The following is a 70,953-nucleotide window of genomic DNA, read 5'->3' as shown; positions in this document are numbered from 1 at the left end:
CGTTTCTCTATGTCTGTTTCGTGTCGTTTCCATTTTTGTTTTCATGCTACCTAGGCTACCAGTCAACAGCTAACAGCTAACAGCCACCAGCTACAAGAAACAGCCGAACCAAACAAGCGCTTAGTTAGTCAATAATAATTTATATACCTCGACCGTATATAGATTTTACTATATGGAAATAATGAAAATGAAAATGAAATTTAAATTGAAAAAGAAACAAGAGATTTTTAGACAAATACCCTTGAAACACCTAAATATTCTCAAGACCACCTATTGACTAAAATCTATTGAAATTTACGGTTTGACTGTTTTTAATTGCAGATATATACTTTCAGTTTTTAAATATCAGTTTTTATATCTTCTTCATCGTCATTATCTGATTCTTCTCCGAACTGCTATGGCGGTCGTTTCTCTCTCTCGTCTATCATTGTAATTTGAGTAATTGACTGATTCTGAAGCTAGTGGATAATCAAATTTTGGTTCAATTTTAAAAGGGTCATCACCATCATTGAAATTTTAAAATTAAAATCGTCAAAATAAACTTAAAATTAAAACTGGCGGTTGGTGCAGGTGAACGGCAGAGGCGTAGAAGATGAGCTGGTGTGGACAATGGAGCTGCAAAGGAGGCAGATGCGTTGATAGGCGGCAAATGCGTTGATAGACGGCAGAGGTGTAGGGGTATAAATGAACCGAGCCGTTCGCGAGCAGCTCGGTGTTCAGCTCGATAAGAGCTCGGTTCATGTTCGTTCGTATTCTAAACGAACCGAGCTCGAACTTGATTTTATGTTCGTTAATATAAACGAGCTGAACATGAACATAGTGGTGTTCGGCTCGTTTATGTTCGCGAACAGCTCGAATAAGAGTTCATGAACAAACTCGTGAACAAGCTCGATTAAGAGTTCGTAAACAAGTTCGAGAACGAGCTCGTATATAGTTCACGAACAAGCTCGTTTAGAAACTTGATTAGGTGTTCGCAATCTAATTCATATTTAGATTAATTTATATAATTATGTTTCTAATTTATTCAGCTCATATTCGTGAACGAATTCGATTAGATTATTTTTAATTTATTCAGCTCATCTTCGTGTTTGTTCGTTTAAAAGTTCGTGTTCGTTCGTTTATCCGCTAAACGAGCGGGCTCACGAATGAGCTCGTTTAGTACTTATCGAGTTCGTTCGCGATCTTGTTCGTGAACGAGCTTGTTTAGTAATTATCGAGCTCGTTCGTGAGCTCGTTCGTGAACTTGTTCGTTTAGCGGATAAACGAACGAACACGAGCTGAACACGAACCGAACATGAACACTATAAAATTTAAACGAACCGAACATGAACACTCTGTTCAAAGCTCGACTGAACATGAACACCTTTTTCGCTAAACGAGCCGAACATGAACACTCCAAAGCTCGGCTCGGCTCGGTTCATTTACACCCCTAGGTGTGGATAACAAGCTGGTTGGAAAATAGAGATGGAGAGGCAGAGGCATTGACAAACGGCGGAGATGCTGATGACGGGTTTCCTGTTGTGGTGAGTTCTTTATTATTCTTATTTTGTTGCTTGATTTTGGTGGCAGTAAGAAGAAGCTTATTGAGATCTGATGGCTGAGTTTGGAAGAGTAGGAACATGGAGAGGTTTGAGATCATATCAGGTTAATAGTTTGGGGAATTTGGTTTTTGTTAGTGCAGTCTTCATATTCAAGAGGACAAGCTGACTGCATTTGCAAATTATGCAACAGCAGGAGACTTTTCAGCTGGCCATTTGCAAAGAAAGTGAAGAAATTGGGGAAGAAAGGAGGCAACTTTAAATGAAAGTGAAGGTGCAGATGTAAAAGGAGGACATGAAATAAATATAATAATAATAATGGCAAACCAAGAAATAAAAGCGGAGAGCTTTGAAAAAGCTTTGGTATAAATTTTGGAAAGAGAAGGCTATAGGCTATAATAATAGAGTATGTATATGTTAGTGAAAAGGAAATTGAGAAAAATAAAATAAAGAGTGGTGGTTGGGTTTGGAGTGTAGAGTTGAGAGGGAAAAGTAAAGTAAAATTGAGAGGGAAAAGTACTATTAGTTTACTAAATAATAACTTAGTGTACTTAACATTTTATTAATAATTTATTAAAATATAAATTACTTAATTAAAAGAAAGTTTACTATCGTTTAACTTAAAATATAAATTTACTAAAAGTTTACTATCGGTTTTCTAACAAACAAGTTAGTTTACTATAAATTTACTAAGAGTTTACTAACAGTCAACTATCAGAGTCTAGTTTATAAAAAATAAATTTATTTAAAATATATGTTTAAAAAACTAAAATATTTTTTTCTCTATAAATAAATACAATACGTAAACTTTTACTTAAAAATGGCCATTACAACTAATTGCTGCCTCCACAATCCTCCTCCTCCAAGCTTCCCTTCCTTCGCTATAAAAAACACTACTCAACAATTTGCTTTATAAATTTTAATTGATTTCATAATTTAATTAGTTCACTAATGGTTTACTAAATATCTGTTCACTATAAGTTCACTAACAGTCTATTATTGGTTTACTTAAAAATCAAATTACTATTTTTTATTTTATTAAAATTAAAATGAATTATTACTTAATTTACTAAAAATTATTGGTGTTACATTAGTAAACAATTGGATAACCAACAACAAAACCATTATAAATATACAAGTGAAAAAAAGTACATAAAAATTAAGAGCATCATCAAATAATTTTAAATTTACCGACGGTTAACTCAAGATTTACTAACAGTATTATTAAAATTAATTTTATTGGTATACTATAAGTAAACCATTGATAAACCAACAACAAAATCATTACAATCATAAATTTCAAAATAAAATCACAAAACATAACGGGTTAGATATTTTTTCTTTCAGGTGGAGACTCCATTTTTCTTCCGATTCAAATCTCTATGTTGTAGCATCATTGGGACCAAGAGCTTCATTGAACTGTGACTCCATGCTCTTAATTTTTGCCTACATTAAAGAGTGAGTTCAAAACATCATGATATTGATGTACCATTAGTAAATCATTGGTTAACTATCAACAAAACTATTATTAATTTATCAATGGTTAACTCAAGGTTTACTAACGTTATTACCAAAATTAAATTAGTTAACTAACGGTTTACTATCGATTATCTCCAACATAAAGTTAGAAATTTTACTAGTTACCTATTAAGAAAATAAATAAAAAAAAAATTCATATGAACAGAAAATATGAATTGTATTAAAACATATATTAAAATATAGTTTACTATTAGTTAACTAACAATATACTATATAGATACTAAATTTATAAAATAAAATAAAAATGACAACCAATAATCATAAGTTTAAAAAACAATTCTATGCAATAAAATAAGCCAAACAAACAACTAAAACAAAAAATCCATATATTAGACAATCACAAGTATTAAAACTTTTTCTTCATTTTTGCCTTTCTCGCTTCCATATTCGTCTTCTTAACTTAAACCTCTTCGTCACTCTCAATATTTTCAGCCATCTTCATGTTCCCATATTGATATAAAAGAAATGTATAGCAAACCATTAAATCTAGTAAATAAAAAAATCATTAGAAAACGTATAGCAAACAATTAATTTAATACAAAAAAATATAAAGTACAAACAAAATAATAGACAATCATTAGCAAACATTAGGTAAAAAATGATACAGAAACTAAGATCTTCTCGCACTACACAGTTTATCAAAAGTTGGCAGAACACAAACATGCACATTATATCATATATTCAAAATAAAAATTAAATTGAAATATATAAAGTTTACACCCATCTATAAAAGGAGGGATAGTTTACCACATATTCAAAATAAAAATTATTACACAATTACTAACGGTTAACCCAACGTCAACTAACAGTGTACTAAAAATAGAGTTATTGGTGTACCATTAGCACACCATTGGTTAACTAGCAATAAAAATAAAATTCAGCAACAGTTTACTAACAATTTTATTAATGATATATTAAAAATATAATTTATTACAAGTTAACCAACGGTTTATCCAATGTTAACCATTGGTTACCCAACACCCAAAACATTACAATTCTCATACTTGCTGTAGCCGCCTCCACCATCGCTGATAACGGTAAGAAAAAAATATTCAAATTTCAAAAAGTTTAACAGACATAGAAAGCACAAAAAACAAGAAATATGAATAATACTAATATTAGTCATAATAGGCGTGATATAACAACCTATTTAACTAATTTGTGTTCAAAATTAGCAATTGGATCCATTTTGCAATGAAAATGAGTGGAAGAGCTATTCTCAAGAGCCATCATTTTTTTAAAACATTACATCAAATAGCATACATGTAAAGCCATGAACAGAACAAGAATTCAATGACAAAATAATTCCACACATAATAAAGCAATGAACAGAGTAAGAATTTCGTTGACACATAAAACCAAACACCATATCATCAGCAAAGCCACGAACTATAATGCAAGTTTCCGAGCAGTTAGAAACAAACAACCCAGCTTTATGAGGTTGTCAAAACACTCTAATTGGGTCAAAGAAAATTGTTAAACATAAAATTATCGCTTCTATTGCACCACAACCAGATTGCTAATTAGTCAAAGTTTGAGCTCAATAGACAACTCGGTCATGAACAAAACTCCTAGTGTTATATATAGAAAAGCATTCTTTCATGATGCAGATTTTTGATTTTTAACCACCAACAATGACATAATCAGCATATATATCCGGATATATATTTTTCCATAGGATTTGATCAGTGAGTTTAGCATCGAATTAAACGAATCCAAAATTGTGACCAAACAAATATTTACCAGTGTTTTGAGCAAACGGAAAATCATGAAACGGGAAATCATGAAAGGAGAAGGAATAAGGACGACAACATGGGAGACGAAGACGGAGCGCTCATCAAGACACGGCGGATTAAAGACGGCACCGTTCTCATCAGAGTCTTACCAATCAACAGTATCCGCCAACTCCGGTGGCTCCGTCAGCCGCATCAGAGCTACCAACAACCTAAGAAGAGAAATTATCATTAAAATATGGAATGTGTCCCAAACCTCCATTTGTAGCAGACAGGGTTTCGAATATTAAATTTAAAGACTAGCAATGCCATTGAAACAATTCAGAGAAGGGTCATTGGGAAAGTTAAATCGTAAAAAAAATAAAAATGAAAGTGAGAGATGTATTTTTGCAAGAAAAGAAGCGCGTCCGTGTGCCTGAGAATAAATAGGCTTTTAGTAGTGCTAGACCTAATTTCCTCAAGAAAGAATAAGGCTAGGCCCAAAAAGAGCCCACAACAGCCCAAGCTTAATTTAGTCCCCTCAAAACTCAAAACCCTAAACAAAACCCGAGTCTTCTTCCTTTGCTCAACCCCTTTCTCCTTTGGCTTTCTCGGCAGCCAAACAAAGCGACTACCATGAAAGCAAAGGCAAAGAAAGCTTTAGGGAAGAACTTGAAGAAGAAGCTAGCTCTAGCTTCTTCTTCTCCAGCTCAATTATCCAATGAAAAATCCACAACTACTGCTACAGCTGCTGATTTCCTGGTAATTTCATTTTCTTGAATCTGTTTTAACTATCCAATTTTGTTGATTTTATGTTCAAAATACTAATTTCTTTTTTGGAAATTATTTGTAGCCGTTGGAAGGTGGGCGTAAATTAAGTGCAAAACAAAAAGGGGAGAATAGTAATAATAAAAATAAAGCAACAGTGCTGTATATGGGTAGGATTCCTCATGGTTTCTATGAGAAAGAAATGCAAGGTATTATATTCATTATTGTTATTATCGTTACGATTATATTATTTATTGATTAAAGTACGCTAATTGTTGTTTTTCATCTGGGCACAGATTACTTTTCCCAGTTTGGTAATATCAAGAGATTGAGAATTGCTAGGAATAAAAAGGTCGGTTTTATATATATCGTTTATTATTAATTTAGTTATTGTCTTGTGCAGAAACATATTCAATTGGATTCATATGTTTTGCAATACATGTCTGTTTTTTGTTTTCGTTCTTCTGTTTATTATGATCTTATGAGTAGATGAACTTTTTGGGTTATACTATGTCGTTGTTGTCAATTGCTGTTTGGTAACTAGAACAATAAGTTGTATCTCTGAAATATTGTTTCCCGTCCTGTTAATCTAGTGACTTTATTGTGTTGATTAAAGAGTGTTTTCGGAGAGTAGATTTTTTCCGGCTTGTTTAATTTCTGGCTTTCTATGCTGTCTGAAAACTTAATTTTCACGTCCGTCAATCAATCAGAGAATCAATTCTATTACTAACCAAACTACCCAAGTTGTATGAAATTTCTAAATCCAATATTTTTTGCTAATAAATTCTTAGTTATGAGATCTCAGTTTTTGCATGGTATTAAGTATTAAACAAAAATCTAGTATTGTTATTTTGAGTGTATCTTTGTGGCCAACTTGTCTACAATTTGATGATGATGCTGATTATTGTATCGAAATTGATCTGCTGATTCAGACTGGAAAGTCAAAGCATTATGGATTCATCGAATTTGAAGATCCTGAGGTATGTCACTAATTTTTTTGTAAAATGATGTCAAGCATTCCTAGTATTTGACTTGCTTTTTTCTCCCGCCTTCTAATCTGGCCATGTCTTGCTGCCAATTGCAGGTGGCAGAAGTTGTTGCAGATTGTATGCATAACTACCTGTTGTTTGAGCATCTCTTGCAAGTCCATCTTATCCCTCCAGAACATGTTCATCCAAAATTGTAATGAGTCTAATATATCTGTTACGTTTTTTAAGCATTAGTTTTTTAATTATGAAGAGTAAAGATAGCATCATTTTATGTTTTTGGCCTTGTCAATCCTATCATTCTCAGTCGCTGAACAGTTGTATACTTCTTATTTGTCATTTCTATTTTTCGTTGAGGAAATGCTGAATTTAATGGCTACACTGCTCTAGGGTGGTTAGAGTTATTTTTTCATTTTGTTATATGAATTCAACGGAAGTTGACATACATTGTAGATGCTATTTTATTTTATAAACTTAATAAACTGATGCTAATCTCTTTTGTTACTTGAGTTCTGTAATAAGTTTTGTGGTGTTGTGTTGTATAACATTGCTCACTTCTGTCCTTCTCTTTCTCATAGATGGAGAGGTTTCGATTATCGGTACACTCCATTTGACTGGGTCCAAGTTGAACAAAAACGGCTGAACAAGGTATGTAGCATGGAAAAGTAATAGTTAAGGCAGATCACAACTTTGTTGCTTAAGAAAAAAATAATTTTCTGTCTTTTTATGCTATGGTTCAACAAGAATTTCCTCTAAAATGACTGTACAGGATAGAACACTTGAGGAGCACAAGAAATTGGTGGAAAAGATAATGAAGCGAGATAAAAAGCGGCAAAAAAAGATAGATGCAGCGGGTTTGGATTATGAGTGCCCTGAAATGGTAAGAAGCTGGTTTGTCTTTTTCTGATGTTATATCTTGAGATTTTTTTTAATACATGCTATGAACCAGTTTTTTTTTTTTTTTTTTTTTTTTAAATGTTTTATTAATTTAACACTACTTTTAAGCCTTTACTTGAATGCTATTTAAATAGCTTACAGATACGCAGTTTACTTGCCACGAGTTTACTGCAACTGAGTTTACACTTTATTTATCTAAAAGAATGTTCTCTTGCAATACCGTTTTGCAGGTGGGTGACGTCATGCCTGCTCCAAAGAGGATCAAGTTTGATGAAGATTAGTTTTGCAAATGCTTATCCTGACAATGTTGCTATGGTAATTTTGTTAACAAATGCTATTGTCCTTGTAATGTGAATCAAGAGATGTTTACTTTCTCTTTACTCCTTTCTCGGGTCGTCGATAGGAACGGAATGAAGTATCATGAATCTGTAGCAGGAATTCAATTAACCAATGTATTGCTATAGATCTTTTGTATTTAAAAATCATCAGTATGAACTCAAATTGATGAAAATTTTGTTTGGCCTCAACAGGATTGGAACCACTAGAGAGTCTCAGCACATAGAGCTTCTTAAACCAATCTTAAATATTAATGTGCTTCAGTTTTCATTTGTGAATTTGTAGCATTGGCAATATAGTTTCAATTTTTCATTTGGTTTAATTAGAGAAAGCTCTCTACTTTGAGCACTTTCATTTTGAGGGATTTAAAGGGATTAAAGTATTTCTTCGTCTTGATAATTAAAGCTATAACTATAATTTTACGGCTATTTCCGATAATTTCGGTTCTCTGCTTTAAATCTTGTTGCTATGTGTTGATTTGGTCTTTAATTTTTATCTAACGGACTAACCTCTCGTTTCTAATGTGTCATTACGTTTTACTGAAAAATAATAATTTAAAATATATTAAATACATAAATACTCACTGTCACACTGCTAAACTGATTCCAAATTCCAATTTATTATATCTCCATTGTTCTCTGTTGCTAATTTTTTATGGCAATTCAGTGGAAGGTAGTAAATACTGATCCATATAGCAAATAATTCCATATCTGCAGCCTTAGGTTGTACATATTATATCAATGTTCTTAATTACAGTACATTTTAAAATTTCTACATGCGAAATTAATTGCCATCTTTGCCCTTCGTCTCATTTTATTTATATTTTTTAATGTCTAAAAAAAAGGCATTTTTAGATTGTTAATACATATATTCCTTTTTTTACCTTTAACATTAATGAGTTTAGTATAGATTAATGTGCAAATTTAATGATCTATTTGACTATATCATATTTTTCAAGATGAAAGTTAGGGGTATAAACAAAGATATATTTATAAATATTTAATAAATTTTTAATATATAAAAATAAAAACAACAAATAAAATGAGACCGAGAAAGTAGCGTGCAAACTAAATGTGCACGGAAAAGAAATATATACATCTTTATATCCCTTTTTAAATATCATAAATTTACGACTATGAAATTAGATGTAGAAATTAGAGTTTTACAAGCTGACTAATTGTTGGAGAGCATGCAGAATTGTCATTGATACAACGGGATGCGATGAGAGAATAAACAGATTCAGTCGGATGGAAAGCATCAAAAAAGTATAATTTGTTCGGAGCTGGACATGGCGTTACCAACGGAATGCATGAAGACGTCCCATTGCTCCACGTTGTGCAACATGGATTACTTGAATCGATCAAACCTATATCAAAATGAAAAAAAAATTATAAAAATATACAAATCGAAAATATAACGAATCTATATCATGTGGATACCGACATTGATTTATTAGTTTAGTTTGGTTTGGTTATTCGATTCGGTTTGATCTTTGCTCAATCCTAGTCATCAACCGTTGACGCTGTTAGATGAAATCTAATAGCCGATAATAAAATTTCTGATAGTTCTATTTATTTATTATGTTCGATCTTAATTTCATGCATAAGTGGAATGAACGCTTTATTTCATGAACGTTATGTTTCGGAGAAGTTTGACATTTCAGATACCAAACATTCTTTTTAACATAGAAAATCTGTAAATAACACAGTTTTTCCGTATCCGTATCCAAATACTTCATTTTTGTAGGTTGGTGTCCGGTCATGCTCCTCAATATAAAATAAATAAACAGAATTAAAAGTTTGAATAGTTACCATATTTTTGAGGGTTGATATTGGCGTCATAGCATAGGGAATAAGATTGACCATGAACAAACTTTACTCCCGGAAGAATTGCTTCTAATTTTTTGAGCATATTTCCAAGATTGTTGTTGAAGAAACCGACTATTTTGTTTGTTTCTTCCATGCATTTTCCGGCAGCCGCTTTCTTTGCGAAGTACGGGATGCACCCGATCGGTCCCAATTCGAATACTATCATCTTTCTTGCTCCCAAATTATACATTTTCTGTTGATCATAATTTGAAATAAATCAATTCAAAGAATACATTACATACTATGTAATCGCAATACGAATGTTTAAATTTTACAATTGGAGAAGCAAACTTTCTTTGTTATAATTCGAATCATTGATCGATAATCCAATCAATCTCGGTATCCATATGGTAAACATAAAAGAGACGGCACAATGGATTCTGATGTCCACATAAGTACCGATTGATCGGATTTGTAATCAATAATCCGAATTGTCAAAAAAAAAAAGTTGGTATTTCGAACTATAAAAATGGAAATTTATATTGAACTCGAGATTTAACACAAAATTACCAATGAGTAACTAATAAATAACTGTTTTTACCTGGAGATTCTCAGAGAGTTTATTCAAGAGAAGTTGAGCAAATTGTTGAGGATTGTAATTTTGACTTGATTGAGAATAGGGGACAAGGTAGTTAATAATATAATCATTACTACCAACAGAAAATAGAAATATAGAATCTGCCAAGTATTTTGATAGCTCATTTTTGCTTCTGAAGAGGTATTGTAGCTTTAGTGAAATTGCTGCTTCAAACAATTCAATTTGGGCATCCAAACTCAAGCAATTTCCCTGTAATTTTCCCACAAAAACATTGATAAGTAACCTAATTTTCCTAATTTAAAGGGCTGAGTTGAACTAAGTAGGAGTTAAGGGTTTAAAATATTCTTCAGAAAAAAGTTCAAGGGTTCATTAAAACTTTAAGCCAGTTTTTAACTAAAGTTAATTATTTTCATTGGAAAAATTACATCTATGGTGTCTAAACTTTTTCAAATCTTTCTATTTTAATGTTTGCATTTTTTTTAAACTAGTGTTTAAACTTTTAAAAGCGCACCACATGAGTGTCTTTACTCATTTTTCGAACACCAAACAATTAACAAGGACAGAAATAATTTTTCAGTTTGTTGATATAAACTGCATTTTAATTTTTCATTAGTACAAGTGTATATTTGCACACATAATTACATTTTTATTATTAAAATGAACATATATATATGTAAAATCAAGATTTATTTTTAATTTTTAGCATATCAGTGACCAAAAAATAGCCAAAATCACTTTTAATATATTTTAATAAAGTTGAAACAATAAAATAAAAATAAAAGTCGAAGCACCATAATAAGACATGTTTAAAAATGTTTCCATTTGTATATATATATGTTTTTAAATATATTAAAGAAGATATCGCACTTAATTTAGTGATAATGACATATTTAAATTTGTAAATTTAAATATCATATAAATAAAAATAAATATTCAAAATTTAAGATGCATTGTCTTTTTTTTATTACTTTAAAGTATAGAATATGAAGATTTACTATGAATAAAAAAAGAACTTACAACAAGTTTTCCAGTTTCAAAAAGGATGCCACATGAGCCAGATGCATAATTAATACCAGTTGTTGGTGTGAGGATTGAAGTCTTTAAATTAACGCATGGTGGCGGGTATGGCAGCCCCAGGTATTCAGCTTCACACAAAATACATAAAAATAATCATCAAAATTTACAATTGAAAAAAGAACAAAATTCTCAAAAATATATTTTAAATTTAATAACTTTTGGAGGTGAATATATCTATATTACAATTTATAAGCTATAAATATATTTATCCACTCAATCCGTGATTAAACCGATGAATCAATTGAATTGTGATCCTGTGGCCATATTGATTGGTCATCGGCTTGATTTTTAAAGCTGTTAAATATAGTAAATATTAAATTAATTCGATCTCTAAATTTATAATTTGGAAGCAAATAATTCAGTTTTAGTCATTTAACTAATTAGATTCTAAACTCTCGAAAATCAGGGCAAATAATTGTTTCTTTTATATAAAACGGGCGAGTGGTGCCAAAAACTGGTTAGAAGTAGTCATTTAACCTCATCTTAAAGAGATTTTATTGATCAAATTGACCGAAAGTAAATTATTTGAACCAAAGCTATAAATTAAGAACCAGATTGATCCTAATTGAAAATATAATACACCCACTTAAGCAAACATTTTGTCAAGATTTATACCAAAAAAATCAGCAATAGTTCTGCCATTGGTGAATCTTCCTGCAGGTCCTTGGGCAAAATTGACACCATAAGGAAAATAATTTGCCCTAGCAATGGTTGTCAAATAATTATTGTTCCCACTATCAACCAAAGAATCCCCAAAAACATATAATGCAGGGGCCAATGCCCCACCATATGAAAACTTTGGCATATTATACAAAACTAACAATACTGTTAAAAGTGACATTTTTGTCATTTTATATAATAAAACAGAGAAATTTAAAAGATTTGAAGTGCTTCTTTCTTTGCTAATTTTCATTATATATAGAGAAATTCATAATGGTGCATATAAAAGATAACATCAAGTTATTTGTTTTAAGAATATAACAAATTAATATTTAATTAGTAAAAAAATGAGCTAATCTTGTTATGTTTCATTGCATATTATGAGCTTGTCTAACTATATATAACTTAAATCTTTCTAATAATTAATCTTTTTTCTCCTCCCCCTTATCTAAATGCTCCATATTTAACTATAGTTTTTCCTTTTTGCTACAACAACTACTATGGAGTCATTAATTTGGTTTGTTTTATGAATATGTTGCATGGTTTAGATTGTTTTTCCAATTGATTTAACAACTAATTACAGTTTTTAATTGACATTTCTAATCTCTCCTTTCTTAATGGCTAAACAACAACAACCATAATTGTACTTTGATAGAATTATTTTTCATAATAATATTGCTTTGATAATAATCATAGCAACAGTAAATAATCTTTAAACAACATATGAAAATTTTCTTTTTTTTTTCCTCGAAGAACATATGGAAATTTTCACCCACGATAAAGTGTGTTAATTTTAGTAATGGAAATAAGTTTTAATAAATTTTGAAAGTTTAATTTTAAATATTTAAATAATATATTTCTAAAATATTTATGTATCAATTAATTAAATTTCTACGTCATTTTTTGGTTAAATATCTTCTATTTAATAACATTAATTAAAATACACTATTTATATTTAAAAAAATAAAATTAACATAAGTAAATTCAAAACTAACCCTAAACTCTAAACCCTAAAACATAAAACCTAACTACTAAAAAATAGAGAATTGCCGACGGAAATTTTTTGATTTAACGACGGATTTTAGCCTTTTACCAATGAAAAACTTAATTTACCGACGGATTTCACCCTTTAACGACGGAAAAATCCGTTGCTAAAATGCAGTTTTCTAGTAGTATAATATTAAACACTAAATTCTAAATTATAAACCCTAAACTGTAAATTATATATCCTAAACTCTAAATTACAAATCCTAAATTCTAAGTTATAAACCCGAAACCCTACAATTATTCTCTAAAAATTAAACCATAAACTCTTTATTATAATACAAAATAAATTACTTATATTATACTAAACTAATTTATTAAACAAATTAATTATGTAATTTTAATTAATATTTTTTTAAAAAAAAATTATAGGTGGCGGTGGCGACGTCTCCAGTCGTCGCCGAGACTTTTAGAGAAACGCTCTCAGATGGTGTTTCCTGCCACAGTTTTTTTTTTAAAATACGAAAAACGTAAAATCGAACACTTACCTTAGATTTCCGTCCGATATCTTGCTCTCTTTCCGACAATTTTACTGAATAATCGCTATTTCCGTTCGTCGGGGTTTGAATGCGTTGGGAGGATTTGGTTTTTTGTTTTTGAAATAGAAATAGGGTAAAGGGTATTTAGGTAATAATAAAGGCGGTGGATAGTAAAAAAGGGCGATATTTAAATAGTCCACAAATAAAAAGATAAAACAAATTTTTTTGTGAGATCTTCTTTTTAAAATTCAAATACTCTTTACACAAAAAGGAATCGAAATAATAAGAATTTGGAGTCATTGTTTCAATTGTTTTTCCTATAAAAGATGAAGGGAGACAAAAAGCAAACTTGAGATTGTCTAATGATGGCATACAAAGAGAGGCCCCTTCACTTTTGGACCTTCTCTATCAGAAAATAGAAGCTCATCACATCAGAGCCGTCCATTTCTTTTTCTTAATGTCTCAATCCTCTTAGGGCCCAACACAACTTGGCCCGTACAATAAGTTTGACATCATAATCATATGCAGTGATTTACAGCTGTTAAATATATGTAACAACCGGGTCTCACTCATATTTCCTTTATTTCCTCCGTCTTAAAATAATTATCAACTTTCTATTTTTCATATAATTTAAAAAACACAATTAAATAAATTTGAAAAAAATAAAGAGAATTTAAAATCTGAGAGGAGCCATTTTTTTTCTAATTAAATTTTTATTAAATATTATGACTAATTTACTTTTTATACTAATATCATTAAATAGTAAAACTTTAAAGGCCAAACCCATCCTCAGGTCCCTCTACTCTTCACTTTTTTTTCATTGAGTCCCTTTACTTCATTTTCTCCTTATCAAATCCCTTTACTTTCGTTTTCGTTGTTATTACACCCTTTTATGGATGGAATTCAGAGAGTGCAACACACTCTCCGTTACTGAGAGTGGCGAAAAATAAAAATGACATTTTAACCTTAAAAATAAATTAAAAATACATTAAACCTATTGTATTTAGCCTATAATACAATAAAACTCTTGTACTTATCATACAAAACAAATTAAATCCAAACTTTAAACTAAATTAATTAATAAAATAATTAACTCGAAATTTGATTTTTTTTTCTGAAATAAAATTTAGTTTCGTTACCCTCATATAAATTTTATTTAATTAAATTAAATTTCAATTTTTTTTTTTAAAAAAAAAGATCAATACCAAAAAAAAAAATTATGACGACCACCACTGAAAAGTGGTGGCTCTTTTTTTCCTCCATTAATGGAGAAAATGAAGGTTTCCTCCATTAATGGAGGAAACCTGCTCGTTTCCTCCATGGAGGAAACGAGCAGGTGAATCTCGTTTTCTCCATGGGAGGAAACGAGTGTTTCCTCCATTAATGGAGGAAAGCACACTCTCCACATCTCATACGTCTAGGGATATATAAACAACGAAAACGAAAGTAAAGGGACTCGAGAAGGAAAAAATGAAGTAAAGGGATCCAATGAAAAAAAAGTGAAGAGTAGAGGGACCTCAGGATGGGTTTAGCCAACTTTAAATAAAGATAATATAAAAAATCAACACTTTAAATTGTATTTTATTAGAAATATGAACAACTATTTAGAATAAGGGAAAAACTATTATTTTAGAACGGATAAAATATTTATTAACTTTAATAATTCCTTCTTAATTCGGATCTCAAAACATTTAAAATAGCGATATTTTTCATTTTGTTTCTAATATTAATTTTATGTTTTATTTTATAAATAATAATAATAAAAATAAAAATATTAATATGAATAATGTTAATTTAATAAATTCTTTACTGTTAATTGTTTATTTTATCTGTTTAAATAATGATAATAATAATAATAATAATAATAATAATAATAATAATAATAATAACATTTTAAATATTAATAATATAAATTTTATTTTATTTTTAAGTAATTTATTTATCAGGTCTCTATATTAAAAATAAAAATATTACAGTTTAAAATAAAAATAACTATTTTATTTTTTATTTTTTAAAATAAAAAAAATTCATTTTTATTTTATTGTTTAAATTTTTAAACTAAAAAGTTTAATAATTTTATAGAGAATGTAGAAAATGCTTTTATATGTAAAGTCAAATTATTCTTACGCTTTAAGTCAGTTATTAAAATTTAAACGTATAAGTAATAATCTAGGGGTATTGACAAAACAAATTTCAATGTTTCACTTTTATTGCGATTTAATCTCAACGTTTAAAACATCAATAAACAAATTCCAATCTTTTTTGTTTTTACAATTTGTAGCCGCAATTAATTTTCCGGCAATTTTGTCCTTTTCTTAGGCTATAAAGTGCAAAAACGATTGCGTGTCGTTTTAGCCTTCTAAGAATTATTTTTTGTTTGTTTTTACTAATGTAGTCGACAAATTGATGATTTTTGTTTTACATTTATTGGTTTTTATGATTTAATAACAATCTTGACCATTTTTTTTTTATTTTTTTCACTTGCTAATCTGTAATGTTTTTAGTGTTGGTTAACCAATGGTTTACTAATGGTGTATCAATATTTTTATTTTTACTGTACTGTTAGTAAACTTTGGGTAAACCGTTGGTCAATTTATAATAAATTTTAATTTAAATATTATCATTATCAAATTATTAGTAAAACATTGGTAAAATTGAATTGTGCATTTTAAACAAAATGTATTTAAAAAAAAAATTATTTTTAGTATTTCTTTAGTAAGCCGTGAGTATACCGTTGATAAACTTGTAATAAATTTTATTTGAATGTATCTTTAATAAATTGTTAGTATACTATTGTACTTTTATAAAAATTTAATAAATTTATTTTTAATCTACCGTTAGTAAACATGGGTAAACCGTTGATTAACTTACAGCTAATTATTTTTTAGTAATATCATTAATAAAGTTTTAGTAAAACTAACCTGTGCATTTAAAACATAAATTATTTTTTAATTTTTAGTATACCATTGATAGCCTGCGAGTATACTGTTGGTTAATCAAACTGTATTTTTAAAATTAAAAAAATATTTTTGAAAAAGAAGAAGATATTTTTATAAAAAAAAAGAGTACGAAGAATATTTTTAAAAAAAACTTTGACGTAGTATTTTTGAGAATATTTTTTCTTTTAATAGGTTTTTATCTAAAAAAACCTTATAAAATGTTTGGATCCGTCACTGCTTGATCCCTGACACTTCCGCATTTTTATTAATAAAAATTTGTTGAAATAGACTTTATAAATTTTTTTTTGATAGCAGAATCAAATAAAAAAAATTAAAATTGAATTAAAGAAAAAAAATATCAAATACAAATATTTTGGATAGATTTTGCATATTAAAAAAGAACAAATATAAATATTTTTAGATAGAATTTGTATATTTGTTTTACAAAAAACAAACTCCTAAACATATGACTGCCGGCTTTAAATTGGTAGCTAATAAAACATTTTCAAATTGTTATGCTTTTTTATCTCAAAAAAAAAAGAAATGCTTCTAATTAACAACATAGCATTTTATATTTATTTAACAAAATCACTAGAAGCAAGACCTAAAATTTGAGATTATTTTTTAAGTACCTGTTTCTGGCAAAGTATTTACCGTATTATAACCCATCTTTTTCTTATTTCCTACGCTACCTATTTTTCTAACTTATTTATAAAAGTACCCACTACATATAGAAGGCTTATCTCATTTTAAGTTAAATTTTTATATAGTCACTTTTTTTTCTTTCTTCTCTCTCAAAGTTCTCTCTTCTTTTCTTCTTCTTTTTTATTTGATTTTGTTCGTCTTTTCATTCGCTTTTAGTTCGCGCTTCCGTTCGTCTACTTCCGATGAATTTCTCATTGTTTCTGGTCGTTTTTCCGTTCGTCTTTTTCGTTCGCGTTAATCCGTTCGTCTTTTCCGTTCGCGATAGTCCGTTCGTTTCGTCCGTTCACGCTGTGGATTTTCCGACTCGTTTTTAGATTTTTGTAATTTTTTAGCTTTTTTGTAATGATTTAAATATTTAAATAAATTATTGTAGATCTATAATTATTTGTTTATAAAATGTTCTATTATTCATATAATTATTTATTGTGTCTTTGTCTTATTCATAGATTTGTTTATTGCTGCTTATTTTGTAAAGACCAAATTGATTTATGGTGTATTTGTAGTAATTTTATAATATATTTACATTTTAGTGTATTTTTGGAGTATTTATAGTATATTGTTGGTGTTTTTCAGAAAATCTATATTTTTTGGTGTATTTCTGCCATTTTTAGTATATCGATGGTGCATTTATAGTGTTTATAATGTATTTGCAGTGTTTATGATGTATTTACAGTGTTTTCATGGTGTAGACCATAAGAACAATACAAAATGCCATAAATACACTATAAATATAATATATATACACTAATTTTACGTTATAAAAATATCATAAAAACACTATTGTTACACTATAAAAAAAATAAAAAAAAAGTTGAAGAAAAAAATCTATAAAAAAAAAATTAAATTATTAAAAACTGAAAAAAGCTTTGCAATCGGTCGGTTCGGCGACCGAATTGAAAAAACCGAAAACCGAAAAAGGTATTTGTGAAATAAAAAAAGGTATTTTTCTTAAATAAAAAATCAGAAAAAGTCAAAATTTGACAGATAAAAATATAAATAAATTATCGAAATATATATTTTAAAAAATTACCACCCAAAATTTGACTTGAAAAAGAGACTCCAAAAATTAACCACATAATCTGCCATTCAGTTAAATTAAAAATAATAATAAAAATTAATCGTAAACCGAAATTAAAAACAACAACAATAATAAAACTGTACACGTGTCATCTGATTGGTGCAAAGGCCGAGGATGATGATCTTCGTGTAATGGTTTGACATTTGTCAGTGTTTAATTGGTGTGTACATTACGTAGTGTTCATATTTCACTTTCTATATAACTTTCTACCTTTACAGAGGGAAAGAATTGAAGTGATGAAAGAGTGATGAAAGTTGCGGTAGACTCGGATCCTGTCTCCTCTCTAAGTTTTCTAATTAAAACCCACCTTTTTTCACTATATTTTTTTTTCTTCTTTTTTAAAAAGAAAAATAATTTTTAAAATCTTTTATTGGTGTCTTAAAAAATTCAAATAGGTGATCACTAGCTACCAATAAACCACTTGAATAATAAAAAAAATTAATATATTTGTAATTTTAAAGTGACGTATTTGTATTCAGAGTAAAAATTAAAAATGACAATAAAAAAATTCATTTTGACAAAATTACCATCATATAACTCTATCATATGCGTAAAATACAGCGATTTGATTTGTTTTAAAAAACTTTAATTTGTAATTTGGTTTAGTTTTCTTAAAAACATTTTAATAGTATGTTAATTATATTTAACAAATTTTTTAATTCATAGTTTTTTTTTATCTTTATGGACATATGGATATCTATATGTTGAATGTATATTATATATAAGACTATTTTATAGCAATTTATAAATATAAGTCGACTTCATTTGTGGATTTTTGTAATGTTTAGAATAATTAATTATAATTAAATTTGTACAACAGTTCAATAGTTTCTTAGTTCGTAAAGAATCTTTCCAATTAAAAATGCTTGAATCAAAATTCTAACTTTTAAGAAGAAACAAACTTAACTAACGACAGTTTTACGAATCAATTAAATTAATTGATTCGATTGAACCGGCTGACCAGGTCTGATTTTTAAAACAGTGCTTTCATTAGGTGGGTCAGTATAGTAAAATATTAACTCTTTTATTATAATATTAAAAGAAATTCGAATTGAAAGCCTCTTATTTTAATATAATATATTTCTTATTGAAGGTTGGGGACACAAAATATACCTAATAAAAAAATCACTCTTTATCATCTTCTTTCTCATTCCCTTTGTTTCCAAAACCTAAAATAGTGATATTTTGTGCAAGCTAGAAGCATGAGTGAACACCATCACAACCACCACCACCACCACCGCCATCAATACGGCTTACCGGACTTCCGGCAACTAATGAGCGGAAGAACCCAATTCGAAGCTCACCCAGAAGCCACAACCGACTCATCCTTTCTCCAAACTAGAAACAATCTCCCCCCACAAATATTAACACACCATTTCAGTCACCATGACTCCATTATACCAGTCGCTAGCCATGAACTAATGTTGCCCGCCAGTGGCTTGATTAAGCTGGGCCATGACCACTACTGTACTAACACTAATTATACCACTACTAGTGCTGCAACAGCTACAAATTTTGGCTCATTTTTTGGTGCTGAAATGGACAACGGGTGGGTTGGTAATGATGCTGCGAGTAGTAGTAGATGGCCGAGACAAGAAACTCTTACTCTTCTTGAGATCAGATCTAGGCTTGATTCAAGGTTTAAAGAAGCTAATCAGAAGGGTCCTATTTGGGATGAAGTTTCCAGGTACATTTTCTTGTTTTTTTTGGTGATTATTTAGAAACCCTAGCTTGTTTTGTTTCATTAAAACATATTAATTTTCTTGAAATTCTATAATCTGTGAGTTAGATTTGCTTTTGAATGGTCTACAGTGGCCTATATAATGAGAAAAGCAAATTAAACTGAGTTAACTGAGAGACTCAGGTGTAATTTTTTGCTGCTTGTGTTCAGTAATTGCTTCTGCTGTTTAAAGCGGTAGTATTTATAAGCACAAACACTTTTACAGGTTTTGAGAGATGTGATTGTTACTAATTCAACACATGTTTTTTCATATTTTCAGCTAATTATATAAAGAAATTAAAGGGTTTATTTTCATTTTTTCTATTATAATATTATCATAGTTGATGGGATCTTCAATAACAAGAGTTTCTGTTTGTTTTTTGCTAATATTATAATCAAATCTCTTTTAATAATTAGATTTTGCAATACCAAGAAGCAAAGACATCATAATAATAAACAATAGTACTCCTACTCATAGATTAGAACATATTTGTTTAATTTTGCTACATATTTATGCATGTTGTGAGAATCAATTATCTTATTTTATTAATCATTTCTGTGCATGTTTTTGTATGATGATAATGTATAGAATAATGGGTGAGGAACATGGTTACCAAAGAAGTGGGAAGAAATGTAGAGAAAAATTTGAGAATTTATACAAATACTACAAGAAAACAAGGGAAGGTAAAGCTGGAAGACAAGATGGTAAACATTACAGATTCTTTCGCCAACTCGAAGCTCTTTACGGAGAAACAAGCAGCAATCAATTAGCTTCAGCTTCGGCAGAAACAACTACTCATTTGCCTAATACTACTACTGCATTTCTTTATCAAAGCAACACTAGTATTAACCAAGAAAATCAAGAAATGACCAACTATAAGCATAGTGATCAAAGCCTAAGTTTCTCCAACACATCGGAGTTCGAAACTTCTTCTTCGGAGAACAACGATGATGATCTTTCGGCTATGGCGTTTAATATGATGAACCGAACGTCGGAGAAGCATAAAAAGAAGAAGAATTGGAAAGGAAAGGTTAAGGAATTTGTTGATATTGAAATGAAAAAGTTGGTGGAAAAACAAGAAGCTTGGATGGAGAAAATGCTGAAGAGTATTGAAGATAGAGAACAAGAAAGAATGTTTAAAGAAGAAGAATGGACAAAGCAAGAGTCAGCTAAGTTAGATAGAATGCATGAATTTTGGGCTAAAGAGAGAGCTTGGATTGAAGCTAGAGATGTTGCTTTAATGGAAGTTTTAAAGCAATGTTCAAAGAATTATAAAGGAATAGAATTGTCATCTTCTATTGAGGAAATTGCAATAGCAACTCAAAGCCATTACAATGAAGTGAAAGCTAGTAGTAAATGGAGTGAACAAGAGATTTACAGCTTAATACAAATCAGAACAGCATCAGAAACAAGATTTCAAGAAAGTTCCAAATATTCAAATGATGGTTTATGGGAAGAAATAGCTGAAAAAATGGCTAGTTTAGGGTATGATAGAAGTGTTGATGAATGCAAAAATAAATGGGAGATTATGAGGAAAGAAAATTTGAGAAGTAACAATTATTTTCAACAACTTGATCCTTACAATGGACAAGAATTAGATAAATCTGAGGGCATGAAGATTGGTCAAATGCATGGCAGCTTTTTTCATCAAGAACTCTAGAGGAACAAAGAAGTCAGCAACTTTAGCACAAGTAAACCAAGAAATTACTCATGAATTTCACCTTTTTTTCTTCTTATTAATTTTATTATTACTAGTTGTCTATTTTATATAAGTACATGTAGATTAACCTTGTTAAGATTAAGGTAACAAATGGGATTTGTTTATTTGTGTAAATAATTAATTAATCGAAAACTACTGACATTGGAAGGGTTAAATATTTATACGGTTATTGAATTATAGGCTTCTTATTGAAGGACTATATCTACGTTCTATTTGTTACATCTTGATAATCTGACTATTATTAATAATGGGAGGTTGCTATATTTTTTTATTTTTTATTTTTTTTAAATTTTTTTGACTTGTATGGATGACGAGAAACTTAGTGTAATTACTCAATTTATAATAATATAAAAAATATTTAATTATAAAATATGGTTAATCAAACTATCTTATATCTTTTACATAGGTAAATATTAGTGTAAAATAATTGGATAATTTTTTTTGGTTGTATAAATGACAGTCGAATTATCAAAATATAGCAAATAAAATGTTAATAATTTTTTTATAGTTTAATAACCGTAAAAATATTTAAGGCGAGGGAATTAATGATGATGACCATAAAATACTACACTTCATGGTAATCATAATCAAGATTTGGGATGTATATTCCTTTGCTTAAAACAATGAATTTGGTCATATACTGCAGTGCTGTTGGTTTTTCTTTTTCATGATTAATTATGTCTCTTCCAGTTTCTTATCAGGTTAGGTACAACTGGTTAATAATTTATTTCTCATTTTCAGCCTTATTAGGTGAAAATGAATGGATACAGTTTCACTAACACTTTATACTGATACTCATGATATTCTATTATATTTTGTTTGTTTTTACATGTTTCTCCTGCTTTTGTTTTCTTTTTTTTGATAGTGATTGTCTATACGTATACAGGTGTAATTGAGTCAACCCAACTCGCAATCTATTCGGAATTGATTCGGAAAAACATTCAAAACCGACTTAATTCATATCGAGTCGAGTACGAGTTCAAAATACTCATATTGATTATCGAGTCGAGTTCGTGCTTCAAAATATTTGACTGGATAAGCTCGCAATCCTAATTGAGTTTCACTTAATTTTTTTTATCCTATATACTAATTTATTTAAAAAAAAAATTTTATCTTTATTTTTATATTAAAATTTAATTTTTAAATATTTATATAAATAACCGAGTCCATATTCTAATGAGTTCTAGCTCGAGCTCTTCAATTGTAACTCGATCAAGTTCGAGTCGAGTTCCGAACTTTAAATATGAGAGTCGAGTTGACCTTATTTTGGCAGTATTCCAACTCAATTCGACTTGATTATAACATATATATTAATGTTTCATGTTCTTGCTTAATTTTTTTTTTTCCAGTTATCTGCTGATCGAGTCATATAGACACAATCTTTGCATAGACCACCGTTAGTTTTGTTGATAATTTTAATTCAATAGCTATAGTTTTGTTTAAATTTGATTAGTATAAATATGTTGGCAGTAAATTTGCATTTAGAATCTATATATCTATATCTATATATCTATATATATTAGGAAAAAGGGTCATTTATGCCCTTAAGGTTTGGCTTTAAGATCAAGTAAGCCCTCAACGTACAAAAAGGTTCAAATATGCTCCTAACGTCTTAGAAAATGAACAACCAGGCCCCCGATTTGGACAACCAGGCCCCTAACGTTTCATTTATACGTCAAAATTAGGGGTCTGGTTGTCAACATTTTAAGACGTTAGGGGCATATTTGAACCTTTCCGGACGTTGAGGGCTTAATTGATCCTGTAGATAAACCATAGGGGCATAAATGACCATTTTCCCTATATATTATAATCTTGAACTCCAAAAGAGCTTTCACACAGTTTTGCCAAGTGTCTTACTATATTTCATCCACGTGTACAACTATATTAAATTTATTTTAATTCTTCTTTATATAATTTAATTAACTATTTCTTAAACACACAATAAATTTATAATTATAAAATTTGAAGAGTTTTAATTAAATATTTACTTTTTTAAATTATGACATAAAATATATTTTAAAAAGGAAATTTGATTAAAAACGTAATTTTAAATTTAAAAAATGAAGGTTTAAATCCATTGCATTTAAAAAAAATTAAAAATATGAAATTAAAATTTTAAAAAAGAAATTTTATTAAAAAGATAATTTTGAATTTAAAAAATGAAGGTTTAAATCCATTGTGATATAAAAAAAATTAAATTTAAAGAGTTTTTTTTTATACATCATTAATGTTACAAACTATGAAATCAATTATTATTTTTAATTAGTTATAAATTTAATTAATTGTAAGTTTTTAAAGTCATTTATTATGAAATTTTAAAAGTCTTTTATATTATTAATATTTGTAAGTTATAAATATGAAAAGACTATTTTTCTATATATAAATGAGAAACATCAACTAAATCTCATATACATAATTTCTTATTTTATATATATGTATGTACTTGGATACTAAAAAAAAGCTATGTAATTTCATCTTTTCAAATGACAAAATATATTTATATTTCACAACAAATAAAATTACTTATAGTTAATTTTTTATTGTTTATGATCAATTGATGTGTTTTTATTGTAAGAGAAAAAAAAAGTACGCATATTGTTAATTTATAATTAGAAAGCATATCCGAATGATATTATTTTTCTTTATTTGCTTGGTGGTGATAGGCATGAACCATATTCTACGTGTGTTCTTAGCTTTACAACTATATATGATCATGTAATGAAAGATATTTCAAAAAAATTATTTGTTGTAGACTTTATTATCTAACCCGCGCAACGCGCAGGCATCGACATAGTTTTAATAAAATTTTGAAACTTATACTAATAAATAGTAAAGCCCCATCATGAGATTCGCCATGGCATGCAAATAATAATAAGTTAAAGAGTTTAGCTACCTAAAGTTTACTCGAATGTTCATGATCTTTTTCAGCTGACAGCATATATTTTACACAAATGTTATCTATATGTGTATATATAACTATAACTAAATTAATAAAATCAAAATGAAAATTTGATTAATTCGTCAATTTCCGAATCCTGACAATTATATATATATAAAAAAAGCGTCTAAGTGATGAATAAAATATAAAATTTAATATTTTATGTTATTTGTATGTTAAGCTGTAGAAATCTTATTACAATAATTTTGATAATAAAAAAGTTATTTAATTTGGACACAATTTTGTTATACAAGATATATAGATAATATTTTAGATTTAATTATGAATCAATTATCATAATTATAAAATTAAAGGTTAATTGCACATTAATACACAAACTTTATCATGATTTGCAATTATAACACAAACTTTAAAACTTGACAATTGTAAGATCAACTCTTATTTTTTGACAAATTGGTACACCGAACTAGAAAAATACTAACATGTACACTGCAATATATATCCACGTATTGTTACATGATTGGTCGGTGTACTAATTTGCCAAAAAAAAGATGAAAATTGGTGTAGTAATTACCAAGTTTCAAAGTTCGTATTGTAATTGCAAATTAGAATAAAGTTCATTTATTAATTTACAATTAATCCTAAAATAAACAATCAAAATATATTTTATTTTATTTACGGCATGAAAATAATTAGAATCCTTTGCAAAATTAAAGAACATGATTGTTGAAATTATTTTTAAAAATATTCTTGTCAGTTAAGTAACAATAATGAATAAATTATTCATAAAAAATAGTTATGATTTATGAGTGAATTTATTTCGTCCTATTTTATTATAATTTTATAATATCGAACACAATAAATTATTTCAAATGGATTATAATATATTACCGATGGAAGTTCAATTCTACATAGTAATATTATAAACCGAGTTTTGTGGGATTCGCCCACGGAGGCAGACCTCGAAACTCGCCAAAGAATTAATTTTAAATTAAGAAAGACCGAGTCCTACGAGACTCATCCACTAGAAGAAAAATCCATATTGATTCACTTGAAACAAAAAAGAGGCCGAATCTCATAAGATTCAGTAATCAGGTTTAAATGTGGATATTCAAATATCTAGAATCTGAATATAATTAAACTATAATAAATAAGATGCTATAAGACCTAAATATTTTAGAAGAATAAGATATTTTCCTAGTCGGAATCACATTCCTATTCAAAAAGTAGAATATTGTTTATGAGTCTCATTTCTAAATAGACTCACATACAAAAAAAGAATCCTTTTTCTATTTGAATTCATATGTTAAATAGGAATTTATTTCCTATTTGGACTCTACAAGGTATTTCTCCATGCTCACTATAAAAGAACTTGAGGTATCGCCTATACAACATTATTACAATTAATCTACAAGCTCTTAAACTATTTGTAAAACCTAGATTGACTTTACCATCAGAGTGCTCATCGGACAACTAAAGTCCGATCAGCAGTCTAACCTCAGTTTTGCAGGTTAACCTGTCGAGAAACCATGATCTATTAATCACTAAACGTTGTTCTCAAATCAAAATATAATAGAAAAGAATAATTTGAGGCGTGAATATTCCGTAAAGGATAATTGGCCTTGTTAAAGCGTATATTCCAAAATACAATAAACTCTTTTGATATAAGAATGTCTTTATACATTTAATGTTTGATAAGAGTTATATAAACTCATACAACAGATAGAGTTTACACAAACTTTCATTTTTTTCTCAAATTCATATACAATGTTGACGTGTCACTCATTCATTGGTTAAAAGTGACTTACACTTCAGTAAATTGCACTAATAAATGAGTGCCACGTCATCACCGTGTATGAATTTGGAAAAAAAGTTGGTGTATTTTTATGAGAAGTTTTAAAGAACGTGATTAAATTGAGAAAACATATAAAATTGATGATTTTTTATGACATTACCCTGAAATATTAAAAGGTTAATTTAATTGGACTACGTGTCCAGTCCTGTTTCGTCAGGGTGGCGATATTGGAAATAATTTTCGAGAAACTTAATATTATATTTCAATTCTAAAGTTAGAACTGGAATTAAAAGGAAAAATGCCAAGAAAGTCTCAGAACAAAGTGCAGGGACTAAAGTGGTAATTTAGCCACTACGACTTAAAATGGAAATTATTTCGCCAAGGTCCGTGAAATGTTTTATAGTATATGTGGTAAAAGTTTCGGGTCAATCGGAGACCTTTTAAAATTTGGACGCGGATACGTTTTGGGCTAAATTGCAACTTTTGAGAAGTTTAAGGGCTAAAATGTAAATTAGCCAATTAAGCCTTGAGAATAGAAATTAAAGGATTATTGACGGAAAATAATAATATTGGGTTAGTATTATTTATTGGGATATAAATAATACGTATAAGATGGATAATTAATCATTTGGTTAAAAGAGTAAGTTTAAAAGAGAAATGGTTTAAGTTAAAGAGTTAAAGGACTAAAATGGATAATTAGCCAAATATATGTATATGATTTGAAGGAGCTGGAACCATCCAGAGAAGAGAATGAAAGAAATGTCACAGAGCGAGAGAAATTCGACGATCGATTACGATCCGTCGCCGTTTCGCCGTTTCTCGTCCAAATCGCGAGTTCTTTATATCGATTCGTTCGGAATTTGATTCTCTATCAACTACGGGCATCAAACTAAGGTAAAATTGAAGTTTGATTTCGGAATTTGATAGATTTAGGGCTGTTTTGGTTTGAAACGAATCAAACGAACCGTAATCACGTCGGTTTTGACGTTTTTGATGATTATTGAGTTGAATATTGTGTTATATTGATGTAGAACCATGTCAGAATGAGTTAGGGCTGTCTGGAGCATGTCGAGATGATGTTTGGACCTGTTTAGGGGTGTCGCACGACGTGCGACTATGTCTCACGACGTGCGGCATAGTTTCGCGGCGCGATCAAACTTAAAATCGACATAACTCCTTCGTTCGGACTCGGAACGAGGAAAGGATCCTATATCATTTTACAGCCTCAAATAAAGGTAAGAGTTTTGTTTTGATGGTGAAATTTGCTGAGTTAGTGGCTGTTTCATTTGAAAAGTTACGTTTGAATCGTTCGGATATAAATCGAGTTACTCTTGATACGTTTGAGGTGTAAAATGATAAGTTAAGTGTTTATATGAGTTAGATGCGACTTGGTATGAGTTTTGGATGATTTGGGGCCTCAAAAATGGTCTAGAGCACGTCGGAAATATCGTACCCGAAGTGGGCACGACGTGCACTACCAGAAGTGCACGACGTGCACCACAAGGGTGCACGACGTGCACCACCAGGGGTGCACGACGTGCACCAGTGAAGGGCACGTCGTGCCCTTCATGAAAAATGAAGGGCACGATGTGCCAAGCTGGCACGACGTGCCCTACTTCGATTGTGACCTCCCTGGGACTTCCGGGAGCGAAAACTGGCTTCCGATGGCATGATACGGGTGTAGAACTCTGACAAATGTCTTAAAATGAATATTAATAAGACATTATAGCAATGAACATTAGCATGATAAGTAATCAAGATATGAATAGATATCTACAGAGAAAGATACGTTTAGAGCATGATGATTATGTTTCGTGCTTTTGTTGTGTTAGGTATCTAATGCAGGTTTTAAGAATAGGATTCTTTAAGTATAAGTTTTAACGATAGAATCCTATGATAGATGTGACAGACTATCGAGCTACGAGTATGATGAACCAAGAAGCTCGACGAGGATTGACGGACCCGTCTCCTGGAGTTTACGTTCGGATATAAGGAATAGCGGTCACAGTGAGTGGTAATTTACTTTCGCGTATTATTATTATTATTAAAGTTATTTTCATATATTATGAATATGATTATCAATACGTCGCATTTATATGATTTGCTTATATAAGATGGTATGTTTGATGAATGTGATTATATGAATGCCATTATATTCATTGTTTGAATATGAGTATCTAGCATGCGATCCGAAGAAACCAACTACCTATTGGGTGTCAATAGGCTGTGTGATCACCAGTATTTGAGTCAGTCTAGCGTGTCTAGATTGTCTATGAGATCATGAAATGCGCATACGATATGAATGCGATACGAGTGAGAACTCGGTTACGGTGTAACCTGAGCCCCGTATCTAGTGGGTTGGACCCACCAGTGAGTTGGACTCACACTTTGAGATTAAGAGATTGGTCGCGGCTGACGTGGTTGAGTGTGAACACTCCCGGGTCGGACCACTTGGATCAGTTTAATTTGAGTATTCGGAATGAGATAAGTTCAGAGTTTAAGATTAGGGTTTCGGTCGGATCTGCTATTTATGAATATTATGTTATTTTCATATTATATCGAGATAGATATATATATATATGTTTGAGTATGCGATGTGTATTTTGATAATACCGATAATAAGTTGCATACTCACTCAGTATTTTCCCAAATACTGACCCCTCACTCTGATGTTTGCAGGTATTAGAAGTCGGATCAGACAAGCCATCTCCATTGTGCCAAAAGTCATTGGACTTGCACAAGTATGAGTTCCTAGAGCTGCAGTAGTCAGTAGGTGTCAGTATAAGGATAACGATTTAATTTCAAATAGTTTATTTTGAATGTAAACTCTAATATAATACTTTGATATCTATAAGTATGTTATCTAAAAGAGTTTTCTGAAAATATTCTATATATATATATAATAATATATTTTTAAATGCGAAAAATTACTAGTGGTTTTAGGCTTGCTACGGGTTTTGAAGCTACCACTCCCATTCCCTAGCGCCGGTCTCGGCTCAATAATTTGGGTCGTGACACAAAGCTTGGGATGGGCATGTACATATATCCCGCGGGCATGGGGGAGTCCGCTTATTTACACTAGATTCGGCATTTTGAGCCAAATCCTCACGTGTGCCTGAGTGCACTTCCTTCCGTCAACGTTTTAGTAGCCCATAATGTATTTTGGTAAATAAACACAAGAAAACAAAAAGGTGATTCATAAGCAATGTGAGATTGTGGCATTTGAAAGACAAAAGATATATATAACAATCCCCTAGATATTTCAAAAGACACTAGTTGGATAATTTTACATCTGCATTTGTTTTAGTGTCTTATAGAGAATGAACTTAAACATGAAAAGAAGAGATATAAATTATCTTTAACCTAGTGAAGCCTTAAACATCTATAAACCAAGAGTTTATTTTGTAACAATCACATTATACCTTCACATTGTTGCTGCTCAATGCAGTTATGCGCGAATAGGCTATGCGCATGTCTGGTTATTCATGATTTCTTTAATGATTTAGCCACATGTTATATAGGATTGCCCCACTCCACAATCATATAAGTGATTTCATCAAGTTTATATTATATTTTTTAGCACTTGTAAGCTTCATTTTCTGGATATTTTATTTTATTCAAGGAGTCAACTATATTGGGTATTTATCCGTTATCTATTTGATAATCGTTTTATGGTTTTATTTATTATTGTTGCTTGCTTTTATTTTGGTCATGGTTGGCTAGACCCTTGATTTGGAATGACATGAAATATGTTAATGATTGATTCTTGATGTTTGGGTTAATGGGTATTGGGTATTTGGTTGTTTATTCATGCTTAATGCTTGAGCTAAATTCACGATTTATCTCTTAATTTTTATTCTTAGGTATTACTCTAGTGAGCTTATTCTTGAATGAATTTAGTAAACAATTTGTTAGGACCTAATAACATGAGAATGAGTTAGGAGCTAATAGCTTCTTGGATTTCCTTAATAAGTTTGATTTGGTTAGTTAATTAACATGGTGATTATGCTAGGGTGAGTTGCTTTTGTTGTTAATTATATGATTCATGCTTTTGTTGAATTATTTGACTTTATGGAGTTTGATTCAATGTGTTAAAATAGTCTGAGCCCTTTATCATACCTATTATCCTGTCCATTATTAAATAACCGTTGCCTATGGATTGTTTACCTTTAATCACTCGCTTTATATTTGTTACAACTTCATTTCGTTAATTGCTTGTTTGAATTTCCTACTTTGATTGATAGTTGATAGTTGTTAGTTAGTTATAAAATCAAATCTTGTATTTTCTAAACAAAGTCAAAGTACGTTAAAACGGTGTATAAAATTGTTACCTTCCTTGTGGACTAACATCCCAAACTTAACCGTCCTTTTATTGCTTACGACCCGTATACTTGTGGAATAGACCAAACAAGTTTTTGGTGTCGTTGCCAGCGAAGGCAATTGAATTTCGACGTTGATGTAGAGATACTTTGGATTGATTTAGTTTTAATTTTTGTTTTTCTTTTATTTCTTTTATGCTGGGGTTTTTTTCTTAGGGAAACTTGTTCTAGTGTATGCACAATACGCGAAGCACTTCCTACCTTTAGAACTGTTTCAACAAGAGCTCACAAGTTTCAAAAGAGGAGTATGGAGAGCCGTTCAACAAGAACAAAATATGGGTGAACAAGGTTCGGCTCAACCATCTTTGGTTGAGTATTTTCAACCGGATGTGGAAAAAATTACTTATGGTACTTAGTAACTCTAGTGCAAGCTAATAACTTTGAGATCAAGACAAACAACATCCACCTCTTGGAAGCCTGATGCCAATTCTATGATCTATGGGGTGAAGACCCGCATATGCATCTCTCAAATTTTATGGAGGTTTGCAACACATTCAAGCTAAGAAATATGACGGAAGATCAAATCAAGCTTCAGTTATTTCCTTTATCTCTAAAGGATGAAGCTAAAGATTGAATTCAATCTTTTCCAAGTGCAAGCATTGCTACATGGAAGGAGTAGGCACAAACTTCTTGAGAAAAAGTTTTCCAATAAGATTGCAAGGTTAATAACATATATTAATTCTTTCCAACAAGACCAAGAGAAGTCATTGTATGATGCATGGGAGAGATTCAAAGAGTTGCAACAATGTTTTCCACACTATAATTTGACGAGAGAGGTTTCAGTACAAACGTTCAATAATGGTTGTGATATACCTACAAGGGGTACAATTGATGCCGCTGTTGAGAACAAACCCAAATCGTAGTAAATCCGGAAGTCGGATGTCGATCCCACGAGGACTAACGGTTTAAAGTGAATGAATTACGATCTTGAATTCCAATTTGGAAAGCAACAATTAAAGATTGGTTTTAGGTGACAAATTCTAACAACTAACAATTAACTAACAAAGAACTTGAAATTAACAACTAATTACCAACTACAAAAGACTTAAGCGATTAACAATTAACGGGAATTCAAATGATAAACGAGGTTTGGAGGTTAACAATCCACCTAGGTCATGCATTCACGGGTTTCGGGTTTAAGGTCATAAAACGAGGGCCGAGTGTTTCTAAGTCGTAACTCCCGCTCTCTCGAGCCTCAAAGAGCTACAAAAGCACAACTAATCACGCTTAACCTACTCTCGTAGCACTAAACACAATTAGGGCAATTACAATAAATCACAACCCAAAGGCCACTTAATTACTAACCCACTCTCATGGTGTCACTAATTAAGCATCTAATCAATTCTTTCCAATTAACAAACCCTCTCTCAAGGTGAGTCTTAATCTAACAACAATACTTAGGTAGCTAATCTAAGCAAGCCTTAAGAGCATCAATTAGAACATCCACAAAAACCCTAACCCTAACCCAAATCATGGATTAACTAGGATTCATATTAACCCCCCAAACAAGGGGGTTTAGCCACTCATGCTTAAGGCAACACAAGCAAATAATGAATAAGAGTAAAAGAGCATTAGGAAGTAAAGATGTGTTACCTTTAAGTAAATGAGTAGAGCAATCAATCACAAGAGATAATGAAGATTCAATAATAGATAAGCTTGCAATAATAATGAAGACCTTGTTCATACAAAGTAAATAAAAGCTTCAAGAGATTCAACAATGGAGGAAGCTATGAAGCACTTAATTCTAAAGAGATTCTATACTATGAAAAGTAATAGCAAAAGGGAATAATTCTCTAGAGTAAAGTTATGACCTAAAAATAGAGCTAATGTTGTTTTTATAGTACCCACAAAAGAGGAAAGGAAAACATTCATTACACATGTGTTGGGCCCAAAATGGCAATTGAATCAAGCCTTGTTGTTGTTTGAATTCAATCTCCCCCCTTCTTTTCCTCTTGGCTCGAATCGAGCTCACTCTAGCCAAGTGAGGAGCTCTATTCGAGCTCAGTAATTCTGGGTTCAGATTGAGGTGGCTCGAATCGAGCCACATTAGTAGCAAGTGAGCTCGATTCGAGCTCACTCTTCTCGCTCTGAACCGTTGTCTTCAAACCTTTGTAACTTGTTGTAGACATGTCCGTTTGAGTCGATTCTCAAACCTTTGGAAAGCTTGGGACGTCTACTTTAACTTTCATGAAGAACACAAATTCATTTGAAGCTTCTAGCTGGTCCAATTTGGTCAAATAGTGCACGGGGGTCAGCTTTTCAGATTTGCAAATGAGCTTCCGCATCGTTTTTGTCGATTTTTCCAACTTTTGCACCAAAATACTTCCGCAATGCTCTCAAGTACCTGAAATAATAAAACACGTAATAATGTATTCGGAATACCATAAAACCGTGATAAAATCTTATGAAAACATGCGGAAAAGACGCTCTAAATAGGAGTAAAATACTCCTATCAAACCTCCTCACACTAAATCTTTGCTTGTCCCCAAGCAAGAAATGAACTTAAACAAATCAAACGGTAACTAACCATGGCGATCTCGAACAAGTATCAACAAATGAACTACTATTCAACAATGGCTCAAATGATATTGTCTAAAGTCAACAACCGCTAATGATGCTCACAAGGGATGAATGCACTTTCAATGACAACTTTTGATGACAACTAGACTACACTTGCATTGGTTTAAGGTTCTTGTTCAACAAATCAAGTCACTAAGATTATCTAAGCGACATGCACTACTTGGTCAAGTGATAAGAGGGCAATCAAGGCATAGCAAACATATGCATCAATTAAAAGCATATTAATTCTCACAAGATTCACTCTAGCACACAAGTGTTTGGGTTGTACACAATTAGGCTCAAAAAAATATGCTAATTCACCATAGGCTTGCTCTTAGTCCGATTCTCCACTACTTAGTTCGGTAATCAATTGCTATCATATGGTCTTTTGTATGGATTGTAACTTGACTAGGGGTTAGGGGGTAGGTAAAAAGAGATAGTTTGGCTACGAAAATTGACTTGACGACTAGATATTTGATCACATTATTTGTCTAACTTGGAATTTTCTTGCACAATTGAATTTCATCTTCATTTTCATGCCTTTTATTCATTTTTTTTTCTTTTTGCATCTTTCTCTTTGTTTTTTTTTTCTATTATGCTTGATCTTTCTTTATTCTTTCTTTCTTTTTCTTTTCTTTCTTTTCTTTAGGCACATAATTACTTCTTTGCTCATGCTTTTCCTATTCTTCAAGCTAGATAAACTTCTTAATAGTTAAGAGTCATTCAAGTCACATTTTCGGGGTATTTTCAAAGGGTAAATTGTTGAAGGGATGGTGTGTTAACATATGTTGAAATTTTGAAAGAAATGGTTTAAGGCTCAAAGGGGGTGATCTAGTGGTAAGGGTAGGCTTTTTAAGTGGTCTTAGACAAAATGGTGATCCTAATGCCATACTCATTTAGCGATCGACACTCAACTATATAGTCTTAAATGGACACCAAGCAAGTTCTAGGAATATAACTACACAACACACAAGAATTATAATCAAGGCTCAACATTTTAGAAAAGAATGTGGTGTTATGCACTTATTTAATTCCTATGTTCTCATGCCGATCATGCCCAATTTTATTCACAAATGACAAAAAATTTTCAAAAATTGCACATCATGCATCCATATCTCAAAGCAACTATATATCATGCTCACAATTATTTTCACCAAAGAACATTTTCACCCAATTTCCATCAAATATGCCACACAAAAGCATTTTCATCAACCAATCATCTTTAGAAGTTGTTTGAATTAGAAAAACACATTCATGTCATTAAAGATCGGGAGGTGTCACAAGTTGATAAATTTCCAAATTCCGCCACAATCACAAACATTCAAAACATTCACTATCATGCTTAGAACAAAGATTTAGCGGAGGTGACTCGACAACTAGACCACTAACACAAACTAAACAACAAAACAAAATAAAACACACTAAAGCATAAAACAAGATAAATTTCAACTAACGACATACAATTGACTAACCCTCCTCACACTATTTCGAACTTAGTCCCTAAGCAAGAAATATAAAGCAAAATTGTATGAGTTGAGTTAGAGAAATGCAAATCTTGTTTAGTCGAATTCCGGTGGTTCGGGCGATGGAGTTGGAGATGGATAGGCCGGCCCCCCTTGGGCATTGAAATAGTCACGTAATTTCTCCTCGTGACGCCTTTGTCGATCATGAAGCCTCTTTTGGCGATATTCCATACGCGCCCACATCTTGCGTTGATCCTCCATGAATCGGAGTTGGGCGGCTTCAAAATCATTCCTTGTACCCACACTAGGAGCGGGAGGCTCCCATTGCATGTGAGCGCTTCAAGGGTAGTGAAGAATTCGTATGTGAGCGCTTCGCATTGCTCGTGCGGTATCCTTATCAACTTATCAAGAAAAAGGAATTGAATAAGATCATCCAACTTCTCATCAATGCCCAATTTCTCCATAGTCATCCAACAAATTTCATAAGCATCGGTGACACCGAGTTTCGTAAGCTTTTCATAGCGTTCACCCTCACTAACCGAGCGGATTTCAAAGGGTGCCTTGTATTTCCGTGAGAGAGCCCCGGAGATGGTTGTTTTCTTTGAAGCACGGATATCTCGGAGCGGAGGTTCTTCTTGAAATTCTTGCTCAATAGGAGGGATGGATTTTTGCTTGGAGGCTCGACTTGCTCTTGTATTCCGAGACATTGTAGAATGAGGAAAAGGGTGTTTGAAAGTGTATTTAGTTTTGAATTTGGCTTAAGTATGGTGGAGCTAGAGCTTGGGGGATATTTGGTTAGAAGAAAGAGAATGGAGTTCTTGGCTATGGAGTTTTTGCTAAAGAAGGAAAAGAAGTTGGAGAAGAAGAAGTGTTGGAGTTCTTTTAGTGGTAAAATTTGAAATGAATGAGAGGAGGGGTGGAGATTTTGCCATGTCATTAATTTTTGTGAAGTGTGTTTCTCTTTGGAAGGCCAAGATGCCTCCACCTCATCAATCCAAGACTTTTAAAAATCCCACCAATAGCAACATTTCAAATAGAAGAAGAAAAAAAACCACCCCCCCTTTTATAAAGGTGGGCTCGAATCGAGCCCACCTTTTGAATGTCTAGCTCGATTCGAGCTAGACAAATCTGGAGATTTGTCTAGCTCGAATCGAGCTTCCCCTTGAACAAGGGTAGCTCGATTCGAGCTGGGCAAATCTGGTTTCCAGATTTGCCCACCTCGAATCGAGCTCTCCATTATTCTAGGGGAGCTCGATTCGAGCTCCCTTATAAGGATGGGAGTCGATTCCTTTCCCGCTTTTCGCCATACCTACGCACCAAAACCGAAAAAATTACCGGCGTTATCTTGAACAAAAGAGATAAAAATTGTAACGATAAACATTTCAAACAACTAAAGAAAAACAACAAAAAGAAAAACATTAAATCGAACCTCTTGGGAATGCCTCCCAAGTGCGCTTGTTTCAAGTCGAAAGCTCGACCGTCGCACGGTGGACTCAAGTGGGAGTTGTGAAAGATAGCTCATCTTCCACCCGGTTCGTCAAGGGTCCAAGATATGGTTTGCACCGGTGGCCATTAACCTTGAAAGTCTCACCCTTAGAGTTCTCCAATTCCACCGCACCGTGATTTGCCACATTCCGGATTTTGAATGGGCCACTCCATCGAGATTTCAATTTACCGGGAAACAATCTTAAACGTGGATTGTAAAGAAGTACAAATGAACCAACCTCTAACACCTTTGGGGAGATGTGAGCATCATGCCATCGCTTCGTTTTCTCTTTATATAGCTTTGTGTTCTCATATGCCATGAAGCGAAATTCATCTAACTCATTCAATTGAAGCAACCGCTTCTCTCCCGCCGCTTTAAAATCAAAGTTCAACTTCTTTATTGCCCAATACGCTCGATGCTCAAGTTCTAATGGGAGATGACATGCCTTCCCATAGACAATACGAAACGGAGACATCCCAAGTGGAGTTTTGTAGGCCGTTCTATAAGCCCACAATGCATCATCCAATTTCAATGACCAATCTTTCCGAGATCCATTCACCGTCTTCTCGAGAATTCTTTTCAATTCACGGTTCGAAACCTCAACTTGGCCACTCGTTTGGGGGTGATAAGGAGTAGCGACTCGATGGTGCACATTATACTTTCTCATAAGAGCTTCAAATTGCCGGTTGCAAAAATGCGAGCCACCGTCACTAATAATCACTCTAGGAGTCCCGAAACGGTTCACTAACCTCTTTAAGAAGTTTAATACCACCTTGGCGTCGTTAGTGGGCAAAGCCTCCGCTTCCACCCATTTCAAAACATAGTCGACACATACCAAAATGTATTGGTTTTTGAATGAAACCGGGAAGGGCCCCATGAAATCAATTCCCCACACATCAAATATCTCCACTTCTTGAATCGAGGTTAAAGGCATCTCATCACGTTTGGATATGTTACCCACCCGTTGACACCGGTCACAATAGTCAACAAAATCCTTCGCATCCCGAAACAACGTAGGCCAAAAGAACCCGCTTTCAAGCACTCTAGGGCGGTTCTTGCCGATTCATAATGGCCGGCTTCATGACAAGATGATAAAATAGGCATCACTTCTCCCAAGGCCACACACCGCCGTAGCATCCCGTCCCCATAAACTTTAAACAAGAAAGGTTCATCCCATAAGTACCTTTTAACGTCGGACAAGAACTTCTTTCTTTGATGAGATGTCATCCCCGGAGGCATGACTTCCGACGAAAGGTAATTAGCAAAATCGGCATACCACGGTGTTTCCACTTCCCGAATCATCATGACCATTTCGTCCGGAAACCGCTCATTAATCTTCACACCAATAGGAATTGGTTCCGGATTCTCGAATCTCGATAGGTGGTCCGCCACCACATTCTCCGTTCCTTTCTTGTCTCGAATCTCTATATCAAACTCTTGCATTAGGAGGATCCATCGAATAAGCCTAGGCTTTGCGTCTTGTTTAGTGAAGAAATATCTCAAGGCGGCATGATCGGCATAGATTATGGACTTCGATCCAAGCAAATATTGCCAGAACTTGTCCAAGGCAAAGACTACCGCCAACATCTCTTTCTCGGTAGTGGTGTAATTGAGTTGAGCTCCCGCCATGGTCCGGCTAGCATAGTATATCACATGCACCTTCTTATCCTTCCTTTGACCCAATACGCATCCCAAAGCTTGGTCGCTTGCGTCACACATAAGCTCAAAGGGTAAACTCCAATACGGAGATGAAATAATAGGCGCGGTCACAAGAGCCTCTTTCAATTTCTCAAAGGCTTCATGAAACTCCTTGGTAAAATCAAAAGGAGCATCTTTCACTAACAAACTTGTGAGGGGCCTTGCAATAGATGAAAAATCCTTAATGAACCATCGATAAAAACCCGTGTGGCCTAAGAATGCCCGGACCCCTTTAACCGTGACCGGAGCAACTAGCTTCTCAATAACCTCTGTCTTTGCTCTATCAACCTCGATACCCGCTTCCGAGATCCTATGACCAAGCACAATACCCTCTTCTACCATAAAATGGCATTTCTCCCAATTAAGCACCAAGTTGGTCTCCTCACATCGTGCCAACACTCGCTTAAGATTAGCCAAGCAACCATCAAATGAATCACCAAAAACGGAGAAATCATCCATAAATACCTCCATTATGTCCTCCACCATATCATTGAAGATTGAGGTCATGCAACGTTGAAAGGTTGCGGGGGCATTGCACAATCCAAATGGCATCCGTCTATACGTAAACGTACCGTAGGGGCAAGTGAACGTTGTCTTCTCTTGGTCATCCGGAAAGATCAAAATTTGGTTGTAGCCGGAGTATCCGTCGAGAAAGCAATAGTACTTGTGACCTGCCACCCTTTCAAGTATTTGATCAATGAATGGTAGCGGGTAGTGGTCCTTTCTAGTCTCCGCGTTCAACCTTCAATAGTCGATACAAACTCTCCACCCGGTAACCGTTTTTGTGGAGATTTGTTCCCCTTTCTCGTTCTCTACTACCATCATTCCTCCCTTCTTAGGTACGCATTGAACCGGACTAACCCAACCACTATCGGAAATCGGATAAATAATCCCGGCGTCTAGAAGCTTCACTATTTCCTTGTGCACAACCTCCTTCATGTTAGGGTTCAATCTCCTTTTCCTTTGAGTACACTTCTTGGCTTCATCCTCAAGGTGGATCTTGTGCATCACCACTTGAGGACTTATGCCTCAGATGTCGGAGATTTGCCACCCCATGGCTAACACATGCTATTTCACTACTTGCACAACCCTCCTCTCTTGATCCTTGGAAAGCTTGTTCGAGATAATTATCGGCAAGGTCTCATTCTCTCCAACAAAGGTATACCGGAGATGAGACGGAAGAGGCTTCATCTCAACAATTGGCGGTAACTCGGAAGATGGTGGAGTCACACCATTGCTCTTGTTCAAATTTTCCGGCTTAGGTTCATCCTCTTCGGTGTATTCATCATCCGCAACCCCGGAATGAAACGAAACTTGAGAGATTTGTTGAGGACAAATTTCTACCCTCTTTGCTTCGTTCAAAAATTACACATTTTCCCGGAGTTGCTCTTCCACAATCTCATCAATCACATAAATCCTCATGCAATCCTCCTCCTCGATGGTACCCCTCGTTACCCTTCTTCATATCAAACACAACCGTTTCTTCATCAATCTGCAAGGTCAATTTCCCACCATGCACATCAATTAAAGCCCTTCCGGTGTTCATGAAAGGTCGCCCCAAGATCATTGGGCACTCCTTATCAACCGCATAGTCCAAGATAACAAAATCAACCGGAAAGATGAGTTTATCTACCTTGACAAGCACATCCTCAACAATCCCAAACGGCCTTTTCAACGAATGATCCGCTAGTTGGAGTACCATCGAGGTGCTTTTCACGGTTTGGTCTCCACAAAGTGTCCTGAAAAGAGTTAAAGGCATAAGATTAATGCTAGCACCAATATCACATAGGCAATTTATAGAACTCATATTTCCTATAGTGCAAGGTATAGAAAAACTCCCTGGGTCCTTCAACTTAGCCGGCAAATCATTCAAAATAATGGAGCTACACACTTCCGGAATGGGAACCGTTGCGCCACTATCCCAACTTCTTTTGTTGGTGATGATATCCTTCAAGAACTTGGCATACTGTGGAATCTCACGTAGTGCATCCGCCAAGCTAAGATTAATTTGCAACTTCTTGAAAATCTCAAGAAACTTATGAAATTTTTCGTTCCCTTGAGCTTTCCTTAACCGGCTTGGAAATGGGACCGGTGGTACAAACAGTGGTGGCGGTGGCGGCCTCACATAAGGCTCTTCAACCTCGATAGCCACTTCCTCACGCTCCTTTGGTAGCTCTTGGCTTGAGCTTGCTATATCAATCACAATTTGAGGCTCTTCCTCCTCTACAACATGTTTCTTGCCATTGGCCTTTTCCAAGTTCCGCCCACTCCGAAGCTCTATCGCTTTTAGGTGCTCCCTTGGGTTGTTCTCCGTAGTAGAGGGCAATCCCCCTTGTGGTCTACCTTGAAGTGAGATAGCCATTTGAGAAATTTGGGTTTCCAAATGATGAATAGTGGAAGCTTGGTTCTTCTCCCTTTGCTCTATTTTTTCCAATTTCTCAAGGACCTTGGCAAGCACATTTCCCTCATCCGTGTTCCGTGGTTGTTGGAAACTGGGAGGATGTTGTGGTCTACCACCGTAATTGTTCCCATGGTTTGGGTTTCCTTGATAGTGACCTTGTTGTTGTGGAGGCCTATTGTTGCTTTGGAAGCTTGGACCCGCTTTGAAAGCTTGGACCCGCTTGATTAGACCCTTGAGCATTGCCTTGCCCCTATTGATTCCGCCATCCGAAATTTGGATGATTCCTCCATCCGGGGTTATAAGTGTTGGAATAAGGATCATTGGCTTGCCTTTGACCCCCGATATAGTTCACTTGCTCACTCATACTTTGCCCCATAACTAGGCATTAGCCCCCCGAGTGGTTGTAATCCCCACAAAACTCGCATCCTACTTGGACATAGGCGACCGGAGCATTTCTTGGAGCAACTTGTTTCTTCAAGGCATCCACTTGTGCTTGGAGTGAAACATTTTTTTCCTTGATAGCCTCCATCTCTCTAACTTGGTCTAGCGTCATTACCGACTTTTGACTAGCCGGTGCCCTTCTATCCATGGGCCCCCATGTGCTACTAACCATGGCCAACTTTTCTACCAACTCAAGAGCCTCTTCATACGTCTTTTGCATCAAAGACCCCCCCGAAGCCGCATCAATAGTGGCTCTAGTGGTGACATTCGTTGCATCATAGAAAATTTGAATCACATGCTCCTTGTTAAGCTTATGATGGGGGACACTTCTTTATAAATCCTTAAAACGCTCCCAAGCTTCATAGAGCGACTCCCCGTCGAATTGCACAAACTCGAGAATGTCTTTGGTTAGCTTTGTTGTCTTGACATGTGGAAAGTACTTGTTAAGGAAAGCTTGAGCTAACTCCCGCCAAGTATGGATCGATTCATTGGGTAAAGATTGGAGCCATAAACTAGCTTTATCCCTCAAAGAGAAGGGGAACATCCGGAGCTTGATTTGGTCCGCGGTTATCCCATGAAGCTTGAACGTGTTAAAAACCCCCAAGAACTTGGCTATATGTGCATTTGGATCCTCATGTTTCAACCCATAAAAAGCACAACGGTTCTCCAAGAGTTGGATAGTACTAGGCTTGATCTAAAAAGTCGCCGCTTGAACCGGCATAGCGAAACATCCGAACGTGGCATTATCCACATCCGGCAAGAAGAACTCGCCCAAGGTTTGTCTCGGTTGATTTTGCACTTGCGGTTGCACCCGAGGGCGAACGTCCCTTGGTCGCTCTTGTTGCCCTTGTTGATTCACATTCTCAAGTGGAGGAGGGGGTGGATATTTTTGTTCCCCTTCATCCACTAGAGGATTGAATCCTTCTTCTACCTCATAATCATGCCCATCACCTTCCATAACTAAAGGAACTCGGGCTCTTCTTCTCACACCTCTTTCGTAACTACCGAGATTCTCTTGGAAAGGTTCTAGTGGAAGATTAGCACGTCGTGTATTATGCATACACAAAGGGCAATATCCTACTCAAGCAAAAACAAGAGAACCGAGCGTAAACCACGAAAAAGCAAAAAAACGAACAATAAAAGTAAAAACAGAAAATTAAGCTAACTCGACCGAAGTTCAAAATACTTTCAATCAATTAAACGCAACCTAGTCCCCGGCATCGGCGTCAAAAACTTATTGAGAATAAACCCAACTCGTAGTAAGTCCGGAAGTCGGATGTCGATCCCACGAGGACTAACGGTTTAAAGTGAATGAATTACGATCTTGAATTCCAATTCGGAAAGCAACAATTAAAGATTGGTTTTAGGTGACAAATTCTAACAACTAACAATTAACTAACAAAGAACTTGAAATTAACAACTAATTACCAACTATAAAAGACTTAAGCGATTAACAATTAACGGGAATTCAAATGATAAACGAGGTTTGGAGGTTAACAATCCACCTAGGTCATGCATTCACGGGTTTCGGGTTTAAGGTCATAAAACGAGGGCCGAGTGTTTCTAAGTCGTAACTCCCGCTCTCTCGAGCCTCAAAGAGCTACAAAATCACAACTAATCACGCTTAACCTACTCTCGTAGCACTAAACACAATTAGGGCAATTACAATAAATCACAACCCAAAGGCCACTTAATTACTAACCTACTCTCATGGTGTCACTAATTAAGCATCTAATCAATTCTTTCCAATTAACAAACCCTCTCTCAAGGTGAGTCTTAATCTAACACCAATACTTAGGTAGCTAATCTAAGCAAGCCTTAAGAGCATCAATTAGAACATCCACACAAACCCTAACCCTAACCCAAATCATGCATTAACTAGGATTCATATTAACCCCCAAACAAGGGGGTTTAGCCACTCATGCTTAAGGCAACACAAGCAAACAATGAATAAGAGTAAAAGAGCATTAGGAAGTAAAGATGGGTTACCTTAAGTAAATGATTAGAGCAATCAATCACAAGAGATAATGAAGATTCAATAATAGATAAGCTTGCAAAAATAATGAAGACCTTGTTCATACAAAGTAAATAAAAGCTTCAAGAGCTTCAACAATGGAGGAAGCTATGGAGCACTTAATTCTAAAGAGATTCTATACTATGAAAAGTAATAGCAAAAGAGAATAATTCTCTAGAGTAAAGTTATGACCTAAAAATAGAGCTAATGTTGTTTTTATAGTACCCACAAAAGAGGAAAGGAAAACATTCATTACACATGTGTTGGGCCCAAAATGGCAATTGAATCAAGCCTTGTTGTTGTTTGAATTCAATCTCCCCCCTTCTTTTCCTCTTGGCTCGAATCGAGCTCACTCTAGTGATTCGAGCTCAGTAATTCTGGGTTCAGATTGAGGTGGCTCGAATCGAGCCACATTGATAGCAAGTGAGCTCGATTCGAGCTCACTCTTCTCGCTCCGAACCGCTGTCTTTAAACCTTCGTAACTTGTTGTAGACATGTCCATTTGAGTCGATTCTCGAACCGTTGGAAAGCTTGGGACGTCTACTTTAACTTTCATGAAGAACACGAATTCATTTGAAGCTTCTAGCTGGTCAAATTCGGTCAAATAGTGCACGGGGTCAGCTTTTCAGATTTGCAAATGAGCTTCCGCATAGTTTTTGTCGACTTTTCCAACTTTTGCACCAAAATACTTCCGCAATGCTCTCAAGTACCTGAAATAATAAAACACGTAATAAGGTATTCAGAATACCATAAAACCGTGATAAAATCTAATAAAAACATGCGGAAAAGACGCTCTAAATAGGATTAAAATACTCCTATCAGCCGCCGCTAGTGGATCTTTGATGAAGAGAAAAAAATGTGGCTTTATATCTACTTGAGGAATTGACATTGAATAGTAGTGCTTGGCCGGTTGAGAGAGCCCGTGCATCGGTGAAAAAAGGGGTGATGCCGGTAATGAATGAAGAGGCATATGAAGCGGTGAATGCTCACAATGCATCTTCACAAGTTCAAATAGATATGATAACTAAGGGAGGCTCCCCATAAAACTTCAATAATGTGGCGACCATTCAAAGTAGTTGTGAGGTTTGTGGTAATTATGGCCATTCGAGAGGAGATTGCCCTATGATGGGTCGATCAGGATATGAGCAACTAAATTTTGTTGGTGGTTAAAGACTCATGAACGACCCATAGATGGAGGAATCATCCTAACTTCTCTTGGAGAAACAATGGGGGAAATGCCAATACTAGTGGAAGTTCGAATTTCCAACCAGGAAATAGACCACAAGATCAATAAAACAATTTCAACAACTATGGAAATACACCTCAACATCCTCTAGGTTTCCAACAACTCCTAAGAGCAGCGGAAGAGTCACTTTCAAGCAAATTATTTAGAATGATGGATAAGAATGAAGAGTACTAACAACTCTTTGCCGGGCATCAATAAATGTGTAAGAATCAATCTGCAACTATTCATAATTTAGAGGTGCAACTTTCAAAAATGGCGAGTTTTTTCAAAGAAAAAATAATAGGGGATTAACTTAATAAGTGGAAAGGCTTTAAAGGAACTATATCTGGACACAATCGAAAAGGAATCGGTGAAAGAGCAATATGAAGGTGAGGATACACTTGGAGAGCCACAAGGCGAGGCACTTGGGGTTTCACAAGTTCAGGCAAGTGGAGAGGTGGAAACCACAAAACCTTATGTACCACCTTCACCATATTTTCCTAAGGTTTCATTTCCTCAAAGTTTAAAGAAACCCCAATATACATGGAAGTTTATAAGTTCTTAGATACTTTCATAAAACTTCAAGTGAACATAAGTTCAGAGGCTGCTTTGAATGAAATGCCCCACTATGCAAAGTTCTTGAAGGACATAATCACTAACAAGCGAAGTTGGGATGAGACGGGAGCCATTACTATGACGGAGAGTTGTTCTTCTATTATCTCAAGCAAGTTACAAACCAAACTCAAAGATTAAAGCAGTTTTACTATATCTTGTACTATTGGGAATATGCAACCTATCAATAGACACAATCTTTGCATAGACCACCGTTAGTTTTATTGATAATTTTAGTTCTTTGATTAGTATAAATATGTTGGAAGTAAATTTACATTTAAAATTTTAATACAATTCTGGATCTTATACTACTATATAAGCAAAGCTCCACCATGAGATTCACCATGGCATACAAATAACAATAAGTTGAAGAGTTTAACTACCTAAAGTTTACTCGAAGGTTCATGGCCGAAGGCTTCTTTTCCAGCTGGCAACGTCCTTAGTATATATTTTACACAAATGTTATCATATATGTGTATATATAACTAAATTAATAAAATCAAAATATAAATTTGATCGATTCGTCAATTTCCGAATTCTGACAATTATATATATAAAAAATGTCCAAGTGGCGAATAAAAATACAATTTAATATTTTATGTTATTTGTATCTGTAGAAATATTATTACAATTTTTTATAATAAAAAAATTATAGCTTAATGGTAAAAAAAACCCAAACCTTTACGACTTATTGCAATTATATCCAAACCTTTTAATTTTTGCAATAATATCCAAATTGCATTATTTTGTTGCAATAATATCCAAACTGCACTTTTTATGTGATTTTTTTGAGTTTTTTTTCCATTATTGGGACTTTAACTATATTATTATACATCAAAACATAATAATAGCCTAATATTTTAATTGAAAACAACAAGTTTAGCCATCAATTTGACTATTATTGCTACAAAAAATGCAATTTGGATATTATTACAAAAATAATAATAATACAATTTGGATATTATTGCAAAAATTAAAAGGTTTGGATATAATTGCAACAAGTCGTAAAGGTTTGAATTTTTTTTACCATTAGGCTAAAAATTATTTAATTTGGACACAATTTTTTTATACAAGATAGATAATATTTTAGATTTAATTATGAATCAATTATCATAATTACAAAATAAACGGCTAATTGCAAATTATTACACGAATTTTATCCTGACTTGCAATTACAACACGAACTTTAAAATTTTACAATAACCACATCAATTTTCATTTTTTTTAAAAATTGGTACACCGAACTAGAAAAACACTAACGTATTCAATATAATATACATCCACGTATTGTTACATGATTGGTCGGTGTACTAATTTACCAAAAAAATAAAAATTGGTACCAAGTTTCAAAATTCGTATTGTAATTGCAAATTAGAGTAAAGTTCGTATATTAATTTACAATTAACCCTAAAATAAGCGATTAAAATATATTTTATTTTATATACGGCATGAAAATAATTAGCATCCTTCGCAAAATAAAGAACATGACTGTTGAAATTATTTTAAAATAATATTCTTGTCAATTAAGTAACAATTATGAATAAATTATTCATAAAAAATAGTTATGATTTATGAGTAAATAAAATTATATCGTCCTATTTTATTATAATTTTATAATGTTGAACACAATAAATTATTTGAAATGGATTATATTATATTACTGACGAAATTCAATTCTACAGAGTAATATTATAAACCAAGTTTTGTGGAATTCACCCATGGAGGCGGACTTCGAAACTCGACAATGAATGATAAATCAAAGAATGAACTTTGATGAGAAGTGGATTAGATGGATATCCTCCTTCTTTAATTCTGCCCAACTTTATGTTATTTTGAATGGTAGCCCTACAGAGAATTTTTTCATGGGGAAAGGGATTCGCCACGGTGACCCAATCTCTCCAATGCTGTTTATTTTGGCTGTGGAGAGCTTGAAAGCTATTTTCACAAAAGCGATTAACTTGGGCTTATTATCGAGTGTTCACATTGATGGTCGAGAGGAACCTATTCTTATTTTGCAGTTTGCTGATGAAACTCTCCTTTTTGTTTCTAATGACCTTCGATTGAGAATCTTCTGCGCATTTTGAGATGTTTTGAGTTGATATCTGGGCTGAAAATCAACTATAACTAGTATTCTGTCATTGGTATCAACATTGACTCATCCTCTCTCTAGAGCTTTTGGCATTTTGGGTTGTAAAGTTGAAGAACTCCCGATTACATATTTGGGTCTTCTATTATCGGATAGGTCGGTTGGCATTAAACTGTGGGATCCAATCGTTGCCAATTTTTCTTGTCAGCTTTTAACATGGAGGGGAAATCTTTTATCTCCCGCTGGCAGGCTCACGCTTATTAAGTCTGTTCTCTATAGTCTTCCTGTCTATTATTTGGGTTCTTTGCGTATTCCGTGTTCTGTGGATGATTCTCTTAAGCGTATTATGAGAAGATTTCTCTGGAATGATAATGTTGACACCCGGGGATTCAGTAAAGTTGCTTGTGTTGATGTTTCTGTTCCTTTAAAAGATGGATGTCTTAATATTAATCCTTTGAGATCAAGGAAAATTTGCTTATTAATGAAATGGATGTGGAAATTGATAGTGTCTGATAGAAGCTATCTATGGTTTGTCGTTGTCTCGACTAGCTCTTCTTTAGATTCATGGTTTGATATTGAGTCAGCAAATACTCTCCACTTATCACATTTATAGAAAGAAATTTATCGTGTTTGTGTTAAAAATAAGAATGCATGGGATTTCTTTTTGAACTCAGTCTCAATGTCTGTGGGATATTGTACTCATATTCGCTTTTAGCGGGATAGATGTTTGAATGATCCTTTATACACGTTATTTCCTTCTCTTTTCCGCCTTAGCAGAAATAAAGAAGATTTCTTTGCTTCAGTTTATGACCAGAAGCTTCAAAATTTCGGAAATCTTTGTTGGAATAGAACACTTCAGATTGAAGAGCAGGGTCAACTCGCACGCCTGGAGAGTTTGCTTCCATAGGCTGTTGTTTTTCAACAGTGTTCATATTTGTTCCTTTTGCTGTAGAACAAGTCATTCACGATGACTTCCATGTCTAGCCTGCTTGCAGCAGCCACTGCTACTGTTCCAGTCAGTTTTTCTTTCTTGGCTCAAATTATTTGGAAGGAATTTCTCCCTCCTCATATCCAATTTTTCGTTTGGTTACTTGCTGGGGATCGTATTTCGTCAAACATGGATTTGGTAAGACGAGAAATTACACACTAGTATCAGTCTTGTTGCTTATTTTGTGATGATGATGAATCAACTCTCCATATAGTCCTTCATTGCATTTTTGCATGGAGATTTTGGAATCTTATTTTGGCTAATTGTCATGTTACTTAGGTTGCTCCATTTTTGATTAGAGGATTGTTTTTCTTTACTGGAATTCTTTAGCTTCACGTAGACATCGTATTATTTGGAAGCTTATTTGATACTTATGAGTTTGACATCTTTCAAAAGCGCAGAATAATCGAGTGTTTAATGACGATTGAGCAAATATTCATAATTTGGTTTTTCAATGCATTTGCAAGGCGGTAGATTTTCATCGAGCAAGAAACAAGAGCTTCCCCTACACCAGAAATGATATTTTTCGTTCATTAGATTTTTTCTGTAATAATGTTTAGATAATCTTTGGTGGTCTTCTTTTGCCGACCACGGATTTGTGGGCGTGCTAATCTAATTATCATTTATCCAAAAAAGGAACTTTTAAGACATTGCAATTAGTTTAATTTTTTAGACTTTAATATTAATCCCTTTTGATTTTTATGAGTTATTTGCAACATACGTTTCATTCCATCAAATTTGTCGCTATACGTCGGTTTAGTCCACTTAAATCACTACTAGAAAACTGCGTTTTAGCGACGAATTCAAAATCCGTCACTAAATTGTTTTTACCGACGAATTTAGTGAAGGTTTAAAATCCATCACTAAATTTGTCAAATAATTAGCGCGAGAAGTTTGACTTATTTTTAGTATAATAAGACTTTACCCTACTAAATATGATTGTTTTTTTTCTAACAATCGATAGTTTTTTAAAGGGTTAATTACATATAAAATCACCACCTTTACACGAAATTGCAAAAATAACACGACCTTTAAAACGTGGCAATTCAGGGCACCACCTTTCATTTCTTTTCAAAAATAACACGGACACATTTTTAGTGGCATTTTTGCTGACGTGGCGTGACACGTGGCACTCTCATCGGCTGTCCAAGTCAGCAAAATTTTATCAAAAAACGTGCCCATGTTGTTTTTGAAAAGAAATGAAAGGTGATGCCCTGAATTGACACGTTTTAAAGGTCGTGTTATTTTTAAAAATTCGTGTAAAGGTGGTGATTTTATATGTAATTAACCTTTTTTTAAAACATACATTCTAATATGTCAAGTTGTTGTTTTTTCTACACATCCTCCAGTTCTGAAGCATTTGTATAAATTGACTCCACTCCTGAGCATGGAGTTTACCTGCTTCAGAAGGATCTAGATCTGCAACGTGCACACTTTATTTACATAGTCAATTTTAGCAACAGATTTAAAATCCGTCCCTAAATTAGTGACAGATTTGGAATCTGTCGCTAAATACAGAGATCATCGACGGAGTTAATAATTATTTATTAAAAAAATATTTAAAAAAATATTAACTAATTTTAAATTTTAAAAAAAATATTTATTTTAAAAAATATATATTAAAAAAACATATTTATTTTAAAAAAGTTATTTTAAAACAAAATATTTTTAAAATTATTTTTATTTTTAAAAATAATTATTTAAAAAGAAAAATAAAAAAGTTTAAAAAAATATTTTTTAAAAAATATTGAAAAAAATAATTATTTATTTATATAAAAAAATAATTATTATAAAAAAAACCGGATTAATTGATCGCATTTCATAAGTTTAGGGACGAATTGACCTTTTGTCCAATAAAAGTATACATCAAGAGAGATGGAAAAGGACACAAATTTATTAGCCATACATTTTGGGTAGGAAAAACACATGCTGCACATTAATTAAAGCTTTACCTGTAAATTCATGCTCTTCCCATCCTTATATTCTCCATTTCTCTTTACCAAATTTACTTCTCTCTCAAACAAAACAATAATGGTCTCCGCAGCAGCTTCTCTTGCCTGTTACTATCATCTCTTCTTAGCCATTCTTGTCTTCCTAATCTCAGCCCTCGTTTTTGTGTTCTCTTGCAATACAAAATCTAAGCGCATAAACCTTCCTCCAGGACCACCCGGTTGGCCTATAGTTGGCAATCTTTTTCAAGTTGCTCGCTCTGGGAAACATTTCTTTCAATTTGTACAAGATTTAATTCCCATGTATGGTCCCATTTTTACTCTCAACATGGGAACTAGAACGCTTATTATCATCACTGATGCTAAACTAGTCCATGAAGCTTTTGTTGAAAGGGGTTCGGTTTTCGCAACCCGGCCACGCGAAAACCCTACGAGATCTGTCTTCAGCTGCAACAAGTTCACTGTCAATGCGGCGGTTTATGGACCGGTGTGGCGGTCGCTGAGGCGAAACATGGTTCAGAATATGCTGAGTTCAAGCAGGATTAAGGAGTTTCAGAGTGTAAGAGATAGTGCAATGGATAAATTTATTGATAGGGTTAGAATTGAGGGTGAGGCTAATGATGGAGCTGTTTGGGTACTGAAAAACGCAAGATTTGCGGTTTTTTGTATACTTTTAGCTATGTGTTTCGGACTCGAAATGGATGAAGATACAATCATCAAAATGGATCAAATTATGAAATCAGTTTTGATGGCTCTTGATCCAAGAATTGATGATTTTCTTCCCATTTTAAGTCCTTTTTTCTCTAAGCAAAGAAAACGTGTGTCTCAAGTTAGAAAAGAACAGCTTGATTTCATGATTCCTTTGATCGAAAAGCGAAGAAACGATCTACAAAACCTAGATTCAGACCCCAAATCAACCCCGTTGTCATATCTCGATACTCTTTTCGACCTAAAAATCGAAGGGCGAAAAGAACTATCAACCCCGACAGATCCAGAGCTCGTTACCCTTTGCTCAGAGTTCCTCAATGGTGGCACCGACACGACTGCCACCGCAGTCGAATGGGGAATCGCACAACTCATCGACAATCCTCATGTTCAAAAAAAGCTGTACAATGAAATTAAACAAACAGCCGGTGATCGAAAGGTGAATGAGAAGGATGTAGAGAAGATGGAGTATTTACAAGCAGTAGTAAAAGAGTTGCTACGTAAACACCCACCGACTTTTTTTCTACTAAGCCATGCAGTTAGTGAGCCAACAACGTTAGGGGGGTACGATGTGCCAACCGATACAAATATAGAAGTTTTTTCTCCAGCTATAGGGGAGGATCCAAAAATTTGGTCTGACCCGGAAAAATTCGATCCAGATCGGTTTGTTTCCGGTACTGAGGAAGCGGATATAACCGGAGTTAGCGGAGTAAAAATGACACCGTTTGGTGTAGGAAGGAGAATTTGCCCTGGTTTAGGGTTAGCAACTGTGCATTTGCATCTAATGATTGCAAGAATGGTACAAGAATTTGAATGGAGTGCTTATCCATCCGATAGCAATGTTGATTTTAGTGGAAAATTTGAGTTTACTGTGGTTATGAAGAGTACCCTTAGGGCTAAGATTAAGCCTAGGGATTAAGGGTGTGAAATTTAAACTAGTGGTAATATATTTATATATATAAAAAAATATAATATATTTGCTCTATATGATTATTCATATGATCCATATTGGACTACAAAGAATTTCGTGAGTATTGTTATTTCTAATGGAATGCTTTAAATATTCCATTTCTTTATTCTAGAACAAACTAATAATAATATTAAGTTCAAGAGTTCTAAACAATTCTTATTGTAGAATACAAATGATAATTGAATCCTAAGTTCCAAATATTTCACTTAATTAAAGGCAAAATGGACAGGCCCTTGTATTTTAGCATGATTTTGATGTTAGACCCTAAATTATTTTCTGTTCACCGTTTATCCATGCACTTTCAGCTTGGGGCCAGAGATCTGCCTCCCACAAGTGACCTACCCGGCTCGAGTGGGAATTAGTCTTACTGTAAAAAGTTTAGAGGTGCCGTCTTATAGTTGGGACCCGTTCAGGACATCTCATGTATCCTGTACCAAAAGAAAAAAAGTTAGTTTTATTTGCCTATGACGTAGCGGAAATAAAAATAAATCTGTAATCTACTGATTAATAAATTAATACCACAATTACGAAAATCATCAAAATTGAGCTAGTTAAAATAAATAACTCAAAAAAGGGATTACATAGAATAGTTTTGCAAAATAAAAGAATAAAATAGCATATACCGGTGAGGCACTTGAACAATTTCATACATCAATAATCCTAAAATATATCCAATATAATTCAATCCATGTATAGCTAATAACACATATTGCAATAAAAGAAAAGCACTGTCCAGCTTATTTTAATCTTTGAAGAACATAAAAGATAATCTGAATTAGGTAGGTACGTGAAAAGAAAGCTAACACTACAAAAAAGGATGTAAGGGGACGGAATTGGAGGACCAAAATAATTTAATTGTCCCCAAAAAATTGAATTCAATAAAATGGGGACTTCTAAAAAAATTGTCCCCAATTTTTCTATTACAACATTATAGGAGACCAATTTGACTATTCACTATGGAATGAAAACCTAAATAGAATAAGGGACCAAATTGACTATTTACTATGGATGAAAACCTAAATAGAATAGGGGACTGAATTGCTAAACTATCCAATTAGCTCACAAAAAGCGGCAATTTTAGAAAAAAAGAAAAAAATTGGCGGTATTTGGTTTGGTGTAAACTAGTGAAACATCGTACTTTTTAGTGTATACAAGTGATTCTCTAGGTCAAATTCTCATTGTGCAACACCAATTTTCAGAATTTTTTTATCAAATTCATGGTACGTTTGGTTTTACAATTGTATTAAACATGTTTCTATAACTCTTTAGAACTCAATTTCAATGCTCTTTTATAGAAGACAAAATTGGATTAAGCATTTGATTTGGATAATCAGTTCTATTTAAAGGGCACAATTAGATTTGGAAATCACTTTTTTTTTGCGAAATGAACATTGTGGGTTATCATCTTTGTAAGTTTATTTTTGCCCTAATTGATTTCTTTTTTGTTCTTTTCCTTTTAGGTTTTAGTTCTTCAATCATAATTGATCATGCTTGAAATAAGTACTTTTCTTTATATTTTTTTGATCTTAATTGTTATGTGTTATATCATATATTTAGGGATTGTGTTTTGTGTTGATTGCATCTGAAATTAAATTTGGCTTGTTGATTGATTGAGTGAATTGGCAACAAAATAGAACCCTAATTCTGCTACAAAATTCTACAGCAGAATTGGATTTCTAATTACGCATCAGAATTAGAAATCCAATTCTGCTGTAGAACAGAATTGAAAATCAGATTTCAAATTCTGCAGCAGAACTGGAAATCTGCTGCAGAATTATAAATCCAGTTATGATTTCTAATTCTGTTGCAGAATCCAATTTTGCTGCAGAATCCAATTCTGCAACAGAATTAGAAATCAGAATTTCAATTCTGTAGTAGAATTGGAACCAATTCTGCTGCATAATTGGAAATTCAATTCTGCAGAATTGAAAATCCATATAATCTATATTATGCTACTGCGGAATGAAAAAATTTATTTTATTTGGTTAAAAAGTATGATTTGGAGAGCCGATAAGTTAGGTAATGGTATTTAATTTATGTCTAGAAGTATATAATGACAATTGTCTTTATCCTTTTTTAAAAAAATATTAATAATATTAATTTTTTTTAATTTTGCTAACCAATATGATTTTAAAATAGTTCTAACTTGGATTTAATTACATAGCATATGGCTTCAGAAAAATGTTGGATGGAGATTGATAACCGTAAAGATTCAATCTATATTCAAGGAGTGGATGACTTTTTATCTTATGCATTTAATCATGCTTCTAATGAAAAAGTTATTCGATGTCCATGTATAAAGTGCAAAAATGTCAACTATAGGGAGAATTTTAAAGTTAGGTATCACTTGTTAAAGTTTGGAATTGTTAAAACTTATAGTTAGTGATATTTACATGGCGAGTCCTCAAATGAAGCCACATATATCAATGATGAACCAAATCTAAACGAAGATTCTTTCTTTGGTAATGAGATGATTAGATTGGTAGAAGATATTCATGTTCCTTCTAACCTCAACAATAATGGAGAATAAGGTTACAATTCTTCAAGTTCTAATAGAGTAGCTAATGAAGAAGAGCCTGAAGGATATGCTGCCAATTTTTACAATTTGCTAAGGGAAGCGAAAAACAAGTTGCATTTAGAATGCGAGCTATCGATATTGGCTGTTGTAGTTAAGTTGCTTCATTTAAAGAGCTTTCATAGATGGACTAACAAATCTTTTGATGAGTTAGTTAAGTTATTGAGGGAGATTATACCTAATGCAAAACAGACTATACCAGAGTCGTACAGTAGCGCTCGCAAATATATTTGTGCTCTAGGCCTTAATTATGAGAAGTATGATGTTTGCTTGAATCATTGTACCTTATATTGGGGATCATTTTCTAATGAAACTTCTTGTGGAGAATGCGGATTACCAAGATGGAAGTCATCTGAAGGGGGAGATAGCAGTAAACGAATGACGCATTAAGTGCTTAGGTATTTTCCTTTAAAACCTAGACTGCAAAGATTATTTATATCTAGTCAGATTGCCTCAAATATGTCTCGGCATAAAAATAAACGGTATTATGATAGTGACAAGGAGATAATGCGACATCCATCAGATAGTCTTTCTTGGAAAAAATTTGACGAGTTACACAGCTCATTTGCAAGTGATGCTCGCAATGTAAGGTTAGATTTAGCCACCGACGGTTTTCAGCCTTATGGGAATTTGAGCTCTCAACATAGCATTTGGCCTGTTATCGTAATACCCTATAATTAGATTGATACTTCTTTTTTATCTTTTAAAGTTGATTTTTTTAGTCTTTCAGCCAGTGCTTCTACTATAATCACACCATAAAATCCTTATATTTTGAACCAATAGAAAAAAGTGTCGCGGAAGCTTAACAATTATCACTAGCAAGTCACGTATTGTGCTAGATAGTTATATGGAAAATTCCTAGAATAGAATGGTAGGCTACAAGTGCACCATTTAAATACAAAACTCATTAGAAAAAATTTCACTCGATATAACTAATTTCACAATAAATAACTCCAGCTAACCTGAATATTAACTACTAAATAAACAGTAAAAAGAATGCCAGAATTTTAACGAGATTCAGCCAAAAGAACCGGCTTAAATTCTCGGGCACTATCCAAAATACTCCATTATTTATCTATAATAAAATACAAACTCTAGAGAGAAAGCAAACTGAATCTTTATGAGTAATAGGCTAGCTTGCTATAAAAATAGAAAGAACATAGGTTGGGGTAATTTAGAAGTGGGAAATTAGCCTATTTTTACAAATTTCCATCTAGGCGACTTTTCTCTCCCTACAGGCTTGGACTATCTTTAGTAATGTCTTCTGTTGCACTTTAAAGCGCCAAATCTCAAATTCTGAGAATACTAATCATATCCAAACAATGTTTGAATTTAATTAATGTCGCCACTTTCGTCAATATATTTGCAGGATTTTCCGTTGTTAAAATCTTCTTAAGTAGGACTCCACCTTCTTCGATAACCTTTCAGATAAAATGTTATCGGACATCAACGTGCTTCGTCCTTGCATGGTAAACTTGGTTCTTTATTAAGTGAATAGCACTTTGACTATCATAATTATCTCTACATGCTTATGTCAAACTCCCAATTCACCAAGCAACCCTTGAAGCCAAATCGCTTCTTTAACAGCCTTTGTAACTGCCATGTACTGTGCCTTTGTGGTAGAGAAGGAAACTATTGATTACAAAGTAGACTTCCAACTAATCAGCGTCTTTGCTAATGTAAACACATACCCTGTAGTTGATCGCCGCTAATCTAAGTAACCCGCATAATTTGAATCTCAGTATCCAATAACACTTTGACCATCTTTCTTGTACCGCTCGAATATTAAACCAACATCTACGGCCTTCAGAATATACCGCAAAATCCATTTTACAGCTCGCCAATGCTCCTTTCCAGGTGCATGCATGTATCTGCTCACGGCCCCAACTACATGAAAAATGTCGGGCCTTGTACACACCATAGCAAACATCAAACTGCCAACAACACTCGCATACAGAACCTTTGACGTATAATCTTTTTCCGCATCATTCTTTTGAGATAAAGAGTCACTCAGCTTCATGTGAGGAGCGAGTGGAGTACTAACAGGTTTTGATTGTTCATCCATACCAAAATGCTTTAGTACCTTTCTCAACTATTCCTTTTGAGACAAACAAAGTTTTCCTAAACTTCTATCTCTACTTATCTCCATACAGAGAATCCTCTTAGCTTCACCTAGATCCTTCATCTCAAACTCTTGACTGAGTTGAGCCTTCACTTTCTCAATTTCTTCTTTATTCCTTGAAGCTATCCACATATCATCAGCATAAATTAGAGGATATATGAAGGAACCATTGTAGCTTGCGTAAATACACACAATGATCATGTTTGCTTCTTGTGTACTTCTACCCTAACATAAACTTGTCAAATCACTTGTACCACTGCCTTGGTGATTGCTTCAATTCATATAACCACTTTTCAAGTTTACACACTAATTTCTCTTTACCGACAACCTTGAATCCCTCTAGCTGAGTCATGTAGATTTTCTCTTCTAAGTCTCCGTGTTAAAACGCCATTTTTACATCCATCTGGAATAGTTCCATATCCAGTTGTGCTACTAAGGCCAACAAGATTCTAATGTAGGAATGTCTAACAACTGGAGAAAAAACATCATTATAATCAATTCCCTTCTTCTGAGCATAGCCCTTAGCTACCAATCTTTCCTTATAGCGAATATCATCCTTGTCAGGAAATCCTTCTTTCTTTGCATATACACATTTGCATCCAATTGCTTTCTTTCCCTTCGGCAGACTCGCCAGTTTCCAAGTCTTATTTTTATGAAGAGATTGCATTTCTTCATGCATAACATTCTTCCACTTTTCTACTTCTGAACTTTGGACAACATCTCGATAAGTGGTAGGAAGCTCATCATTTGCAATTGAAGATGTGCATGCTACCAAATTAACATAGCAAGCGGGAGGTTTATTAGTCCGTTTACCCTCCCCTAATGCAATTGACTCATGTTGCTGTGGAGGTTCTTGGGTTTGAACCTCTTTTTCATCTGACTTCTCTGTTGTAGGATTTTCCATGTATCGTCTTTTATTCACTGGGTCAACAATTCTTTCAAACTCCACCTGTTTTAGAGTGTTCTCCACGTGCTGTGAAGTACCATCACTTTGTATGTTTTATGATGTTACCTTCTTCAACAGGGTAGACTCATGAAAGGTAACATCCCTGCTAAAGATTTTTTTTTCTCTCTAGACACCAAAGACGATAGCCTTTCACTCCTTGGATGATCCCCAAAAAAGTGACTGCTTTGCTCTTGGATCTAACTTTGATTCCTTTACGTGGTAGTATGCAGTGGAACCAAACACATGCAAAGAATCATAATCTTTAGCAGGTTCTCCATACCATTTTTCTATAGGTGTCTTTTAACCAATAACAGATGATGGTAAACGATTAATTAGGTGAGAAGCATATGTTACAGCCTCAGCCCAAAACTTTATGTCTAACCCAGCATTGGACAACATACCCCAAACTTTCTCCAGTATCGTTCGATTCATGCGTTCTTCCACCCCATTCTGTTGTGGTGTATGTCTAACTATGAAGTGTCAAACAATGCCTTCATCTTTGCAGATTATAATAAAAGGATCACTAGTATATTCTCCGCCATTGCCCGTTAGGAGACATTTGATCCTTCTACTGGTTTGAGTTTCCACCATCTTTTTCCAAGTTAGGAAAACTCCCAAAACCTCATCCTTCGACTTCATGTATACACCCAGACTCTGCGAGAGAAATTATCAACGAAGGTAACATAATAATGTTTGCCTCCCATTGACGCTGTTTTGGAAGGGGCCCACACATCAGAGTGAACATAATCCAAGATATCCTTGGTATTGTGGATTGCAGTGCCAAACTTCACCCTTGTCTGCTTACCCTTCACACAAAGCTCACATAAATCCAATTTGCAAGAACGTAGTCCCTTCAAAAATCCTTGAGTTACGAGAACCTTCAAATATTTTTCACTAGCATGCCCCAAACGCTTGTGCTATAGACTGATTTCTTCTTGATAACAATGTAGATGGAAAAATCTCAAAAAGAACCAAGTTGAGTATCCTCACCTCCATAACCGATATTACCCAAGGCGGTAAATAATGCAAACACCAAGGACCTAATCGGCCAACCGAGACGGACTTACCCAAGAATACGATATTATCTCAGAAGACCGAGCAAACTGCAGAAGTAAAAGGCTCGCTCGGCCAACCGGGCTGGACCCCTCAAAGCATAATAACCATCTTGGCATAACCGAGCAAGATTTGCGCCCTGATTACAACGACAAAGTCTGACATAATGTACTCTGACATCCCTAACATTCTCTACACAGACAAAGAGAATTACATCAGATATGTCGGCCCAGACAAAGAGGCAACAAAAAGGCATAGTATAAAAGACTTAGGAAAGGTAGGTAAAAAAAGGTTAATACTCTTTTCTCTCAAACTTTTAACTCCTTTCACTCCTCACTTCATTCTCTCACTAAAACAATTACTGACTTAACCGTCGGAGAGGTTTGCCGGAATCCCCTTTCGGCGTCCTTCTAACGGTTGCGTTGCGGATTTCAGGTACTCCCCTGAAGGCATATCCGTACCTAAGACGACCAGCTCAATCCACAAGTTATCATTTGGCGCTGTCTGTGGGAAAGAAAGTAAGAAAATTTCCCTTTTCTATCTCACTGAGGGGCAATAGAAAATGAGTAGAGTAGAAGATGATGATCCTCAGAAACAAACACTCAAGGCAACACCCCTGGGGATGGGCTCAATGCTTCTGCACGCAGAGGAACCGGCGATAGCTCGTCCTGTTCGGTAACAACCTCTAGGGGTGGTACCCACCTGGGCACAACATCTGGAGTTACTACTCACTACCCTTGGGGAATGCCCTTCTCGGGATCTATCTCATCGATCTCATTCGTCGCACCCACACCTCAGATGCCCCAAAATATTTCCCTACGACCTGGCATAGCGCTCACCAACCTAAAATTTCACCCTGGTGATTACTCCTAACCCTCTGGCTACAGCTGTAACCGAGAACCAAAACCCCACTCTTGGCCTAAATACAAGAATACATCGAGTTGCATAGTCGGCAACTAGCATTCCTCCAATAGGTCCAGTAGGGCCATACTCGACCTCCCGCTCAAACTACCTCCCGAGGAAACATCACCACACCCCATAAGTTCCAACAGCACCTCCTCATCCCTCTAAATTTTACCAAGGACAAACATTCCCCGATGATGCCACCCTGAACCAGTAAGAACACCAAATCCCAAGGAATGAATACATGAACCAGACTGGTCATAAAACACCCGATGAGGCAAGAAAAACGACAAAAAGAGTAGAAATCGAGGAGAGCGTACACAGCTCGGGTGCGGGGTCAGGCCATAAGAAAAATTTGGAGCAGGAAATAAGAAAAAGGGTGCGAATCGAGATGGAAATGTTCAAAAGGAGGGAACCAAAAAGCACAAGCTTTAAATATTAGAAACCCGTTGTCGGTGAAAATCTGAGATGAGCCTTTCCCCCTGAATTAAAACACCAAAGTTGGATGACTACAACGGAACAGGAGACCCCATCACCCACCTAAGTTGTTTTCAGGAGGTCATGATGGTACAAAGCCTATCCAAGGAAGCAGTATGCAAATTGTTCCCAACAAATCTAAAAAGACCAGCAGCTATATGGTACCAAAGTTTAAAGGAAGGATCCGTTTGAAGTTTCAACGAGTTGGCAAGGGCCTTCCGAACTCATTTTTCCCTGAGCATACAGCGCAAAAAGAAATTTAGTGACCTCAAGTTTTGCTACCTGAAATTGGGTGAAAGTTTGCAAAGTTTTATCGCTAGATTCAATGCCGAGGCAGTTGAAGTGGAAAATTTGAATGGTGATACCGTGATAGACGCAATGAAAGACAACACAACAATGAAAGCTTTCCGAGACAACCTGATAACAAATCCAGTACAAACATACTCCCAACTGATGGATCGGGCATGAAACTACATAAATTTAGATGAAGACCAACGGAGAAAAGCTGCTCACACGGCTGTACAACCCTACACACAAAGACCAACGTTCAGCCAGAATAACATGCAATACAAGTTCAGACTGAGAGAATCACGACAGCCCATACCTCCTTGGATAGAAACACACCGACCAATCAAAATAGAAAATCAAGCCTTCATTCCTCTGAACACATTAAGATCACATATCTTGATGTGGATCTAAAACAACAACGAGCCAGTCTGATACCTACCCAGGTTGCAATACGAGGGGGACATAAAGAAATACTGCCAATTTCATGACGGGCATGGAACTGTCACCGACGAATGTGGAAGTTTGAAAAAAGAAATCGAACGACTGGTGCAAGTGGATCGCCTAAAAGATTTCGTAGCACAGAGAAAAAGCTACAACTCGGGAGGAAATAACCGAGGAGAGAAAAGCAACAAAAGAGAAGAGGGGCCACCACCGAAGAGGTAAAATGTAGCAGGTGTAATTAACACAATAATATGGGGCATGGCAGACCCCGAGTACAAGCGTAGTCGGCGAAAAAGGCAAAAAAATGGTAATGAACATAGTAGAGGAAACACCTCTACATGATATTAGCTTCGACCCAGCAGATGGCAAAGGTGTAGACTTTCTACATCAGGATCCATTAGTAATCTCTGTTTAATAGAGAATCTTTGGGTAATGAGGCAGCTGGTAGACGAGGGGAGCTCGGTAAACCTTATTACAAAGGAAGCATATCTCGGAATAGGATGTTCAATACTTAATCTCAAACCGGTCAGAAGACCCTTAGTCGGCCTGGGAGGAGCACTAGTAAGAGCAGAAGATGTAGCTGAACTAACAATCGAGTTAGGAAAAGAGATAAGGACTCCAGATGGTGGCCTAGTCGACATTATTAAAAAATTCAAATCACTGTTAATGGTAGTCGACATGCCTTTCGCCTATAATATCATCCTCGGCAGACCGATGCTATACAGCAAAAGAGCGGTTACTTGTATCAAGTACCCAGCAATAAAAATCCCCACCTAGAAGGGCGTGGTGACAGTTATAGGGAGGCAAGATATAGCAAAAATGTGATATCTAGTGTCTATGAAGGGTGTGTCGAAAACACTAGCCACAAAAATAATGGAAATACCAGACTCGGATGAACAAAAATTGGCGCCTCATGGAAAGTTAGAAAAGGTGGACCTTGCAGGGGTAACTCGAAAATCGGTTATGATAGGGGCAGAATTACCACGAGCTATAAATAATGAGATAACCATCATGCTAGTAAAAAACAAGGTGGAATTCGTTAACACCCCAGGAGAGATAGAGGGGGTAGATCCGGCAATCATTTCACATAAGCTAAACTTGGACCCGACCTGCAAACCGGTGAAACAGAATAAAAGAGTTTTCGTAGTCGATAGGCAAATTGCTATCAAAGCCGATGTAGACAAACTATTGGCTGCTGGATTTATCAGAAGAGTATACTACCCGGAATGGTTATCAAATGTTGTGCTCATAAGAAAGCCAAATGGGAAGTGGAGATTGTGCATAAACTTCACAGATCTTAACTGAGCATGCCCTAAAGACAGCTACCCCCTAGCGAACATCGACTAGATAGTTGACTCAACCAGTGGCTACGAAGTCTACTCGTGCAGCGCAAGGGTACCAATAGATATCTATGCACAAAGACGATGAAGAAAAAACAAGTTTTGTAACCGATGAAGGGACATATTGCTACAAACAAATGCCTTTCAGTCTAAAAATGTTGGAGCCACACCAACAGTTGATGATTTTCGTGTTTAAGGACCGGATCATTCGTAACATGGAAGTGTATGTGGATGACATCATCGTCAAATTAAAAAAGGTATAGGACCATGCAAAAGATCTGGAAGAGGTGTTTGAAAAGTTCAAAGAGTACAAACTCAAGTTGAACCCGGATAAGTGCGCTTTCGGGGTGCCAGTAGGAAAATTCCTAGGTTACCTCATCTCTTAGAAAGGCATCGAAGTAATTCCAGAAAAAAACAAAAGCAATCATAGACATGAAAGCACCCAGAACCGCCAAAGAAGTTTAGAAATTCAATGGAAGAATCTCGGGTGATTCATGTCAAACTCAGCGAAGAGATGCCTCCCGTTCTTCAAAACTCTAAGACATGTAAAGAAATTTGAGTGGAATGAAGAATTCCAAAAGTCTTTTAATGAGCTCAAAAAATTCTTAAGCTCACCACCTCTCCTCAGTCGACCCGAGGCATGAGAAATTCTATACTTATACCTGAGTATCACCAATAGGACAGTAGCATCAGTGCTTGTCAAAAAAGAAGAGGGAGAGCAAAGACCGATATACTATACGAACAAGGTATTGAAGGGCCCCGAGCTCAGATATATCAAGATTGAGAAATTCACATTTGCACTTATTCTGACTCTGGACAAGCTGAAAAGGTATTTTCAAGCTCACACGGTGGTAGTCCGAACAAACCAACCACTCAAGAAATCCCTGGAAAGACCATAAACATCAGGTAGATTGATCAATTGGTCCATCATCTTAGGAGCATATGACATAAAATACAAGCCGAGCTCATCCATGAAGGCGCAAATCCTAGCAGACTTCGTCGCTGAAATAACAACACATGATCAACCCACAGAGGTCGATGGAGCCTCAAATATTGCGGGATCAGAGGTAGGGATGGTACTAAAAGAGCCACATTCCATCAAAATGCAACATTCAATCAATTTGAATTTCCCAGCTACAAACAATTCAGTAGAATATGAAGCGCTAATAGCAGGACTAAGAATGACAACGGTAGTCAAGGCTGAATGCCTCAAGGTCCAAAGTGACTCACAACTGGTGGTCAACCAAGTACTCGATTTATTTGAAGTAAAAGATCTCGACATGAGAAAGTATGTAGGCCGAGTTAAAAAGCTTCTAGCTAACATAACTAAAGACACCGAGAGATGGGAACTAGAACAGATCCCTAGAAAAGAGAACAAAGAAGCAGACATACTAGCCAAAGCCGGAGCATCAAATGAAACAATACCACGCATTACCTTCATTGGTTCAAAACTTCAGTAGCATTCAGAATCCAGAGGTGACATTCCTAATTAACCCACTGGATCAATAGATGGAGCACATAATATCATATATGGAAAATGGAAGTTTACCAGAAGATAAAAACACGACAAGTAAGGTCAAACGCCGAGCACCACACTTCTCATACCGAGATGGGATCTTGTATCAAAAATCATTTTCACACCCCTGGTCTAGATGCCTTACAGTGGAAGAAGGAAAATACGTCTTGACTGAGATGCATGAAGGCATGTGTGGTAGTCACATCTTCCACCTAGCCCTTTGCCGAAAAATAGTTTTGCAAGAATACTATTGGCCGACTCTGGCACAAGATGCTTCTGACCTGGTACAAAAGTGTGAAAAACGCCAGTAGCATCAAAATGTACACCACTAACTGACTTCTGAGCAAAGCCCTATAGTCAACCCATGGCCATTCAGCACGTGGGGAATTGACATAGTCGGCCCATTTCCAACAGCCAACAGGCAGAGAAGATTTTTAATAGTCGTGGTCGACCATTTTTCTAAATGGGTTGAAGTAGAAGCAGTTTCAACCATAACAGTATCCCGAGTATGAAATTTCCTGCGAAGAGAGATAATATGTCGCTTTGGCATACCAATAATCATAATTGATCTAAGGTTTACTTCGACGACTCATCCACAAACCAATGGGATGACTAAGGTCACTAATAAAACCATTGTGAACGGGCTAAAGAAACGACTAGACGAAGCAAAAGGCTGATGGGCAGACGAGCTGCACAGTGTTCTATGGTCATACAGAACCACTCCTAAAGCTGACACAAGAAGGACTTCGTACAGCTTAACTACGGGTGCGAAACAATGATAGCAGTAGAGATAAGCATGCCCACCATCCGAGTGCAGAATCCGTAAAACGGGGAAGCTCGTCCTTCTCCTTGACCATCTCAGCAAGCTCTTGTGTCAGCTTCTCAATTCAAGCATTATGCTCTTGGTCAGTTTTTCCCGATCATCAGAAGCCTGCTCAGCTAACTTTTCTTGATGCAAACGGGAACCCATCAATTGGATCAGCAGCTAAAACAACCGAGCAAACACATGTTCAAATAACGATAATAAAACTAAATAAACAAAACATATTCAAAAGTCGCAAACCTGAAAGGAAAAGCGGATAAATGTGTCAAGAAAATCTTTCGGATGAGTAGCGGCCAACGCATCCTGGTCATGACGCAAAGATACGATCTTCGCCAAACGAACCGCAGTGGTAAGGGAGTCCACGGTATCTTCCTCCGACTTATCCCTCAAATAGAGAGCAACAAGACGGAAAGTCAACTTCAACTCGGCCGCCTCAGCCTCACCGGCCTCCGCTATTATTTACTTTCTGTTTCTTCTTCACCGGAGAAGAACCTGCAGCTGTTTGGTAGCCACAGCAGAAGTGGGACCCAAACCAACCACGACGGAGGGATCATCTCGGTCGCTGGCCAGAATGGCATCATCTTTCTCAACCAACTCGTGAGTCTCACCTTCCCGAGACCGAGGAACTTTGTTTTTATCATAGCTCTTGCGCTTCACGGTCTTCAACAAAGGCGGAACCGATGCCAGCAGTTTAGCCACAATAATAGTCATAGGCTGATTCCCAACAGCCTTACTACCATAAGCACCAACCTTGGTGGCCGAAGCAGTTTTAACTGTCCCATCACCATTCTTCCTCCGAGCAGCAGAAAAAGCAGCCATGTTAAACACTGCAAGAAACATAAAGCGAGAAATCACATAAGCAGAAATTCAAAATAAAAATATATAACATAAATAACAAAAATTCAAAACCGAGAACAACCTTCCCGTTTCAGATCGAATTTAGCAAGGGGCAGTTTAGGAATAAAGGTGTAGGTGTTAATAGGACAAGTCGTCTTCAGAACGTCCTGGAGAAGCTTATGACTCTTAGCACCCTCGGCATCCCACCTCAAAAGGGTAATAGGAGAGATACACAAACAGCGCTTAGGAAGGTCGGCAAAGGCAGTAGGATGCCGAATCCGGAACCAGTCTTCCCTAAACCTCTTAACCAAGGTAGAAACCTTATTAACCACATGCCTAGGCTCATACTTTTGTATTTTAAAAGAAGAGAAATCATGATAACTACCGAAGAGATGATCGTACATACTGGCAAAAAGCTCCACTGAGAAAGGAATTTTATGCTGCCGACACAACTTCCTAAGACACAGAATATGCCTAACCCCGTTCGGGTGAAACTGACTAAGGGGCATATTATAAAACTTATGATAAGCCACTAAGTCGGCTGGAAAAGGAATGAGAACACCCGAATGAAGGTGTTCTACACTTATTACTACATAATCCGGATCAACCGGATGGTTTATGGTTTAATCGGGGGGAGACAACTCTAAGGAATACCCCTCTCGTAACCTATACTGTGAAACAAGGTAATCTATGTATTTCTGGTTAAGCTCGGAGAAGGTAGTTTCCATCCTAACCTTGCGATTTGCAGGTGTCGTACTACTCTAGGCTTTATTCGTCTTGGCCGAACATAGGAGGTCGCCTTCGAGCAACCGACCTCCCCGGTCCTTTTATTTTTCCCAGGAAAATCAACAAAATCTTCCTCTTTATTTTGCTCGGCCGATTTAGCGTAATCGGCCCCAGAATTCTCCTCGGAATGATTAAAATCTTATGTATCCTCACTGTCAACATACACATCCTCATCCACGTTCTAGGAATCCTCCATAGATGACATTATTCCATAGATATCAAAAACAACTATATATAAATCACCCAACCCAACTACACAAACCTAAAACATAAAAAACCCTAGAACACGAAGAACAAACAGAAAAAAGTAGAAAAGACAACAAGAAAAAAGATCAAAACACAAGAAAAAGAAGAACTTACTGATGAATCTTCAAATTAGAAAATCAAATCTCCTGAGCAAGCAAAGAAAAGATGAGAGCAAAGAAAGAAAAATTAAATAAATGAAAAAAAGGAGGGTTTATATAGAAACCGAAATGGGGCAGCTGAAATGACGCCTCAATAAATATGATAGTGGGGAACAAATGTCAAAAGGCAGCAGTAAATGAAGGACACGTGTCACAAAACATATAAAACAAATAAGAAACTCAAAAGTCACAACAGGAAAACCGATCAGGAAATATCGATCAAGCAAAAACTGAACAAAATCAAGAAAGCGAGCACAAACATAAATATTCGGAAAGACTAGGGGGATTTATGATAACAATATAGATGGAACAATCTCAAATAGAACCGAGTTGAGTATCCTCACCTCCATAACCGATATTACCCAAGACGGTAAACAATGCAAACACCAAGGACTTGATCGGCAACCGAGATGGAGTTACCCAAGAATTAGATATCATCTCGGCAGACCGAGCAAACCCCAAAAGTAAAGGCTCGCTCGGCCAACCGGGAAGGACCCCTCAAAGCACAATAACCATCTCGGCCAAAACAAGCAAGATTTCCAATGATTACAAGGACAAAGTCCGGCAGAAGGTACTCTGACATCATCAACATTCTCTGCACAGACAAAGAGAATTACATCAGATCGGTCGGCCCAGAGAAAAAGGCAACAAAAAAGGACACATATGATGACTGCAATCCGAATTCAGAAGCCATGCAATAAGAGTATTTGCCGATGACACAACAACTAATGAAAGATCTGAATCTTCATCGTCACACTCAGCTACATTCGAAGCAAAGACAACATTTTCTTTATCAGTCTTGCTTTTGTTCTTCCTTTTAGGACAATCCCTTTTCCAGTGTCCTTTTTCTCGGCAAAACGCACATTCGTCTTTCTTTAGATGGGATTTTGATCTCCCTTTCTTTCCTTTCATTTAGCTTTCTGGACGGCCTATAACCATCAAAACTTCTACCACGGTACTAGTGGTTTATTTCTTATCTTTTTTCCTCAATTCGTAACTATATAATGCAGCACAAACTTCACTAAGAGACACGTCAACCTTCCCGTGAAGAAGAGTAGTTTCAAGAAACTCGAACTCGTCAGGAAGTGATCCCAACAACATTAAAGCCAAATCTTCATCATCAAAGTCACATCCAAATTCAACAAATCAGCCACTAATTGATTAAAATTTGTGATGTGTTCACTTATAATGGTATTAGGGAGATACGTGAATCGAAACAGTCTTTTCTTCAATTGAAGCTTATTCTGACTGTTTTTGTTTTCAAGATCTTCTTCTCCAATGTGTTCCACAATTTACACGCAGATGTTTTCTTTGAGAAGGGAAACTTGTGCTCTCTGAAAAGGCATGACCGAATGGTACCACATACCATTGATACTACTTCATTCTCTCTCATCCAGGTCTTCTGGTTTGTCCTTTTCAATAGCGACATCTAGATCTTGCTCAAATAAGAAAACATATGAAGAACTTAACTATGGGGAAAGGGTCAAATAAGCCCCTAACGTTGAGCCTATAGTTCAAGTAGGCCCTCAACGTTCCGAAAGGTGCAACTAAGCCACCAACGTTTATAAATCGTATCATATAAGCCCTCGTTCTTAACACCGTTTCAATCTCCGTCTATTTTTGCCAACGTGGACTCATTAATTGCCGGCGTGAGTTGCCATCATGGACTTAACAACTTTCTTCGGATCAGTTAAACCCCTTAACGTCTGACTATGGGGTCATATAGACCCTTAACGTTTGGAAAGGGGCAATTAACAATTAAAATTTTAAAAAATGAATTCAAAATTCTAATGTTTAATTATTTGTATTTTAAAAATTATTAAATTAACATTAATTAAAATTATGATAAATTTATTACATAAATTCCTATGTTTATTTATATTATTTATTAATTTAATAAACCCTAATTCTACTCTCATCCACTCTTTTCTCTCTACTCTCATTTCATTCTTTGTCGGCGTAAACTTCACCTTCACCTCCACCATCATCTCGCTAAGCTGACCCCTCCACCTCGCTCACCCATCATATCGCCTTACCATCGTCTCCACTACCATATCGCCTTGCTATCTTCAAAAGCTCAAAGCTGGGTCTTCGTCGGCAGCAGAAGGGTTTTCATCGGCAACAAGCAGCGGTCATCCAACAACAGCAAGCAGATGTGTCTTCGTCCTCATAATAGATCCTCTAGCAGCTCTGATCCTCCAACAACAACAACCACAATTACAACACAACTCACTATCTCTTCGATTGTGATGCTCACCGTGACCAGGATCACGATAGAGAATGTGACCATGATAATGAGATTGGTTTAATTAAGGTGTAGATTTGGTAACATGGAGATTGGTTTCTATGTATTCAAGGGATTATCTGGGTTGAAGAATGAAATTTGCTGCTTTTATTTTGTTTTAGAAATTGTTAATTTTGGGTTGTGTTCTATTGAATTTCTGAAATTTGATTGATTTTGTATAAGTTGAGATCGCTTTTGAAATTGTTCTTCTATGAATTCTTTATCATTATGGAGTGGAATTCAAAATTCTCAATTTAGTGGGACTATAAACTGTGTTTAGTACATCAACTGAAAGCCCTAATTCAGTGGGTTCGGCTCCGGTGAGATTATTCTTTTGAAATTAAAAATGTTTTTTTAATAATTATTATAAAAGTTAATAATTAGGGAGAATAAGAGATTAATGTATTAGAAGTATTTTAGATATATTGGCTCTAAATTGTTTTCTAATGATGTGTTATTTGAGTTGGATTAGTTTTATGCAATGCCAGCACTTTTTATAATTAAATTAATATATTTGGCCAATTGAATTTTAATATATAAAATGAATTACATTTTTATAAAATGAAATTAAAAAAAACTATTTAAAAAGGAACCCTAATTCTATATTTGGCTTATTTAAAATAAAAAAATAAAAAAGAACTCTAACATTAGGATATTAAGGGTAGACCTGGCAATTCGTGTCTGCAGGACGGATACGATTAGCCTAAACACGAACACGACACGATTATTAAACGGGTTTAATATGCAAAACCCAAACACGACACGATTATTACGCGGGTTATACGACACGACCTGTATAAACACGTTTATCTAATAGTGTTAACGAATCAACCCGTTTAAAGTTACACGTTTAAACCCATTTAATTATTTAAATACTTTTTAAATTTATTTAATATAATACTAAAAGAATTATTACTATATTTTGAGATAAATACTAATATAATTATACATAAAATAAAAAATTAATAAAAATTAAGAATTTAATAACATTTAAATTATAAAAACAGATATTTTTTAACTAAAACTAGTTAACCGTGTTTAAACGGGTTAGGCGTGTATAACCCATTTAGACACGAAATCAATCGTGTCATAAACGGGTTGACCCGTTTATGACCCAAACCCATTTACATCAAACCCAAACCTGTTTAACTTCGTGTCGTGTCGTATCATTTAATCGTGTCGTGTCTAAAATTGCCAGGTCTAATTAAGGGCTTAGTTGCACCTTTCTGAACGTTAAGGGTCTATATGATACAATAGTCAAACGTTAGGGGGCTTAACCGATCCGAAGAAGGTAGCTAAGTCCATGCTGGCAACTCACGCTGGCAATTAATGAGTCCACGTTGGCAAAAATAGACGGAGGTTGAAACGGTGTTAAGAACGAGATCTTATATGATACGATTTATAAATGTTAGGGGTTTAGTTGCACTTTTCCGAACATTGAGGGTCTACTTGACCTATAGACTAAATGTTAAGGGCTTCTTTGACCCTTTTTCCTAATTAAATTGATAGAAATGTTACGAGAAAACAATTTTGACAGTTTAGACTGTTAATTTTATAGATATTGACTATTATACTCGAGCAGCAAATAAAAAATATAAAGAACTTAATTGATGAATTTGTTAATCATTGATGAAGAAAAGAATATATAATTTTAAGAATTTATCTATCTAATATTATGAAAATTTATATATTATTATTAGAATGATTTTTTCCTATTACAATATAAGAAGAAACTTCAAATAATTAATTTACCATAAAAAAAATTAAAATGTCGAATTGTATCATTTTTTTGAATTAGACTTTTTTTTTTTACTTTTTTAAATATAATTTTCATTATTTGCAAAAGGCAAAATGATTAATTATTTCCAAAATTGATGTGGATTTGGAATTTATAAAAAACAATTTATCAAAAATCTCAATAGTTTTTTTTCCTTTTTTAATAATTAAAAGAAAAGGAGCGCTTGTGAGAGGAATCGGTCTTACGACCTTCTCAGTATTTATAACATTTGATGGTCAAAAACTTAATAGTTAAATGTTCGTAGATCTGAATTTAAAAGTGTTAAAATTAGGTGAGTTTTGAATTTAATTCATTTGCTAATAAGTTATATGTCGTTTTTGTGTCAAATTCATTTTATTGAGTAATGGTATTCATTCTTCCACGTTTTCTATATTGCATCCACAAATCTTGAGCACATATTTATGATATTTTTAGATGTCTTTATCAATTAGTTGAAACCTATGTTACTCATTTTAGCCCCACTTTCTAACTCATTATTAATTAGACTTAGTTAACAACGTGAATAACGTTGAAATTTTTCCTTCATTACTAGAAATAAATTATACTTGAGCTGGCCTGGACCACCCACATGCAGCTACTTATATTTTGAAATTTTCATTAATTTAGAATCGAGTCGGTGAGATTTATGAAAGGATAAAACTCTTTCAATATATTTTTCCAATTATGACATATATTTAATTTTTTTTTTGAGGATAAAACGATCAACCTTTATTAAAAATCATTTTGAAGAATAGAAACAAGAAATAAGGGAGGACTATCCCACTCCCTACACACATACATAGAATCGACTGTTTTAGCCAAGCAATGAGCGGCCAAATTGGCTGAGCATTTTACAAAAGCAACGAAAACACAATCCATTGTGCTAATCAAAAAGTGACAATCGCGAACAAAATCAGAAAAATAAGATAAATCCCTCAAGGGATTATTCAGAGCAGTAACGAGTTCCTGGCAATCTGACTCAACCCGAACACTAGAGTGAACCCTTCGTCTTGACCGAACTTAACGCTTCACGGAAGCCAATCGCTTCAGCTACTCTCGGTTCCATCTTACCCATCACTCCAGCATGTTTGGCTGCAATGCAATTT

At 34.4% G+C, this 70,953-nt stretch overlaps 9 protein-coding genes across 10 annotated transcripts in view; 5 read left to right on the top strand and 4 right to left on the bottom strand.

Annotated features, from left to right (window-relative positions):
• Positions 1-395: 395 nt before the first annotated feature.
• LOC126661900 (uncharacterized) lies at positions 396-1,784 on the bottom strand. The gene is made up of 3 exons (XM_050355782.1): positions 1,434-1,784; positions 577-670; positions 396-458 (listed from the first exon to the last, which is right to left on the bottom strand). The coding sequence occupies exons 1-3, from the start codon at positions 1,637-1,639 to the stop codon at positions 396-398; spliced, it is 363 nt and encodes a 120-aa protein (XP_050211739.1). The 5' UTR covers positions 1,640-1,784.
• A 3,575-nt stretch (positions 1,785-5,359) lies between these two features.
• LOC126661347 (uncharacterized RNA-binding protein C1827.05c) lies at positions 5,360-8,088 on the top strand. Of its 2 annotated transcripts, XM_050355177.2 has the most exons (9): positions 5,360-5,551; positions 5,643-5,766; positions 5,854-5,909; positions 6,490-6,537; positions 6,642-6,739; positions 7,122-7,191; positions 7,313-7,423; positions 7,671-7,755; positions 7,971-8,088. In XM_050355177.2, exons 1-8 carry the CDS (start codon positions 5,426-5,428, stop codon positions 7,719-7,721), a joined length of 684 nt encoding a protein of 227 aa, XP_050211134.1. In that variant the 5' UTR covers positions 5,360-5,425; the 3' UTR covers positions 7,722-7,755; positions 7,971-8,088. The 2 variants fall into 2 exon arrangements, with proteins under 2 accessions (XP_050211134.1, XP_050211133.1); XM_050355176.2 differs by lacking the exon at positions 7,971-8,088 and having other exon boundaries at positions 7,671-7,967.
• Positions 8,089-8,855: 767 nt separating this feature from the next.
• Positions 8,856-12,145, bottom strand: LOC126661899 (GDSL esterase/lipase 7-like). The gene is made up of 5 exons (XM_050355781.2): positions 11,875-12,145; positions 11,200-11,327; positions 10,186-10,431; positions 9,588-9,837; positions 8,856-9,142 (listed from the first exon to the last, which is right to left on the bottom strand). Exons 1-5 carry the CDS (start codon positions 12,107-12,109, stop codon positions 8,931-8,933), a joined length of 1,071 nt encoding a protein of 356 aa, XP_050211738.2. The 5' UTR covers positions 12,110-12,145; the 3' UTR covers positions 8,856-8,930.
• A 7,124-nt stretch (positions 12,146-19,269) lies between these two features.
• Positions 19,270-21,804, top strand: LOC126659665 (trihelix transcription factor PTL-like). The gene is made up of 2 exons (XM_050352984.2): positions 19,270-19,851; positions 20,474-21,804. Exons 1-2 carry the CDS (start codon positions 19,367-19,369, stop codon positions 21,543-21,545), a joined length of 1,557 nt encoding a protein of 518 aa, XP_050208941.1. The 5' UTR covers positions 19,270-19,366; the 3' UTR covers positions 21,546-21,804.
• Positions 21,805-38,952: 17,148 nt separating this feature from the next.
• Positions 38,953-40,606, bottom strand: LOC126661898 (uncharacterized). Its single transcript, XM_050355780.1, has 4 exons — positions 40,378-40,606; positions 40,010-40,227; positions 39,295-39,898; positions 38,953-39,236 (listed from the first exon to the last, which is right to left on the bottom strand). Exons 1-4 carry the CDS (start codon positions 40,604-40,606, stop codon positions 38,953-38,955), a joined length of 1,335 nt encoding a protein of 444 aa, XP_050211737.1.
• A 5,734-nt stretch (positions 40,607-46,340) lies between these two features.
• LOC126661897 (uncharacterized) lies at positions 46,341-47,570 on the top strand. Its single transcript, XM_050355779.1, has 3 exons — positions 46,341-46,594; positions 46,706-47,242; positions 47,387-47,570. The coding sequence occupies exons 1-3, from the start codon at positions 46,341-46,343 to the stop codon at positions 47,568-47,570; spliced, it is 975 nt and encodes a 324-aa protein (XP_050211736.1).
• A 2,061-nt stretch (positions 47,571-49,631) lies between these two features.
• On the top strand, positions 49,632-51,290 carry LOC126661374 (cytochrome P450 77A3-like). The gene has a single exon (XM_050355206.2). It carries the CDS (start codon positions 49,683-49,685, stop codon positions 51,222-51,224), a length of 1,542 nt encoding a protein of 513 aa, XP_050211163.1. The 5' UTR covers positions 49,632-49,682; the 3' UTR covers positions 51,225-51,290.
• An 11,101-nt stretch (positions 51,291-62,391) lies between these two features.
• On the top strand, positions 62,392-62,880 carry LOC126661896 (uncharacterized). The gene has a single exon (XM_050355777.1). The coding sequence runs from the start codon at positions 62,392-62,394 to the stop codon at positions 62,878-62,880; it is 489 nt and encodes a 162-aa protein (XP_050211734.1).
• Positions 62,881-70,579: 7,699 nt separating this feature from the next.
• The window catches only part of LOC126661895 (uncharacterized), a 1,424-nt gene continuing 1,050 nt past the window's right edge, over positions 70,580-70,953 (bottom strand). The window contains exons 4-5 of the mRNA XM_050355776.1: positions 70,919-70,953; positions 70,580-70,821 (exon numbers count right to left, since the gene is read on the bottom strand). The exon at positions 70,919-70,953 is cut by the window's right edge and continues 254 nt beyond it. Coding sequence (XP_050211733.1) covers positions 70,580-70,821; positions 70,919-70,953 — 277 coding nt within the window. The remainder of the gene's footprint in view (positions 70,822-70,918) is intronic.

Source organism: Mercurialis annua, linkage group LG8 (assembly GCF_937616625.2).
Source record: "Mercurialis annua linkage group LG8, ddMerAnnu1.2, whole genome shotgun sequence".
NCBI lineage: Eukaryota > Viridiplantae > Streptophyta > Magnoliopsida > Malpighiales > Euphorbiaceae > Mercurialis > Mercurialis annua.
This window is presented reverse-complemented; position numbering and strand designations above follow the sequence as displayed.

What these genes read in the sequence shown, in the direction of transcription:
- LOC126661900 (XM_050355782.1), bottom strand. Translation starts at nt 1,639, where the DNA reads ATGATCTCAAACCTCTCCATGTTCCTACTCTTCCAAACTCAGCCATCA. An exon ending in AACCAGCTTGTTATCCACAC is followed by an intron (nt 671 to 1,433) that starts CTAGGGGTGTAA and finishes ATACCCCTACAC; the next exon opens with CTCTGCCGTCTATCAACGCA. An exon ending in TCATCTTCTACGCCTCTGCC is followed by an intron (nt 459 to 576) that starts GTTCACCTGCAC and finishes ATTATCCACTAG; the next exon opens with CTTCAGAATCAGTCAATTAC.
- LOC126661347 (XM_050355177.2), top strand. Translation starts at nt 5,426, where the DNA reads ATGAAAGCAAAGGCAAAGAAAGCTTTAGGGAAGAACTTGAAGAAGAAG. An exon ending in GAACATGTTCATCCAAAATT is followed by an intron (nt 6,740 to 7,121) that starts GTAATGAGTCTA and finishes TCTTTCTCATAG; the next exon opens with ATGGAGAGGTTTCGATTATC. An exon ending in ATTATGAGTGCCCTGAAATG is followed by an intron (nt 7,424 to 7,670) that starts GTAAGAAGCTGG and finishes ACCGTTTTGCAG; the next exon opens with GTGGGTGACGTCATGCCTGC.
- LOC126661899 (XM_050355781.2), bottom strand. Translation starts at nt 12,109, where the DNA reads ATGACAAAAATGTCACTTTTAACAGTATTGTTAGTTTTGTATAATATG. An exon ending in AACTCTCTGAGAATCTCCAG is followed by an intron (nt 9,838 to 10,185) that starts GTAAAAACAGTT and finishes TATGATCAACAG; the next exon opens with AAAATGTATAATTTGGGAGC. An exon ending in TATCAACCCTCAAAAATATG is followed by an intron (nt 9,143 to 9,587) that starts GTAACTATTCAA and finishes ATTTTGATATAG; the next exon opens with GTTTGATCGATTCAAGTAAT.
- LOC126659665 (XM_050352984.2), top strand. Translation starts at nt 19,367, where the DNA reads ATGAGTGAACACCATCACAACCACCACCACCACCACCGCCATCAATAC. An exon ending in ATTTGGGATGAAGTTTCCAG is followed by an intron (nt 19,852 to 20,473) that starts GTACATTTTCTT and finishes GATAATGTATAG; the next exon opens with AATAATGGGTGAGGAACATG.
- LOC126661898 (XM_050355780.1), bottom strand. Translation starts at nt 40,606, where the DNA reads ATGATCCTTATTCCAACACTTATAACCCCGGATGGAGGAATCATCCAA. An exon ending in TAGACCACAACATCCTCCCA is followed by an intron (nt 40,228 to 40,377) that starts GTTTCCAACAAC and finishes TCTCACTTCAAG; the next exon opens with GTAGACCACAAGGGGGATTG. An exon ending in TCGAGGTTGAAGAGCCTTAT is followed by an intron (nt 39,899 to 40,009) that starts GTGAGGCCGCCA and finishes ATTTTCAAGAAG; the next exon opens with TTGCAAATTAATCTTAGCTT.
- LOC126661897 (XM_050355779.1), top strand. Translation starts at nt 46,341, where the DNA reads ATGAACTTTGATGAGAAGTGGATTAGATGGATATCCTCCTTCTTTAAT. An exon ending in GAACCTATTCTTATTTTGCA is followed by an intron (nt 46,595 to 46,705) that starts GTTTGCTGATGA and finishes AACTATAACTAG; the next exon opens with TATTCTGTCATTGGTATCAA. An exon ending in GATTCATGGTTTGATATTGA is followed by an intron (nt 47,243 to 47,386) that starts GTCAGCAAATAC and finishes TTAGCGGGATAG; the next exon opens with ATGTTTGAATGATCCTTTAT.
- LOC126661374 (XM_050355206.2), top strand. Translation starts at nt 49,683, where the DNA reads ATGGTCTCCGCAGCAGCTTCTCTTGCCTGTTACTATCATCTCTTCTTA.
- LOC126661896 (XM_050355777.1), top strand. Translation starts at nt 62,392, where the DNA reads ATGAAGGCGCAAATCCTAGCAGACTTCGTCGCTGAAATAACAACACAT.